Below are 72,089 nucleotides of genomic sequence, written 5' to 3'. Positions count from 1 at the left end.
GAAGGGATAAAGTGGAGGGGGTTGGTGTATCAGATGTTGGTGGTGGATTAACAGAGGAGGGAAATGTTTGCTCGTGAAAGATAACATGTTGAGAAATGTGAATTTCTGTGTTTGAGGATTGAAGCATCGAAATCCCTTGTGGAGGGTGGAGTCGCCCATGAAAATGCTAGGATGAAAGCGAAATGCAAGCTTGTTGGGTACTTGCGGTTGAAGCCAAGGGAAACAGAGGAAGCAAAAGGTTTTCAAATGGTTGTATTTGGGTGGATGGTTGTAGAGTAGTTGAAAAGGAATTTGAAAATTGCAAGTTGATGTAGGCAGCCGGTTGATTAAATAGTTAGATGTTTGTTAAGATTTAACCCAAAAGGATATAGGTAGGTTGGCAGCATGCAAAAGAGTGCAAGTGGTGTCTAGTAAGAGGCTGTGTTTTCTTTCAGCAAACCCGTTTTTTTTAGCTGATTTGGGGGGTAATTTGAATGAGTTTATGGAATTTACTAGTATCTCTTTACCTCCCAAATTGGTTGGCATTACTCATTTGGATTGGGTGGGTATGCCGTATATTAGACTGGGGTAAGGTGGTGTTTTTTCTGGGTGGTTCTTCTTGGGGGAGTTGGGTGCTCCAGGTTTGGATGCTGGTATTTCTTTTTCTATTTATTGCTGGCTGTGCTCTCTCAGTTTTATTGTTTGTCATTTGTTTTGTTGGTTTAACTATAACAGGTTGGATATAATTTTTTCTTTGCTTAGTTTTTTATCCAGGTCTCGTCTGTTCGATTGGTTTAGTAACATCCTTTTGATTTCTTCTCCCATTTATGCTCTTATGGTTGTTTCTGCTTTGTTTAACTTTCTGGGGTGGTGTTGGAATTGCACTGTTGGGTGGGGCTGCATTTTAGTTTGCTTGTTGCCAGTGTTTCGTTTTCCTAGTGGGTCTACTATTCAGTGGATTGGTCTGTTGATGAAGACTGGGTTGGAGTTGATGATAACTGGTAAGTTTTTTGTTTCTACTGTTATTTTTCCTTTAGTGTTCTTTGTGATTTTTTTGCAGGTTTGCTTCCACCTTGAGGGAGTTTTTGGCTTGAAAGCTTGGGCTGATTGGATCTATTTTGAGCTTTCTCATTTTTGGGCACCCTTTTTGTGCCGCTTTAGAATGTTTCTAGGTCTTAATGTTTTTGGCGTAGATGGGGATCTTCGGCCCTTAGGTTTTTATTTCTTTTTGAGTGTTTGTAGCTCTTTGAGCATTAGCGGGCTGAAAATCTCCTTAAGGACTTGTAATTTTGACTTTAATCAACGCGTAGGCCCTTCCGTGGGTTTAACCTTAAAAAAAAAAAAAAAACCCGTTTTGCTTTGGAGTGTAGGGACAACTTAATTGATGGGTGGTGTCATTGGTTATTAAGGAAAATTTTGAAATTGTTACTGGTGAATTCTCCGCCGCCATCAGACTGGATAGTTTTGATTTAGGTATTGAAATTATTTTTGACCATTTGTGTGAATTGTTGGAATTTAGGTAGAGCTTCATTTTTAGTATGCATTAAAAATAACCAACATAAAGAAGAGCTATCATCAATGAAGATGATATAGTATCTTTAACCATTTAAAGACAAAATAGGGGCTGGACCCCAAACATCAGAGTGTATTAAGTTGAAGGGTTAAGTTACATGATTAGAACACTAAGGAAAAGCTAACTTAGTGACTTTTAGCCACTTTACAGGAATTGCATAGAAAAGATGATGAAGTACTACCTAGAGAAGGAATAAACTTAGATAAGATAGTCAGCACATGATGGTGGGGATCTCTAAGACGCGTGTGCTAGAGAGAGGTTGAAGCGAACTTGGAGTGAAACGCAGTGGCTGTGGGTACTGTGGTAGTGCAAACTGATAAAGATCGTTATCTCTACGGCCAAGAAGTAGAATTTGATTGTCCATGAGATCCTTGATGATGAACCCGCCCACATCAAAGAAAAAAGAACAGTTATTATCGGAGGTAAGTTTAGAGATAGAAAGAAGATTGTGTGAAAGAGAGGGAACATAGAGAAGATTGTGAAGACAGAGCTTACGGGTAGAGGCTGGTAGAGGTAGAATACCTTGACCACTGTGTTGAATGGGTAATGAGGTGTCGTTGGCACTAGAGATTGATTCAACTCCTTGATAAAGAATTGGTTGCTGCAGGTTGTGTGCTTCAGATGTGAGGTGCGTAGAAGCACCAGAGTCAAGTACCCATTCAGTGGTAGGAGGTACCTGTTGTTGAGACAGTAGAGCACACATGTTCTAGGAGGGAAGCGGAGCATATTGAAGGGTGCATCTATGCCAACAGGATAGAGCAAAATGGCTTAGTTTTCCACATATTTGACACGTTGATCGTTGTGGGTTGAAGCTGGGTGCTGATGGAGGCCGACTGGAGGAGAATAATAGTTTGAGGGGAGCTCCTCTGCCACGGGTTGATTTAGAAGGGTTGAAGGGGAAAGTTTTTCCTCTGGACGAGCTACTGCGTGAGGTGTACAATGCCTGATGTTCGATAGGAGGTTTTGTGTCTTTTTGCAGTTCATTTTGAATGTTGATTTCTTCACTACACATGAGTGAGTAGAGAACCTCAAGGCTGATGGGGTGGAGCGATGTGTAGATGGATACTTTAAAGGAGCTGTAGGAGGAGGACAGTCCATTAAGAATATAGAGGATGATGTCCTTGGTATCAATGTGGGATCCGACTGCCACAATGTAGTCAGTCAGAGACTTGATTTGCACGAGATATTGAGTAATGGTTTGGTCGAGCATTTGAATGTGATGAAGTTCGTTCTTTAATTGAATGACTCGTGATCGATTGGTTGGTTGAAGGCGGGTTTCCAAACTTACCAAAATATCATGAACGGTGGAGAGATGCAGAATGTAAGGCAAAACGAATGGGGAAATAGTAGAAAAGAGAGCTGAGACTAAGTTTTGATCAATCATACCTCACATACGATGATCTTATTGGTGGATCTAGGGCGTGGTTCCAACGGGCAAACTTTTTGTCCGGTAAGATAGCCCTCAAATCCATTGGCAGAGAATAGTTTGTAAATATGGAGATACCATATTGCATAATTTTCATTGATGAGCTGGACGTTGACAATGAGTTTGAGTTTGAACATAAGAAATTTTAGAGGAGGAGGTGCAGTGAAGTCTTCCATGGAAGCTGATGAGGAGGTAGGTGCGGGTTGATGAGGATGAGTCATTTTCTGCCATTGGAATCTGAAATGAGAAGCAGTGAAGTGAAGAGCTCTAATACCAAGTGAAGAATCCTGCAAAAGGTAATAAGGTAGTCGAAGATAGCAGAAAAAACATATTTCACTGAAGTACAAAGGGTTCTCATGCCTCGTGTACTTCTAATTTTAGGCCCATTTCCCTATGTAATGTTTTCTATAAAATTGTTACAAAATTGTTGGCTTTAAAGCTTAAATCTGTTTTACCTCATATCATCGATAATAATCAAGCGAGTTTTATTCACCAAAAATGTTTGTTAGATAAATATTATATTGGCCTCTGAGGTGTTTAAGAAATTTAACTCTTCCAAAAAACTTTTATGTGCTAAGCTTGACATCAAGAAGGCTTTTTATTCAGTTTCCCAAGTTTTCTTATTGAATAGATTGAGACAGAAAGGCTTTCTTGATTTATTTATCAGGTGGATCAAAGGTTATATCTCGAATGTTCATTTTTCTATATGGCTTAATGGCTCTCTTGAGGGCTTCTTCAACTCTTCCTCTGGCCTCATTCAGGGATGCCCTATATCTCCTTTACTATTCTGTATCGTGATGGAGTCTCTCTCCTGCAGCTTGAATTCCTGCTCTCCCTCCAATCAGTTCAAAGGTATTGAATACAATGAGCTCAATCTCAACCATCTGCTTTATGATGATGATTTATTAGTTTTTGGGGTGGCTTCTACCCCTAATACTACCTCGTTAAATGCTGCTCTTTCTCAATTTGGCAATGCCTCGGGTCTTGATCACATTAATCCCACCAAAAGCTCTATTCTATTCTCTAAAAATGTCCCTCAACATTTGCTAGCTGATATCTATAGCATTCTTACTATTTTTCAAGTGGAAACTTGCCTTCTCTACTTGGGCCTTCCCATTTCTCATAAAAATGTTAAATTTACTCACTTCAACCTCTCCTGAGCAAGATTACTGTTCTACTTCAAGGTTGGAAAGTCAAATTTCTCTCTTTTGCAGGTAGGGTTCAATTTCTGAAATTCTCCATTGTCAACACTTTGGCTTACTGGATTAGAGGTTCCATTATACCTAAAGCTATCTGCAATGCTATATCTAAATTGTGCTCTAGGTTCTTGTATCATTGGAATGTTAAGGAGATATGCACTTGATAGCTTGGAACTCTACTACCCTTCCCAAGTACCTCGGTGGGCTTGGAATTCCATCCTTTGATTCTCTGTATCATGGGGTTGCTTGCTCATATATTTGGCATCTCTAATGTCATGATTCCATTATGTGCTCTTGGCTTAGAGCTAAATAAACTTCTCCCTTTAGGAAGGCGCCATTTTTTGCCACCAAATTTTGGAAACATATTTGCTTCATTGCTAGCAAGATTTTGGATAAAATCTACTTTGCTGTTGGACCTCTTTGCAACTATTCTATGTTTTGGGATCCTTGGTGTAATGGCAAGCCTCTTGGAGATTTTTTCACCCCCCCTGCTCTTTGCATCTGGTTAGGTTGGCAATCAGTGGGCTCTCCTCACTTCGTTTCCAGATCATATTTGTGTGATGATGGTCTATTCGATCCCTATCTTGGAGCAACCAGCTGTCTCCTGGGACAGCTCCAATTTCCCTGTTTTTAAGACCTTTACTTCTCACTTTTATTCTCATTTTAAGCAGATGCCTTGGCTCAAATTTATTTGGCATAAACAGCACTCCTAACGGTTCTCTGTTTACGCCTATATGGTTGTTCTTGGGAGGCTTAAAACGTCTGACTTACTTATCCAGAGGTTTATTGCTACTCAGCTGGAGTGTTGTTTTTGCTTTAGTGCTCTTGAAACACACAATCACCTCTTCTTTGAATATGATTTTCCGTTTCTGGTGATCTCCTCCCTTCTTCCATCTTTGGACTCAATCTTGTTCAGACCAAACCTGCTGCAAGTGTTTGATTTTCTAGAGAATTCATTACATTTGAATGCTTTGGAGAAAAAAAAAATTATTTCCTGATTGTTTGCTGCTCTATCTATCATATTTGGAGGGAAAAGAACAATTGGAAATTCTCTAATACTTGGGAAAGTCCTCACATCATTACTTTCACTATCAAGAATGCTATCAGATACAAAATTAAAGGCTGGAAACATTTTGATCAGATTCAAGATCGATTTTTTGGATTTTTCTGATGTTTTTGGGTTTTTGGGTGTCCGGACTATGATGAGGGTGGCCCTTCCCTTGCCATCTTGCTGTTTGGATGGCCTAATGGCAACCACCACTCTGTTTTTCTGGAAGGTTTCGCTGTGCGGTCCTCAGCTCAGATGCTCCCATGGAGGTCCTCGCGCTATCCATTTTCCTTTCGGCTGGTCCTGTGGCAACCTGAGATCTTTTGCTGGCTCTACCTCTCACTGCTGCTTCGATGATCACTGAATCCTGATGTTTTTGGGTTGGTCAGCCACTGTACTGAGTCCGGTTTTTTGGGTTCTCTTCTCATCTTTACCTTTTTGTTTGGCAATTTGAGTTTTTGTTTTGGATTGCCGTTTGGGCTTTCTTCTTTTCTCTTTTTACAGGCTTTTTTGTTTATAAGTTGTATTACTTTTTCCCCCTTTAATACATGGGAAATGCCCCAAATCTCCCCAAAAAATGGGTATTTTCATATTTGTTCCTCAGGTACAGTAATACAGAATGTAAGAGTTTATATAATAATACAGCAGACAAGTAGTTAGAGAATGGCAGAGTTTGTTTCTGGCAGACTGCGCCTGCAGGGTGAGTGGAGCAGTAGCTGAGGTCTTGGGATCACGTTATGCTGTGTAGAACATGCGGCTCATTGGACTGACTTGTTAACAATTTTTAGTCCATGCAAAGATATATAAAAAAAATCACAACGGAAGAACTCATAAACAAAGACGATCAAATATTTGCTCAAGTTGATGATTGCATTGCATGTCGCAAAGAGGAAGCTAAAGTGACTAAAATGGCTAAAGAAGAAAAGGTAAAGTTATCAGAAAACCTTACTAGTCATTGACAATCATACGAACATCAGAATCCGGATCAAACCTGGCCTTCGATCAAACAGTCTTGAAAGGGGAAAACAAGAACTTCGACACTATTTAAATTTCTGATAGAGGTAAACCATTAACCCTGACTATTATTTCAAAACCAATTTATCAGAAATCGCCGTCGTAGAGCCTCCGGCCGATCTCGAAGGAGACGAAAGCATCAACGCACGCATACATGATCTGGTCCATCGAAAGATAAAATTGATCCCACTGGCTCATCGTCACATACTTCGGCTTATTCAGAAAAACGCCCATAAGCTCCCTCGCCAGTCCGGCGAGTCCCTTCTGCTTCATGTCATTCCGTCCCATCATCTCGTTAGCGAGATCTCTTAGATCGACTGCGTTGGAGACGTACAAACCCTTATCGTTCGCTAGACGGTCAGCGTCGGCCTTGACTCCGACTCCAACGAAGGTGAATCGCAAGTCTGCAAGAAATTCGGCGAGCGATGTGGGAATATAGTCGGCGAAGAGAAGTTTGAAGATGAGGCAACGGCGGCCGACGCAGACCTGGAGTAAGGCAATGGGGTTCTGGTATCGAGAGTAGGAAGGGCGCCACTCGAGATCGATGCCGACGATTAGGCGAGAGAGGCGGCGGCGGTGGATTCGGAGAATGTCGGATATCCAGGAATCGACTTCGTCGCCGGAGCACGTCAAAGTCGTTTTGATGTAGTCGGTATAGTTGAAAAGCACAGTGAAGTCGGTCTCTGAGTGCTGCTTGATCTCCGTCGCCATTTCTATCCGCCTGCTTCTGGTGCTCGGAGGAAATGGGTACGTCTGCTGGGTTGGCCAGCACTAAGCTTGGTTGGGGTGCATTTGAAAGTTCCTTTAAAGCGGTTATATAAATCCACCGGACAGCTTGGTTGGTGTCGAGAATGGTTGGAATCCCGACCCATATTCGAATTCTCTCGAGCGTCTCGCTTCTTTTGAGGGGTTTGGCTTCACTAGGTTCCGTCAAGCGGCTCAATTCTTTTGAGGGGAGTAGCAAAGAATGGTTTAGGCGTCTGTGGGTTGGCTTCGTTAGGTTTCATCGAAAGATTAGTTATGCCGTCATGCGTATCCTATGAAGGTGGCAGTAAGTAGATACTCCCGTTCTAAAATAAAAAAAAAATATAAAAAAAAATTATTAAACTTTATGATATATTGATTTTGGAATAAATGAAATAGTTTTGAAATACTTTTAGTTAAAATTTAATTTAAATATTTAGAATTATTTGACTTTTTATTTCTAGCAATGCACTGTTTAGAGTAATGTTCATGCTTATGAAGAAAAAAAAATTACTTGAGATTTAAGATTATTATTCATATTAATGCAATTACAATTTAGTTATGTGATTAATGGCATATATTACAATTAATGATATATTTTCTTATTTTCCCTATAAAATCACTTTCCATTATTAACAAATAATTATGCATACAATTCTTTGAGCGCTTGAATGGATTCGATTCTATTTTCACCATTTTCAACATTTGCAAAATATTATTCCATAGATTCCATATGATATCAGAGTTCACATCCTCCAATAAGTATATTATTTTATCTCGCAATTTGATGGTCAAAATCTCCCTATTTTGCTTCCTTATCTGAATCACTCATGACTTGCATAGATTTCTTCTCATCACTAGCAAACTAAGTGATGAATATTCTCTTAAATTTGACGAATGAGGTGATTATGGCTAATGAAAGACAACTAAACTATTGAAAGGTCAACTTTTTGAATATAATGAAGAATACCCGATACTTCAAGGTATCGTCGATGTCAAGCATTGATGCCATGTACTTGAAGTAAGTGGCATGGTCAGCTAGGCCGGTTCTCCTCTAGTAGGACTATAAGTTGGGTATTTTGAACTTTGGAGGTGGCATTGTATAACACCTGTTGTTCTAGGACTTAGGTAATTAGCTTCACTTAGAGTGAAATTTCGCTTAGTCTTGATTTAGTTATATGTTATGAGTCTTATAGTGCTTAATTAAACCTAAATAAGTCAAGAATTAAAATGGAAAAGAGAAAATTTTAAGTAGCCAAGTGCACTATAGAGCATTGCGGTGCTGGAAAAGGTGACGCTGCGATATTATCCTCTCTATTTGGGATGGGAATTTAAGGAAACACTACAGCACTGAGAGTTGCCGCTGTGATGCTAGGCTCTCGAGTTTGAGAATTTGGGAGGAACTAGAATATTCTTGATACGTCATGCAAAAACTATCTTGATCGGGCACGAATCTCGAGGCAAAATCAGTTCGGAAACTTCAAAAATTAATTTTGGGAGCACCCGAACTCCGATTTCAGCAAGCTTACAGTCGAACTGAGCGTCTCAAAAATACGAACCCAACGATATCAAGTTCAACCCAATCCGAGCCCAAATGAGTCCAAATCAAGGGCTCAAAGTGCTGTTGGGAGGTTAAAACAGCAATTTGAATTACCAAACGGTCTCCGATTTTGACGAGCTTATACTCAAATCGAACGGCTCGACGAGAAGAATCCAACGAACTAAAGATCGCTGAATTCCGACATCATTAAGGCCTTCAAATGTTCAACGAACAGTACACGATCATAGGATTCAGCATCAGCCGTCCATTCGATCACTCCCTATTCGCCCTTGATCTCACGCTTATTTACAAGCCATGCCACTCCAGAAAATCTATAAATAGAGCCCTCATTTTTCACAATAGGGGCCCAAGCAAGAAGAGAAGGAAGAGGAGAAGGAAGAAGCTCCTCCTAGACCACCGCCGGACCACCGCAGGAGCCTCGCCAGGACACCGCGCGGAGCCTCGCCGGACCACCACCGGAGCCTCGCCGGATCACCGCCGGAGCCTCCGGATCACCATTGGAGCCTCGCCGGACCCTCGCCGGAGTTTCGCCGCACCACCATCTCAAGGTCCGACGTTCAAGCCCGACGTGCTACTGAAGGCCTGACATTCAGGCCCAACATTCTGCTCAAGGCCCCGACTTTTAGGCCTGACGTCTTCATCAAAGGCCCTCACCATCACATGAGGCCTTCACATTCGTCAAAGGCCCTCACCAACACCTGAGGCCTTCACCTTCACCTGAGGCCCTCACCTTCGCCAGAGGCCCTCATCTTCGCCAAAGGTCTTCTCCTCCACTAGACTACCACCTGACGCCGTTGCTTTGTCGGAACACCACCTAAGGCCTGGACTTCTGCTGGGCCGCTACTTGACGTCCAGAGTTCTACCAAAGTACCGCCCTACTACAACGGTTCTTCAGGCCTTCATCGCCTACTACGGTCCATCCGACCTCCATCACCAGACAATGATCTTTCATTCCCCAGTCTCCTACCGACTACAGTCCTTCAGGCCTTCGTCGCCTACTACGGTCCATCCGACCTCCATCACCAGACAACGGTCTTTCAGACCCCAGTCTCCTACCGACTACGGTCCTTCAGGACTTCATCGTCTACTATGGTCCTTCCGACCTCCATCAACAGACAATGGTCTTTCTGACCACCCCGGTCTCCTGCCGACTACGATCCTTCCGACCAAACAAACATGTATATGTAATTCCTACTATGTAATGCAATCTGTATGATGTACATTTTCTACATCAATCCAAGGCCTTCTCCCAAGGAAGAGCCTAATTTGTAACGACTACAAATACTAGTGGATTCATTCAAACTGGGCCAGGCCCCATGGTTTTTCCCCATCAGGGAATTTCCACGTAAAAACTCTGGTGTCTCTTATGAATGTTCCACCCACTCTCTTATCTGTTTGTGTGCTGGATCTTCGTACAATGCTAAGACGTTAAACCATATATTTCTTTACCGCCGCGAATATTCTAGGACGCAACAGTTTGGCGCCGTCTGTGGGAACGTGGTTCCAGACTGGGGGGCAACTTTTTCTCCAATTTCAAAAGATTGCTCTTATCAACTTCCTGACATCAGTCATTGTCGCATCAGATGCGGACTGGGGGGCAACTTCGACCCCAATTCTGGTCAAAAAGATCCACCGATGCTTTCTATATCAATAAGATATTTCAGGAAAATCTCAGCAAATGCAAGGATACTTCCTATCAATAGTAACCTTCATACAGTCCCCTGTAGGACTCATACTCCTTGGGCAAGGTCTTGATCTCAACCTCAAAAAGGCAGTAACAGTCTAAAGATAGACCATTATTCACCTTTGATTTGGGAAATACGCGGCGTTCGCCCCCCTCCCAATCAAAGCAAAATCAATCCCAGGGGGATTTGATTTGACCTCTTCCACAAAGGATAGGTCTCACATCCTTGGTGGATTCTCCCGACCTCTTCCACACAGGTTAACGTCGTCGAGCAAAGGCTCCGACATACAACCTCGAAAAGGTCCTAAATTCTTGGTGGATTCTCCCGACCTCTTCCACACAGGTTAACGTCGTCGAGCAAAGACTCCAACATACAACCTTGGAAAGGTCCTACATCCTTGGTGGATTCTCCCGACCTTTTCCACACATGTTAATGTCGTCGAGCAAAGTCTCCGACATACAACCTCGGATAGGTCTTACATCATTGCCAGATCCAATATCGGTTAACATCATCGAGCAAAGGCTCTGACAAACAACATCAGATAGATTATACATCCTTGGTTAACGTCACCAGAATGTCGTTAATGGACTTCTGCATAAAGTTAAATTTCTACACGATTCTAAATTTCCTCCTGTCACTGAACTTTTTCCTTGCAGAACTTTCGACGGACTAATACCCGACGCCAGAATTCTTCTTGTCGTCGGACAAATACCCTTTATCGGACTTCTGTTAGTCGATGGACTTTCGTCGATCTTCTGCCTGACAGTACTACTACACGACGTCAGACTTCTCCCTGTCGTCGGACCTCTGCTCGTCAGCGGACTTCTACTCGTCGTCGGACTTCTGCCCGTCGACGAACTTTCATCGGTCTTCTACCCGAGGACGTACTTCTACACGACATCGGACTTCTCCCTATCGGCGGACTTCTACTCATCGTCGGACTTCTACCCGTCGACGAACTTTCATCGGTCTTCTGCCCGAGGCCGTACTTCTACACGACGTCAGACTTCTCCTTGTCGACGAACTTCTGCTCGTCGGCGGACTTCTACTCGTCGTCAGACTTCTGCCCGTCGACAAACTTTCATCGGTCTTCTGCCCGAGGTCGTACTTCTATACGACGTCGGACTTCTCCCTATCGTCGAACTTCTGCTCTTCAGCGGACTTCTACTCGTCGTCGGACTTCTGCCCGTCGATGAACTTTCATCGATCTTCTGCCCGAGGGCGTACTTCTACACGACGTCGGACTTCTCCTTGTCATCGAACTTCTACTCGTTAGCGGACTTTTACTTGTCGTCGGACTTCTGCCCGTCGATGAACTTTCATCGGTCTTCTGCCTGAGGCCGTACTTCTACACGATGTCGGACTTCTCCTTATCGTCGAACTTCTGCTCGTCAGCAGACTTCTACTCGTCGTCATACTTCTGCCCATCGATGAGCTTTCATTGGTCTTCTGCATGAGGCTGTACTTCTACACGACGTCGGACTTCTCCCTGTCGTCGGACTTCTACTCGTCATCAGACTTCTGCTCGTCAACAAACATTCATCGGTCTTCTGCCCGAGGCCGTACTTCTACACGACGTCGGAATTCTCCCTGTCGTCGGACTTCTGCTCATCAGCGGACTTCTACTCGTCGTCAGACTTCTGCTCGTCGACGAGCATTCATCGGTCTTCTTCCCAAGGCCGTACTTCTACCCGACTACGGGCTTCTACTTGCCCTCAAACTACTAACCGTCATCAAACTTTTGCCCGTCGACGGACTTTCGTCGGTCTTGTACATGGCGCTCCACCTCTACCCGACTTCATACTTCTACCAGATGTCTGAATTCTACCAGTTAATAGACTTTCGTCGGTCTTCTGCCCAATGCTGTATGACTACCGACGTTGAATTCCTGCCTGTCATCATACTTCTCCCCGATGCTGGAAGTATGCCCGTCATTTCAACCTCCCTCCTTACAACGGTCTATCCGACCTCCATCGCCAACTGATTAACATCAAACCTTCGTAGAATATCTCGAAGAAGAAGGGGGAATCTCCGGACTTCCTTGCCAAGAGAGGGGCCTCGAAAAATCGAGGGAAAGCCTCAATAGTAAGGACAGAGGGAGAAGAGAAGAAGGGGGAATCTCCGGACTTCCTTGCCAAAAGAGGGGTCTCAAAAAATCGAGGGAAGGCCTCAATAGAAAGGACAGAGGGAGAAGAGAAGAAGGGGAAATCTCCGGACTTCCTTGCCAAGAGAGGGGCCTCGGAAAACCGAGGGAATGCCTCAATAGAAAGGACAGAGGGAGAGAGAAAAAGGAAAATCTCTGGACTTCCTTGCCAAGAGAGGGGCCTTGGAATACCAAGGAAAAGCCTCAATTGAAAGGACAGAGGGAGAAGAGGAAGAAGGGAGAATCTCCGGACTTCCTTGCCAAGAGAGGGGCCTCGAAAAACCAAGGGAAGGCCTCAATAGTAAGGACAGACGGAAAAGAGAAGAAAAGATGAGAAGAAGAGGAGAGAGACAATTTTTCTAAAGGCTTTAAGGGCCTATTTATACTTTTTTGGAGAGATGTGGGAAGTTTCTAGAGTTCTCCAAAAATTTCGAATTTTTGGAATTTTTCTAAATTTTTTGAAATTTTTTCTGAATTTTTTGGATTTTTTAAATCCATGTGGGGCCCACTCAAAAAAAAAGTCTAAAGGCGGTTTGATAAGGGGTGCAGAAAAAAATAATTAAGGTGGTGGTTTTGTTAACTGTCCCTTTGGGCGGCTAGAGCAGCCCGTAAAAAAAAATAAATAAATAAAAAATCATTTTGGGACGCGCCTTTCCAGGTTGGCAGCGTGATAGGCTTTTTAAAGAGGAGGAAGTTTTAGTAAATCTTGAAGAGAAGATAAGCTTCTCAAGGAACAATTATTACGTCCTCTGACCTGACGTAGAGGTACGTTCGGTCGCCAATAACATGTCGCCACGTGCTTTTACTCTTTACCGCGCGGCCCGACGACTTGACCCGGAGCGGAACCCGGGAATGCAATGTTCGCGATTTTCTCGGTATTGCTCGGTATTTGCTTGGTATTGCTTTGCAAAAATGAGAAATACCGCTTTGTGAACACCAAAAATATACAAATACCGAGTTGTACCGAGTTTTTCTACAACTCGGTACAACTCGGTATTTGCTCCGGATTTGCTCGGTATTGCTACGAATTTGCTCGGTATTGCTAGGTATTGCTCGGTACGACCAACCATGCCTTGACATCATGCTCAACGCCTAAAGCGTGACATCGACGTCTAACTCTCAACAACGTTGGTGTCTCCCTTCTCGACATCCGACATGACATCAATGCCCACCTTTCAACATCATAATCTTATTCATTTTGAGCTTAAATCCTAGTTCAATGACTTATCATTTATTTATTATTCTTAATATTATACTTATTTAAATTTTATGCATTATTTTTAAGATATAAACATTATAATACTGTGTCTAAAACATATCTACATCCTACACTTTTACTAATTGACATGTCTTGTTTTCGTGTCGGGTCGTATTTGTGTCATTTTGTTCGTGTCCGTGCATCTTAGCTTGACAAGTTTTAGTGAGTTTTGAAATAGATTGTATATTGGTAACAAGAATTGGTGATGGAGAGGGATGCACAAAAGTTTTTTAAGGAAATAAATATATTTTTTAAGAGTGTTAGAAGATAAATGCTCATCATCATCATCTCATTAAACTTATCCCAACTATTTTGGGTTGGCATTATAAATAGTCATTTTCCATTCTTCTTTTTAAATTTTGAGTGTTGTCTACAGGATTAAATCTATTATTCACAAATCATTTTGAGCAAATTCTATCTGTCCATGATTAGGTTTATCCTTTTAATACTTGATTAACTAACACTAATTTTATCAACTCTTAGTGGGCGCATTTTTAATCATTCGTTGTACATTTTAAAACCGCCTTAATCTATTTTTAGCACCTTATGTTCAATAGATGCAATGTTCAACTTTTTTTTTTGATATAATCATTCTTCAAATTTTAGTTCTCATTTCTGATACACTCAAATTAAAATGTAATGATTTTTTTATTGCTTAGCTTTCGGGAAATTATTAGATGTGAACTACGCATATTTCTCAGCGTTTGTAAAGCAGGAGTACCTAGTTGTATATTTGTTCAACAGCAAATAGATGTGCACAATGTACTCATGTGTGAGTACATAACTGTACGCTCCCAATTTACAAGCGTAGAGCTATGTACATAGTTAGTACCTAATCTAAACTGCATGGAGCATACTTTATGGAACATAGTTTTCGGGATAAGAAAGCTTTAGTCTAGAACTTAAACATGTTGATGGGACTAGTTTTAATAAGCTGGAACCTCATAGCAAAAGAAAGTTAGATGCTGTTCCAACTAAATAATGGAGAAAAGAGTTTGATAATAAGAGTCTGACAACCAACGACTTTTAGTCCATTGGATGATGGGCCCTATTTGGTAGACAAAGATAGGTGATAAGGAGGCTGTATAGAGGAAAGACATAATATTAGCATGATGGCCTTTGATGGAGACACTATTAGAGAATAATTTGGCTTTTGTTAGCGTTGTGATCTGGGTTAAAAGTATACTAGAAAATGACTAATATAGAAGAAATGGATCAGGTATTTATAGTGGCGGTTTTGCCAAAAATAAGGATATCCACAAAAAGAAAATGAGATATTTTATAAGGATATCCACAAAATGACTGTATGAATAAATGGCCCATTCGTACAAGCTTGATTATATAGGATAACCCATCTGTAACATTGATAAACAATGACGGGGTAACCTTATCTAAGTTCCTTAAAGGAATGGAAATATCTCTTTAAAGAGCCATTAATGCTAATTGAGAAGGCATCTTCAATGCACGCTTTGATACATTTGATGAGTTTGGGTGGAAAATCGTTCTAACTATGGAAGTAACGGCCTTTAGTATATCAAATTTTACATAGGAATAAGGAGGCGTATTCCTTGTATGGAGTTTTCTAACAAGTTCAGTAATAAGGAGGATATTCTCTTCAAGAATTTTGTTTGAAATAAACGAACCTTTAGTGTGGGAGGTAATATAAAGGAGAACCTTCTTGAATTTGTCTACGAGAAATCTAGTTATGATTTATAAAGAATCTCGTAAGGAATTTAAGATGTTTGCCAACACTGATGGATATTAGACATCAATATTTTTTATTGGACCCTAAAATTGTACAAGCAAACTATGAAGAATGGGCTAACAACACAATGGATCAACCAAGTACCAACAACCATGAAAGGCTACCAAAGAAGAAGAAGAATTCCAAAACATTCATCATTGGCAACATAAAGTTAGTATACAAATATGTAATAAACACTAGTTTATTTTTATTCTATTTTAGTTAGGTAGACCAGATCTACAAGAACTGCTGCTAGCTGCTACATTTAGTCCAAAATCTGCTGCATCAAGAATTGATTTTCACTTACAGCAGTGCTGCTAACTGCACCCCCACTTGCCAATTTTCTTCTCATCTTTAAGCATGCATTAGGTTCTTTGTTCCATTATTTTTTTTTTTACTTTTTTTTTTCCAATGACAGTTTTCTATTATTTTTTTTTCCTTTTTTCCTACAGGTACCAGTTCTTGTTATCAAGAACTGCTTCTTGCTCATTTCCTGCACCCCCACGCTATTACTTGTCATGACAAACGTTGATTTAGCAGAGCTATTTGAACCTTGCGAACTAATAAAAAAAAGTAATTTTCCGAAATAAAAAAAATCTTTCCAACTGGCTGATGTTCAGTCAGTTTGCACCCATTGGCAGATCTTTACAACAATTCCTTTCTTTCATGGACTTCGTTGACAAACGTCTTGACAGTTTGTGAACTGACCTCTCTCACTCTTCCTTCCATCAAGAACCCCTTTCTTCGGCTTGCATTCTTGGCTCCGTTGGCTGAATTCATTCTCCATAAACACAATCCTCACCTCCAAATTTTTTTTCCTTAAATCAATGAACATTGAACTCCCTCGCTTTAATGGCTCCAACATAGAAACTTGGATTTTTAAAGCCATGAATACTTCGGTTTTCATAATACCCCTCAATGTCATCATGCATGCATTGATTGGTTTCATCTTGAAGGCCCAACCACTACTTGGTACCAATGGTTACAAATGAAAAGGACCATTACTCTCTTGGACTGATTTTATGTTACCCTTACAACAACAATGTGAGATTTCTACATAAGATGATTTATATGGCAATCTTTATGAACTAATTCAACAAAACTTTATTCTTTGAATATCAAACTTGTCACGACCCGGCTCGGTTAGCCTTATAATAACGGGACGGGAACAGTCGGTCATACGGATTACACATATAAAACATAAACAATTTCATTTAAAATTTTAATGTCAGTACATAAACATCATCCAATTATATGAAAGAGCCACTAATAACATCAAACTGAAGTGTTCCAAACTGTTCTTCTAACAAAACTACTAAAAACTTTAAAATCTAAAATTACATAAACTCCAATACTGTTTATACACAAGTACATACTATTAAACTCAAACTCAAAACTGAAACTCAACAGAAAACATCAAAATAACATTTCTTCTTGAGGTCCTCTACGACGGTACGTGTACTGTCGTCTCATAGCCATCACTTATCTCCTGAAAAATATTTTCAAACAAAGAATGAGCCAACGCTCAGCAGATAATTCATAACTCAGTTAATTTCATAAGAAACATATAACAAAACTTTTATAATTGAAATCAATTCATATCATTTTATAAATCATAACATTTGAATTTCTATTCTTGCTTTCATTTTCCTTTCTTTAACGTTCCATTTTTTCCTTTCATCTTTTTCATATGCAAATCAAATGCAAATATGTTTATGTTAAATGTATATATATTCATCCCAGAAGTATCATGTTTGTATTGATCAGGTACACAGTCAAAATTCTGGCTATTTCCTTTACCATTTGGCTACGAAAAATTTCATTACCATTTGGCTTTTGCAAGCCCCATTGCCATTTGACTTTTGCAAGCCCCATTACCATTTGTTTGACACTTCCGGATCAACATGCACATGAAATTGTTATTTTATTTAAATCTTTCAATTATGCTCAATTGTTTTTCGTAAGTTTCATATATTTTCATGCTCAAGTGTTCTTCATATGCTTTATATGTTTTCCAATTAATGCATAATATAGAAATATGAAATTGTAGGGTATTCTTTAAATCATAGAACATAAAACATAACAGTAAAATAAATGCATAAAAATTTTTTTAAGCATAAAAAATATAAGCACTTATGAATTTAAATGATGTATTAATACAGATCTTAACGACTTCAAAATAGACTTCTACGACGTACGACGTCGCCCCGACACTTGTCGTTCCTCTAAACAATCAATATCTAACATTGCACATAAATTCAAGTCATATTACATAACACTTAATTTTCTTAAATTTAATTAGCATTTTCGGATTTATTAAAAATCCTACATTTTAAAAACTCTAAATCATGAATTTCGCTCAAATCTTTATTTTAAATTATTCATAAATAATATTTAATAATTATCTAATTTATTTTCGGATTAATTAATTTAAGAAATTATGAAAAATAATATTTTCATTAAAAACTTACTTTTATGTTTTAAAAATATTCCTAATGTTCTTAGGAATAACTTTTCTAAAAGCATTTATTTGGAATTTGATTTTAGAGAAAAAGCCCTAAAATTACATCCTCCAAAATTTCTCCAAATTCATCGTTTTCTTTGCTAAAACATTCCTCTAATCATTTCTTAAAAATTTCATAAAAAAATTTTGAAAGAAAAACAAAATTCTATAAAACCCTAGAAACATCGTCTCCAAAAATCTTGAGATCGAGAGGGATTTGTTTCTAAATAATCATACCTTTAGATTCCCCTTGTCGTCTTCTTCAATTTGAACTATTTTTTTAGTCGGAAAATCGCCGCCGTCGAGCCCTAGCCGTCCGTCCCGTCCGCCCTTTACCCGCTCGTTCTGCTCGGTTGGGTGTCATGCGAAAAAATTGAGAGGGGGAGGGGGTTCGGTTATGCCTAATAAGAAAAATGCGATTGCCAAATGTCCACTATGCCCTTAAATAAATTTGGCCTTCTATTCGCATAAGGATAAAACCGGTATTTCCAAACTTCTGAATTTTATAATTCCTAAATTATACATAATTTAATATAAGTCCTATATATCAAAACGATCAGAAGTTTGCTTAGGATTTTCTAAAATTATTTTCGTTAAATTCCGTTAACTTCGAAAATTTCATTTAAGTCTCATTGCGATGCATCGAAAAGCGTGTGACGACCTACGATCGTCATTTTCGGGTTTTACAATTCTACCCTCTTAATAAAAATTTTGTACTCGAAATTTAAAAGAAAATACTAAACAGTAAAGCCATACCTTAGCCAAATAAATGAGGGTTGTTCTCCCTCATTTCTGACTCCTCCCAGGTGGCATCCTTCTCTGAATTGTGCTTCCAAAGCACCTTAACATAACGAATCGTTCTGCTCCTCAACTGCTTAACATCATAATCAAGGATTTTCTCTGGTTTATTCACAAATGTCAAATTCGGTTTAATATCTTCCACTTCAGTATTAATCTTTTGAGCTTCATTTGAAATATATTTCCTTAAAGTGGAAATATGAAATACATTATGCACTCCACTCATGTGTGCTGGTAGAATCAACCTATAAACCACCTTTCCAATCATTTTTGAAATCTCAAAAGGACCTACATATCTTGAATTCAACTTTCCCACTTTGCCAAATCTCTTCACTCCCTTTATTAGATTGACTTTGAGGAACACAAACTCTCCAACATCAAACTCAACTGGTCGGTGTTTGACATCATAGTATTTCTTCTGTCTGTCCTGCATTTCCCTTAATCTATCTCGGATTAACCTTATCTTTTATGTAGCATCATCAATCAGATCACCACCAATAATCTTCCTTTCCCCTGTCTCAGCCCAGCTTAAAGGTGTCGTATATCTTCTCCCATACAAAGCCTCATAAGAAGCCATACCGATACTTGCTTGGAAGCTGTTGTTGTAGGCAAATTCAATCAAAGGTACATATGTCTCCTACTTACCACCAAGATTTGCTCAGGTTGTGTTTTGGCCAGATTATGTGTTCTGGATTTTGGTGGTAAGTGGAAGACATATGTACCTTTGATTGAATTTGCATATAATAACAGTTTCCAAGCAAGTATTGGTATGACTTCTTATGAGGCTTTGTATGGGAGAAGATGTAGGACACCTTTAAGCTGGGCTGAGACAGGGGAAATGAAGATTATTGGCGCTGATCTGATTGATGATGCTACAGAGAAGATCAGGTTGATCCGAGATAGATTGAGGACAGTGCAGGATAGACAGAAGAAATAATATGATACCAAGCACCGATCAGTTGAGTTTGATGTTGGAGAGTTTGTATTTCTCAAAGTCAGTTCAATGAATGGAGTGAAGAGATTTGACAAAGTGGAAAAGCTGAGTCATAGATTTGTAGGTCCTTTTGAGATTTCAGAAAGGATTGGAAATGTGGTCTATAAGTTGATTTTACCATCACACATGAGTGAAATGCATAATGTGTTTCATATTTTCTCTTTAAGGAAATATATTTTAGATGAAACTTAGAGGATTAGTACTGAAGTGATAGATATTCAACCAGATTTAACATTTATGAATGAACCAGAGAAAATCCTTGATTATGATGTTAAGCAGTTAAGGAGCAGAACGATTCCTGATGTTAAGGTGTTATGGAAGCACAGTTCAGAGAATGATGCTACTTGGGAGAATGAGTCAGAAATGAAGGAGAACCACCCTCATTTATTTGGCTAAGGTATAACTTTACTGTTAAGTATTTCTTTTAAATTTCGAGGACAAAATTTTTTATTAGAAGGTGAGAATTGTAAAACCCGAAAACAACGATCGTAGGTCATCACACGCTTTTCGATGCGTCGCGACAAGATTTATGTGAAATTTTTGAGGCTAACGAAATTTGACAAATATAATTTTATAAAATTTCTCGCAAAATTTTGATCGTTTTGATATATAGGACTTATAATTAATTATGTGTATTTTGGGAATTATAAAATTCAGAAGATTAGAAATACCCATTTTACCCTTGTTTCTTAAGCCGATTTTATTTAAGCAAGGGTATATAGGTCATTTAGCAAACCCTTTCTCCCTTACTAGGCAAACCGAAAACCCTCCCTCATTTCGCACGATCGGCCGAGAGAGACCGAGCGGAACGGGCGGACGGCGTGCGGCAAGGGCTTCAGCAGGGGTGGTTCCGGCTACATTTTTTCGATGAGAAAATTAGTCCAAATCGAAGAGGACGACGAGAGGATTACAAAGGTATGATTATTTCTAAATGAATGATTCTTTATCTCAAGATTTTTAGAGACAAATTTTTTAGAGTTTTATAGATTTTTGTTATTCTTTCAAAATTTTTTTGCGAAATCTTTAAGGAGGGATTAGAGGAACGTTTTAACAATGAAAACGAAGAAATTGGTGGAATTTTTGGAGAATGAAATTTTAGGAATTTTGTTTTAAAACCTAATTTCTATTAAGTGCTTTTAGAAAAGTTATTCCTAAGAATATTAGGAATGTTTTTAAAATATAAAAGTGAGTTTTTAATGAAAATATTATTTTTCATAATTTCTTAAATTAATTAATCAAAAAGTAAATTAGATAATTATTAAATATTGTTTAGGAATAATTTTAAAATAATGATTTGAGCGAAATTCATGATTTAGAGTTTTCAAAATGTAGGATTTTTAATAAATTCGAAAATGCTAATTAAATTTAAGAAAATTAAGTACTATGTAATGTAACTTGGGTTTTATGTGCAATATTAGGTATTGATTGTTTAGAGGAACGACAAGTGTCAGAGCGTCGTCTTACGTCGTAGAAGTTTATTTTGAAGTCGTTAAGGTAGGTATTCATACCTCATTTAAATTCTTAAGTGCTTATATTTTTATTTCTTAAATGAAGTTTTATGCATTTATTTTACTGTTAAATTCATGTTTTATATTCAATGATTTAAAGAATACCCTGTAATTTTATATTTATATATTATGCATTAATTGGAAAGCATATAAAACATTTGAAGAACACTTAAACATGAAAATATATGAAGCTTATGAATAACAATTGAGCATAATTGAAAGATTTAAATTAAATAACAATTTAATGTGCATGTTGATCCGGAAGTGATAAGCAAATGGTAATTGAGCTTGCAAAAGTCAAATGGTAATAGGGCTTGCAAAAGCCAAATGATAATTGGTTTTTCGGAGCCAAATGGTAAAGAAAATGACCAAAATTTTGACTATGTACCTGATTAGTTCAAACACATACTTCCGGGATGGGTGAATACATTTAACATAAGCATATTTGCATTTGTTTTGTATATGAAATGATAAAAAGGAAAGAAGGAAAGAAAGAATAAAAGAAAGGAAAATGAAAGTAAGATGAAACATTTATATGTTATGATTTACATAATGAAATGAATTAGTTTCATTTATAAAAGTTTTTGTTATATGCTACTTATGAAATTAATTGAGTTATGAATTACTTGCTGAGTGAGGAAGCTCATCATACATTTGAAAATGTTTTTCAGGAGAAACTGTTAAGAAGTGATGGCTGCACGACGACCGTACACGTACTGTCATAGAGGACATCAGGAAGAAAGATTCTTTTGATGTTTTCTGTTGAGTTTGAGTTTGAGTTTAGTAGTATGTACCAGTGTATGAACAATATTAGAATTTATGTAATTTGTGGATTTTAAAGTTTTTAATAGTTGTGTGAGAAGAAACAATTTGGGACAATTATGGTATTGATGTTTTCTTAGTGGCTTTTTCTTATAGTATGTGTTGAGGATATTCATATTTTGTTAGAAAAGTTTATATGAAATGATAATGATTGTATTATGATGTTTTCTGTACAACTGTCTGCTCCCGCCCCGTTAATTCGGGCTAGCCGGGTCGGGTCGTGACAAGTGAATATCAAACTGCCTTTGAAAACCTTGCTTTTAAAATCCCAAATCTATTTGTACCACCTCATTCGTTATTTTATTTCCGACCTTAAGCAAGAAATACGTTGCCAACTTTTAATTTCAAAACCTACCTAACTCTTGGATACCATGGATTCAACTAGACATCATGGATCTAAAATTCAATATTCTCTTTCCATGCCATCATCATCTTGGCAAAAATATTTTCCTTCTAATTCCATTCAACTTAAACTTAATTTTCCACCTTCTACTATGAAACCACTTCTACACAGCCATCTTCCGTTGCCCAATATGCTTTTCCCTCTTACACGCCAAACCCCAATACGTCTAAACCTCCACATCTTCCAGTCCGCAAGCTATCTCCAGTTGAAAGTCAATTTCACCGTGATAAAGGTCTTTGTTTCAATTGTGATACAAAATTTGGCCCTAACCATCATTGTCCAAATAAATTATATCTTTTACTCAACACTGAATATTCGGATTTACTTGATGACTCTCTCAATTCTTTTTTCATTGATATAAATGGCGTAAACCCATTTTGTCAACTTGAGATTAGCCTTCATGCCTCTTAGCAGGATAATTTAATCCTCTTTTTTTTAATTAACTAGATCGATTTATCATCATAATGTCCATATATTAATTGATCATGGTAATAATCATAATTTTATTCAAGATCATCTAATCCAACAATTAGATCTTCATCCTCATTCTATCAAACAATTCAATGTATTTGTTAGAAATTGTAATTTTTTAGTCTGTCAGGCTAAATGATCCCAAGCCAATATTACTATTCAGGGATATCATATTTTTCTTTCTTCATTTGTTTTGTCAATTCATGGTTTGATTTAGTTCTTCGTATGCAATGACTCCTATCTTTAGAACAAATTTTACAGAATTATCAAAATTTTACCAAGCAATTTCATAATCGAACTCAACGTGTGACAGGAGAACCTCAATTAACACATGACCCTATATCCTTTCATCAATTACATGCCATCATTTTCCATTTACCCACAACTCAATTCTTCACCGTTCAATCGCAACAATTAGATCTATTTCTTCTTCCATCTACAAATCTTCTTGATGACTAAATAACCAACCTTCCACATTCTTTAACTTTATCCATTTCTTCCTTAAACAATTTCAACATTTGTTTCAACACCCATAAGGCTTACCCCCACCTTGTACTATTGATCATTGTATTCATCTTCCATCTTTATCTAAACCAATCAACATCCATCCTTATCATTACCCGCATTTTCAAAAAAATGCCATGGAACAATTAGTTTCTGAATGCTTCACACCAATATTATTCGTCATAATTGTAGTGTTTTCTCTTTGTCTGGTATTGTTTGTTAATGAACATGATGATATTTGACAATTTTGCATTGATTATAGTGCTTTGAATGCCCTCACAATTGTGGATAGATTTCCTATTCTAGCCATTGATGAACTCTTTGATGAATTATAGGACGCATCCCTTTTTTCCAAGCTTGATCTTTGTTCTGGCTATCACCATGTTAGAATTTATGCTAAAGTTATCCAAAAAACTTTATTTCGAACTCATGAGGGTCACTATGAATTTCTGGTTATGCCTTTTGGTTTAATAAATGCTCCTACATTTCAAGCTTTAATTAACTAAATATTTTGTTATTTTCTCCGTAAATTCGTTATAATTTTTTTTACGGCATCCTTATATATAATCCTTTTCTTGATCACCTTCAATTTGTTTTTCTTTTTCAATGCTTACAATCAAAGAAATTTTTTCTTAAACTTAATAAATGTTAGTTTTGTCAATTCTTCATTGAATATTTGGATCATATTCTCTTATGGATGTGTAAAAGCTGACCCTAATAAAATTAAGGCTATAACTACATGCCAAATGCCTACCGCCTTCTTTGTTCTTTTTTAGGTTTTACAGGATATTAACACTGATTTATATCTAATTATGCTTTATTGCTTTGCCTTTAACCAATATTCTCAAAAAAGATTATTTCAAATGGGATGCCATAGCTTCCACTGCCTTTCACATTCGCAAATTGGCTATGACAACTACCCTAGTCCTAGCATTACCTGATTTTACAAAAAAATTTATTGTAGAAACAAATGCTTCCAATATTGGCATTGGCACCATTTTATTACAAAATGACTATCCCATTTTCTTTTTTAGTAAGAATTTAAACATTAAACTTTCTCAATGCTCCATGTATTTAAAAGAGTTATATGCTATTACTGAAGTTGTTTCTAAATGATGTCAGTATTGATTAAGGCAATGAATTTATTTTTGTATGGATCATAAAAGCCTACAAGAACTACAAACTCAAGTTATCCAAACTCTTGATCAACAATTTTATCTTCGCAAGCTTTTTGGATTTCATTTGACTATTGAGTATAAACCTGACAAAACAAATGTAGTTGATGATTTGTTATCCCGACTGCTAGAAGATATTTCTACCCTGCTTCCATTATTCCTTATTTTAACATAATTTTTTTCTTCCCTCTTAAATGAATTAAAACAAGAGTTTGATGAGGACATTCGACCGTGAAAAAATTATCAAAGAAGGAGCCGAAGATCTACGACCATGATTGGACAACTTTATTTTAGAGTTATTATTTTTATTTGGTTTATTTATGCATCTTTTCCGTTTTTACCCTCACTTGAGAGAGTAGGCTTATGTGACCCTAGGGGGCACTTTTGTCATTTGATTGTTATTGTATTTTGGCTATTTATAGTCCCTTCTCTTCTTTTTGAGGGATGATGATTATGATAAAAAGAAAATATTGCACTTTGTGTTTGAGAGCTTGATGGGAAGTCTTTTAAATTCAGACTCAAATGTGAATTTGAAAGTATTTCCTAAAATAGGGAAAGTTATTTTATGAAAAAACCTTCAATTCATGCTTTATTTGAATTTAAATAGGAGTTGATTTAAATATCCTTTCCTATTTTAAAGTTTCAAATCTAGCAATCTATAAATCCTCCCATTAAATCCTTTCCCCTAAGCCTAGCCGCCGGCCCCTACCCTTTCTCTCCACCATTATTTCCTCTCTAACTTGGGTTACCAATCACACCAACCATCAATGTGCGGCCCCTCTTTTCCCTCTTTATTTTGGAGATTCAAATTCAAATTTCTCCAATTAATCTCCCAAATTAATGCTGCCATTAAATCTCAATCCATCTGATTTATTCTTGATTTAAATTGCATGCTACCTAGGCAAGAAAATTAATTCATATTTCTTCTAATTGTTTCCCCTACATTAATTTGACCTCTAAATCCGGGATTACACCATCCCCTTGCCTCTTCTTTGGCGGCCGGCCACTTACCCCACCACCCTCTCTCCACTTCTTCTCATATGCTTGATATTTTACCTAAGGAAGAAGAAATAAAACCTCCTCCCTTGATCATCCACATGGAAAACCCTCGAGCACCTTAATCCTTTGACAACTACAAGGACTGTTTGCTTCAAGGAGAACTCACAAACGATCATCGTTCGGATCCTGAAGGACAATGGAGCAAAGTTCACATGTTCGACGAAGTTCTACATCAAGTTCAAAAGCATGACAATGTTCTACATCATATCAAGGTTCAGAAGTTCAACAAAGTTCTACATTAAGTATAAAAGCTTGACAAAGGCGAGCTCTCTTCAGAATATTTTTATTTTCGAAAGAGTTATGAAAGCTTATCCGCCTAGCCCTTATTATAAGTTTGTGTGAGGGATCTTGATAGTGACTAATCTAATTGTTAATCAATGGATTTCTTTTGAAAGCCCCACATAAAGCTAAGTTAGATTTGATTTGATTGTTTTTATGTTCCTATCATTAGCTCGTAATTGAGTGCCTGAACCTAATCATTGCTTTATTGTTTTCAATCTCTTGTTTAAGTCGTAAGAAGTTACTATTTGCTATTTTTCACTTGTAAGCGTGTAATTTTAAAGATAATCACATCTCATGTTCATGTAGTCCTACATCAGAATCTCTCCATGCTTCTAATATCCTCATCTCATTTCTAAACTTTCTAATGGTTACCTCTCTCCCACCAATTATTAATTTTGTTATCACATTCTTTGCTATAAGGGTCATATTTATATCAGTAAAGATTTGGCCCTCAAATAAAAAATCATCATAGAATTCCATTGTACACCTCTTGCTGGTCATTAAGGCATTCTAAAAGCCATCAAACGAATATTCCCTATTTTTATTGGCTTGGTCTTCATTAAGATGTCACTAACTTTGTTAGCACATTTCTTAATTGTCAAGAAATCAAATCTCCTCTCCTAGTACCCTCCCAAATTTGGGAAGATTTATCTATGGACTTTATTAAAGGTTTACCTAATTCTAAAGATATATTTCCATTTTTGTTGTGATTGATCGATTGTCAAAATGTGCCCATTTTGCTCCTTTATCTATATTATATTCCGCTTCTTAAGTTGCTAATCTTTTTTCAAATATGACAGTTCGCTTAGATGGTTATCCTAAAACTATAGTATCCGATAGGGATAATATATTTTTAAGTAAGTTTTGGTGTCAACATTTCACTCTAAGTGATACCACTCTTCATTTTAGTTCTTCTTATCGCCCCTGACGGATAGAGGTTCTAAATTGTTGTTTAGAACATTATCTTTGTCCATGCTCTTCCTCTACCCCCAAATGATGATCTTCATTTTTTTGTTGGGCTGAATTATGTTATAATATATCATACCATGCAACTATTAAAATGTCACCATTTTTATGCTCTATATTGACGACTACCCTTCCATTCCTTCTAATATTTTTAGTGCAACAAACATCCATGCTATCAATACTCTCTTAACAGACTTTGACATACTGCTCCCTTCCCTTTGAAAAAAGATTCAACAAGCTTAAAATCGAATGAAAATAACAGCAGATCAGAATCGAAGGGATTTGCATTTTCCTATTGGAGATCTAGTCATGGTTTAACTTCAACCATTCTGACATCATTTAGTCATCCGTCGAACACATTATAAATTAGCTAAGCTATATTTTGGATCGTTTCCAATTCAAGGTGTTGTTAACCTAGTGGCCTATCGCTTAACCCTTCCTTCTAATAGTAAAATTAACCATGTTTTCCATATTAATCTTTTCAAACCATTTAAAGGAACACATTCTAAATTAGCAAATGACAAGTTTACATCTTATTCTCGTGCATGTGTGCCGTGATTATTACATAGGCATGTTACAGAAGGTGTGTCGATGGCTAAAGACGAAGCACACTCATACACCATGCTCATATGTGTGATTATAGGTAGGTTGAGAAGGAGAAAATGGGTTCACCTTGTAACAATTTGTTAATGTAGACACAACTCGTGATGTTACACAACATAAGTGAGGAGGTTGAAATTGATAGAATTGCAAAACAGCATGTGAAAAATGAAGAAAAAAGGGAGCCATAAAGTAACATAGCCTAAGAAATAAATATATTAATATTAAAAATGTAATTAAAAAAATTAATTGAATAATATAAGAGAGATCATTGAGCCTAATATCCAACCTTTAACATGTTATTTGTTGAGCATCAGACAAATTTTATGTTAACCTAAATAAATAAGTTGGTATGCGTTTGAGCTTTAGTTTTTACCTTCCGAGTTTATACAAAAAGTTCGAACTTGTTTAATTACTAACTTGAATGATTATTATTCGAGTTGAGTTCAAGCGGTTCATCAAGTGCATTGGTTCACTTGTAGGCCTAGATAATTGACACGTAATAGATGAATTGACAATGTACTATGGGAGGATTAAAAAGAAAAATAATCCATATCTTAAATAGCATGGACAAAAGTTGTTAAAAAAATGTGATGAATTAGTTTAACACCTCATGCCACATTCTACTAGAATGAATGGAACATGATGACTCATAAACTTGACCAAAATATTGGGATAATATTAGAAATGATGACCGGATATAAGAGAGAGGGATAGATGAAGAGGAGAGTTTGTTTTTGTTTCAAAATCCAAGAAAAGGCATTCCTTTCGTTTTTATTATTTGGGTGTGGACTTAATCTTATCTAACAAAGTCGAGAACCTAATATTAGTCGATTGCCATCATTATCTTACACTTTTACTTCATCTTGAACCAATTATTTGGAAATCGGAATTCATTTTGTCATGGATAACCAAACAACTTTCTTATTAGTTTTCCCCAATATTGACTTATAGAAGTGGAAATTGTCCTTTCCAATCACTTACGGACAGTCAGACCTGCACAATTTTACTTTATGTATTTGTAAAGTTGACATATTGCTTAAGAAGTTAATGATAAATTAGGGATGGAATGAATTATAAGACATTAGCAAATTTGAAGCAGTGCCTACTTCTTAAGAGTCCTCAATTTAATCAATTGAATATCAAGGTTGAGAAACTGTGGTTTGTTATTTTACACTTGTGAGTAATCCTATCAACTTGAGTGTAATTGTCTTATTTATTGTCCATGTTCAATTTTTTTATTGGGATAGAATTCCACGAAATCCTGAATCATTTACATCTTTTGATGTTATAGTTATGCAATTGTTCGCGACATGACTTCTGCTGGTCTTGGGTTGAACAAATTTTGCTATGCTGGACTTATAACAGCTTTTAAAAACAAGCTGCCCACCACGGAAGAGACTACATCAAAAGTTTGTATTGCATATCTATTTCAATTTTTGTTTTTCTTTAGTTTTAAATCCCCTACTAATCTGTTTACTTTATCTGGAAAGATCATTGAGTTCGTTAAGCAGTCAAAGGGGTGGTCTTCCATTGAGACTTCAAGTGATGGTGGAGAAAATGTGATGATGAACGTCTCAGAAGAAGAGCTATACAACATCCCAACTGCAGAATATGTGCATAGAAGGGGTTTTTTGAATAGGCAGCTAACAGTCTATCATGTTGCATTGCATGCCTGTGCTGATTTGAAGAGTAAAGAGGTATATATATTCATTTTTCTCCATTTAAACTTCTTAATTGAGACATTTATGAAAATTGTGTGATCGATTAAATGTATTCCTTTGCTTTGTATCATGCTAAATGTTACCTCATCAATTATTTGAAACTGGGTTGGATGACCTTGGAAGAGGGACTTTAGCCTTACTAATTATATGTTTCAATTGTTAATAATTTAAATCAAACTAGTTTATCTACCTCCTTTTAATAGTATGCCTATGGAAGTTGTTTGTAGAATAAAAGTTTCTTTGTGTTGGAGTATATAGTTGCTGTGTAGCAAGAGTAACATCTGTAGGTTTAACATTAACAAGTTGAAGTGACATTTTTATCAGTAATGATATATAAATTTTTTTAGCATGTTTGTGTTTTACCGTCTGGAAATATTGATTGTCGTAGTAAACATTTGTGGATGTAGAAATTGTGCTCATAATTTACAATCATTGTTTCTTTTTTTTTTGGTAATCTATGCTATGTGGTTTTTGCTTATTATGGCTTCATTTGGCATTGTGCTACTTTTTAAGTACCTGCCATATCTCAATTTTGGTATTCATCGGAAATGTACAATAAATCCTTCACATTCATCTAAAACACACTTAAGAAGGCAGTTCGTCCATCTCTGTGACTTGGCTAGTTTATATTGCACAATACAGCACAACATTACAAAAAAAGAAGGCTTAATTAAGATAAACCGTTTGTGGATTATTCATTTCAAAACATGCACTTTTCAGTTGCTCCCTTAAAAGTAGCGGCATAACTTCTCAAAGTTGATAACAGGCAAGCAGGTGGCTAAGGTTCATTTGTTTAGCCATTTGTGAAAATTTTGTGCCTCTGAGATTGCACTTAGTTTTATATTAAAATGAAAATTTTTTCTTAGATTCTGGAAGTAAAATAAGTTTGGGGCACAACTTAGGGTAAATTAACACAATGTAGATATACTTTGGATATTGAAGTATTGTTGCAGTTATTTATTTATTTATGGTCTTCATGCTTGTTAGATGTATCTTGTTAATGTAGATTTCTTATACATAAGGCTGAATCAAGAACTTTGCTAGTAAGTATCCCTGGAAGGCTGAAAGCATTAGCTTTAGATATTGACATGTTAATAACTACTAGTTTGTCTCAGAAATGACTCCCAATCTGATTCTACTACTGAAATTGGATCTGGATAAACCCATTTGATTTTGCATATCCTCATTTGGTTTGTTGGTTTGTTTAATAATCTAAAAGTTTGACAATCAATTCTAACTCCGAAATTTACTACTCTAGCATGATGGATTCGTGCAGTGAGAACCTTGTTGTTGTGGTTAGCTTGCTTTATTTCTTCTTTGCATCAAAAATATTTTCGGTTTTGATATTCTAGGCTCATAATAGTCTAAAAAGTGTTAGCTTAAAGTAAACCAATTAATTTAGTTTAAAGTTATTTTCTGACTTAAAATTTACACTGTTGGATCTTATGTAGTCTTACAAGTTTAATTATGGTTTCTGCCTGCATCCTATATCTATGATTTTTGAGTGTTGTAAAATTTTGACCTAATTTAGCGGCACTGGCTTTTAACTTCTATCAAGCTTTTCTAGCAACCATAGTATTTACTATTTAATGGTCTCTGGTAACAAGTCAGTTATTGGTATCTAAACTATGTGTAAATAGCTTTATAACCCTTGTCCAATGATTCTAATTTGTCATTGGCATCTGCCGTTGATATTTTATGCTTTGCCAAATCCTTTCTCAGAACAACTATGTTACCTGACAATTCTACCCACCTCTCCCCCTTGAAAATCCTTCAATTTGAAACTATTAATGTCTAATTGCTACATTTCTCTCACCAATAATTCTCTGCCCAATTTCATAATAATTGTGAGAACATCCCCCTGTTTTCCTGATGTGAAACATACATGCGATAAGAGTTGCTTTGGATTTTAACAATAAAATTTGAACATGATATTTGCTATCTAAAAACTTATTTTTCACTCAAGTCAAATTCTTAGAAATTTCGTTGGAAGATTAAGTGATGGCAAGCGGTTACAATGAGGTTAACAAGACAATCAAAATAACAACGAAAACAATATAATAATACTAATAACAAATAAACACAAATCCACGACGTAACATCAAGAAATAGTCATCATGAGTTCGTTCTCACTCGCTCTTGGGGTTGGGTTCAGTGGAGGAATGGTAGAAGCAATCACAATGATGCCCCCACTAGACAAGTGGCTCGTAAGGCCTTTTTCACCGGACAAGTAGCTGGAGGAGAAGAAGTTGTTGATCTTCCGATGAGGAGCCAAGGTACCTTGGGTTGTTGAAGCTCGATCGTCTCCGCTAGGCAATAGAGGATGCGGTTGACGTAGTCTTCCACCGAGTCGTCATACTCCCAGTCTGGATCATAGAAAGGGGAGCGGAGAATGTCGATTTCCCCTTGGGCGTTGTAGGCGAGACCGTGGTCGACCTCAGAGTTGGGAACTTTTATTTTTTCTGGTGAACGGACGTAGAGCTACGCTCGGCCGACACTGAGATCGCTCCACGTAGCAAGCACAAAATCACGTATTTGTCGATTTTGCTCGGCAATAACGAGAAATACCATTATGTGAAGACAAATACCGAGCAATATCGAGTAATACCGAGCAATATAGAGCTGCCGAGTTTTTTCTAGAAAAACTCGGTATTACTTGGTATTCGTCTTCATAGAGTGATATTTCTCGTTATTGCCAAGCAATACATAGCAATACCGAGCAAATACCGAGTAACTCAGTGGTGATTACACGTAGAGCTACGTCCGGTCACCGGACGTAATAATTGTTCAAGGGTTGGCCATACATACTTCCCTCAAAGTGTGTGAGCCAGCAAGTTGGGAAGAGGGGAGGAGAAAAGTAGGGGATGAGGGAGAGGAGGAGAGCCGACAGTTTGGGTTAAGGGGATCCGACGGTTTGTGGGAGAAGGGGGAAATTAGGATGAGGGCTAGGGGAATTTGTTTAAGTGGAAGCTAATTTTAGGTTTAAGTGGAATTGGAGGGAAATCAGATTTGAAATTAAATTCAAATTCAAGTGGGGTGAGGGCTTCAATACGAAAACAAATTAAAAAGCCCATTAAAGGGGGGCCGGCGGCTTCATAGGGGGGAAAGAGGGATTATGGAGAGAATTTTGGGAGTTTCCAAATAGATTTTTGTAGACTAGGAAAGTAAATAAGAAATCCAATTTAATTTATTTTAAATTGGATTAATGATACAAACTTTCCTTATTTCGATTTTTTTAAATAAGAAAATTATTTGAAATTCAAATTTGAATTTCAAAAGATTTAAATCTCCCCTTTAATTGCTTGCGCTATTTTAGGAAGGGAGTTATGATCATTGAAATAATCATAATTGGAGTGGAGCAAGAGGGGAGGCCGACGGCAATGGGAAGTGGGGTGAAGGCGTTTGGTGTAAGGAGAGAGGCTTGGGCCGTCGATTGGAACTTAAGGTGGTGGAATTAGGGGAGGATTTGGGTGGGGAGGATGGCCGGCGGTGGAAGGGAAAGGAGGAGCCGACGAGTGGGGTGTGAAAGAGAAGAAAAGAAAAATAAAATGAATTAAACCACGAGCCGCAGACTCTTCCAACGACTGGTGGGTATTGCGCTTGCTCTCACCTTAAGCTCTCTCTCCCTTCTCTCTAGTGCTCACACAAGAAGAAGAAGAAAACACAAAATTTTCATTATCAAATCATCATCCTCTTACAACATATAAGACCACTATATGTGGATCTCAAACATAAAAAAAAGAAAAAATACTTAAATGCCCTCTGAGCTACAATAACAAAACACTTCACCATAAGGGTAAATTCGGAAAGCAACAAAACTAAATAAATGCATGAAAAGTAGAGGCGCTGAATCGTAGCCATCGATCTACGATTATGTCGTCAGTACACATGTCTGAATCTCTAAATGATTTCCTCATCATTTCCCCTTCCAATGTGACATATAGAACTGTAAGAATTTGGGGAACTTTTTTTGCTCACATGCTGTACTATATGATAGACAATCAACGAGTTCCAAATCATATGACAGATGACATGTGCCACATGGCGGGTATACTTATCATTTCTTTTTTTTTTTAAAGCTTACACGCAGGGAGGTACTGAATAGGACCAACTTCTTAAGCATGATTTTTGATCATATAAAAATGATGTAATTGGTTTTCATGCATTAAATGAAAAACAACCCATCTATCATTTTTTACTTTCCCAGTGTGGGTCTCCGAAAGGATTCTTCTTATGGGATTCGAATGCAAAGGGTAGGACTGCACTATCATTTAGGATAAAATGATCGTAGGTCTTTACACTCGACAAAAGCAGGCCAATTGAAGAGCAGATGGAGTCATACATACGATTAGCCATGGAGGATAGCGGCTTTCACCTACATACCTCTATGGATAATAATATATATATATAACCAAAAAGTTATGAGATTTCCCCCATTCGATACATGAGCTCGAATGTGGTTTATTTGATGTGGGGATTAGTCTCCCACGGGCGCAAGCCCCCTTGGTTAATTACATCCTAGGCCTTGACCTAAGAAAACTCTCGATTAAGGATAGTGTATTATTCTCTTCTTAATTTGGTGAACAGAGAAAGTTACTAAGTTCTATTCGAAGAAAATGAACTCTTCTCTTTACCCTTAGTGATGACTAGACCTTTTTAGATGAATAAATATATGATTAAAATTTTGAGTTTAAAAGATCAAAGATTGGATTACTATCATAAGAGAAATGACATACTCATAATTCATCAAAGATAAAGAGAGACACATTGAGGGGTGTACAACCTAGGCTTATGCTTACCTGGAGTGAGCTGTCAGCTAATATCTTAAGCACAACCAATCGTTCTATATATGTACAAGTTAGGAAAGCTCTATCCTAAGGAATCAAGGATTTATAATTTAAAATGTTTAAATCAGAGACTTTGTAATATGCAAAGGAATATACCTAGCGACATGTATGATGCATGAAACAAATGCATAAGTAAAAATATTCTTAGGTCTACTGACGTAATGCATGCATGTAAGTAAGGTGCAATGTGAAGCCAAGTGTGTAAAAATGCATGCATGACATCCAGAATACAGAAAAAATAAATAAACAAATCAATGATACCCTCCAAGCAAGGTACCCGCATCACATCACAATAGAAAACCATCCTAACGGTGCCCACTTCGTGTGGGAAAACAACAATGCCCATGACATAAATAGGTGGCCTACACTACAGGCCTAAATGACCCTAATGGTCTCTAAGGCTCACAGAAGATTTGGGGGGATCATACCCAAAACCGAGAGAAAATTAAACATCCTAGCGGTGCCCACTTCGTGTGGGAAAAATAACGATGCATATAACACAAATGGGTGAGTCTACACTACAGGCCTAAGGTGACTATAAGAGTCTCTAGGATTCACAGAAGGGGGGCAAGCTTTGACCTATAGGGCCAAAGCTTTGTTAGTGTATTAACCTATAGCAGGCTACCTAAACATACTAGATTAACTATTAACAAGATGTGTGTGATGTGTAGCAGTTTCGGTATATAATTAAGAGTTTATTTTACAAGTTGCAGAGATTATACCTGACTATGGCGCAGCCACTTAAAAGCTCTTATGCAAATGATATCACTTGATTCTCGACCGTGTAAGACCCGATGTACGTCGCAAAATAAGATAAAAGAGAAATATACATATGAGCGTAGATATCATTCAAAAAAGAAATACAAGTAAATAAAAATATAACTAACAAGAAATTTAAGATTAGCATTTATAAAGCATTTACATGTTTTTGCTAGAACACAAAATAATATGCAAGTTCTCTAATTTGGTAAGAGTAATTAACATTGAATAACAAAACAAATCACCGGCCTAACCTAGAACTAGTGTTGTGTCATAACAAACAAATCTTGGTGTATGTAGCAGGCTGTGTAGTTTTTGATGTCTTATGTAGGATGATTTAGTTAAAGTTGTTTGTATTTTTGATTTGTTAAAGGGCCAAAAGAGAACTTTTAGTTTGAGTTTAAATATTAATGTCTTAAGGTTGATTTTAAGAATTTTACTTTAGTGTTTAGTTGATTACCACCTTTGTTTATCACCGAGGCTGTGAGGTTTATTTAACCATCCTTGGGGCTAACTTAATAGCCTCGTAGGCCTTGGTTATCCAGTGATAACCAATCTTGTTGGGTTTTTTTAGTTGGTTGTAAATTAAAAGAAAGGTAAATTAAATGATTTATTATCAATTAATGAGTTAAATTAGTTAAGTTTGCTATCAACTGGTTCGTGGCGTTGTGCCACCAGGCTTGAGAAACCAAGCCTCCTTAGGACACTTAGCCCTGCAGCCTGGAGTAGTCTATCCTAAAAACCAAGTTGATATAGTTATATTAAGAGTTTTATTTTGTTTAAATTATTAATAATCAATTAATTTTATAGTTTAACACTCTATTAAATCCATTCGTGGTGTTGTGCTACCAGACTTGAGGAACCAGGCCTCCTTAGGACACTTAACCCCGCAGCCCGGAGTAGTTTATCCAATAAACTTCATCTCTGGAGTGGTTGTTATGCATTAAGGGGTTGGTTGATTGATTATAAAGATTAACTTAAGGTTTGATTAAGGTTTGGGTGAGTTAGTGAATTTTGAATTTTAGAAGACTTTTAACTTAATGAGTTTTAGTTTAAGTTTGTTTTCCTAACTCAATCTACATCTTTTAAATTTTTGGTTTGTTAGAGATTGATTAATAAATTTGTTATACTTGATTTAAGTTTTACATTTTAGTGATTAAACAAGTTAATTATGGTTTGATTTAAAATTAGTTGTTTTAATACATTTTTAGAAATTGAATTATGATTGATTTGATTGGTTTGTTACTAACAAATTAAGGCATACTAAACTTAGAAAAAAATGTCACTAAGTTTATGTTTTGATGTCTCTATCCTATAGGGAGCATGCATCCTAAGTTTATGTTATCTAAGACTCGATCCTTAATTTTTGTCCTTAAGTGTCACTAGTATTATGAGAAACAAAAGAAAGTTCATTTCTAACCCTTTTAGACATTCGTACATGTATCAATGAGTTTAAAAATCTATACATGAAATAAGACAATAAGTAGAAAAGTAGAAGAAGGGAGAGAGGCAAAGAGAGACAATAAAATGTCAAGAGGAAAGAATGAAAAATCAAAATAATAAAAGGAATGTAGGCATTTTTTCTATTGGACATGCCTCTTCGAAGCCAAGCATGTCTCTAAAGCGCCTTTCATCCTATGTTTTAATGCCATTTACTGTCCCCACGTTCCAAGTAGCTACTCGAGAAAACCCGACTAAATTACATATATTATTCTCTAAATAAAGCTCAAAGTGGCGAAGGGGAAAAAGCTCCCAAAACCAAAACTCAAAACAAGTTTTCTTCAACATTTATCCAAAACCTAAATTTTAGAAAGAAACACTAGTAAAAGAAAGCCAATTCAAATAAGAAAGATCATTCGTTTCAAAAAGACATCAATGAGACCTTACTACACAATACTCATCATAAAAATCATAATCCTAAAATGACTTATGAAAACTTCTAAATGAAATACTAAATCAAACTCTACACAAATCATCCACCAAAACTCTTTTTAACACAAAGATAATCAAGTGCCTTTTTTTATTTGGCGTGGGATAAAACCATTAAAACCTCATGAAACATTCATAAAACTTATCACAAAATAGCTCATTAAGCGTTCCAATGAGAAGAAATACAAGAAACACGATTTTCTAGCACAAAACAAATCATGTTATCTTTCCAATCATAAAACAAACCATGAGTCTATCAGATGTGAGATAAGTCACAACGCTTTTTCAACGCAAAATAAACCAAAGATTTTTCAAATATAAACCATGCCACAAATCTTCTTAAAGCTTAAAGAAAACTATATAATGAAAAAGGTATGCAACATGATAATTGAAATAGAAAACAAATGAAATCATCTATGTGATTATAAGCCCATTTCTCATGTGATGTCAAATATACCTCTAAATATTTCTCAGAAATCAACAATATAAAGCTAACAAATGACTTTCAACATAAACAATTTCTCCCACAAATCCAAAATCATCAAGTAGCTAAAGAAGTGTACGAAAAGAAGCTTCTCAAAGTAATGAAAGAAGTTACAAAACACATGCCAAATCATCTTTCGTATTTCCACTAAAGCCATCACAATGAAACTATCTATGTTTTTAAGGATAAGAATAAAGGCCATACCTCTCCAAAACCAAGCAACAAGCAAACACTTTATCACATTTCATCTCAAATCATAATTAGTAAAAGAAATAATATAGAAAGAGATAGGCCAGTAGAAGGAGAAGAGATAGGGGTAGGGAGGATAAGAAAGTTCTATCTTTCCAAAAACCACCCAACAAATCCAATAAGTTCAACTTTCCAACATGCTCCTCTCTCCAAAAATTCACAAATACTTCAAATGACTATTTGTTCTTCTTTATGCAAAGAGATGATACATCACTATTGTTTCTTCTTTATCAAAAGAGATGATACATCATTCTTCTTCCCAACAAAAGCCACAATCATAGAATATCACAATATCGTTATTCTCCCAAATATTCATGAAAACCTCCAACCACAAGACAACTTATGAAATATTCCCACATAAAGCAAATCACATGATTTTCCAACATAAAATAAGTCGTAAAAGCTTTCCAAAACAACTCATAAAGAGATAAGAAATCCAAACCCTTATCCATTTAACGTGTATAAATTTACACCACTAGGTATAAAGCACACATATGAACTTGATGCAAGTGCAAAGAAAGAAATATTAGACTTCCAAATTGACTCCACCTTGCAATTGTAAGCTTCCAACTTACTTATTTATTCCAAATCAATACTTGTGCCAAATGAAATTTGAGAGAAGGAAAATTATAGCAACTTTATTTCCTTCCAACAACTCAAAAGGTTCTCCAATCATGAACCATGATTCATGCAACCAACAATTTCTTATATGTATCATACAATTCCAAGCCCTCTCTCTTGAATCATGAATGCACAAAACCCATTGCACACCTTTATAGAACAAGAAAACAAGAATATGGGTAGAGGCAAATAGGAAATAAAATTCAGCATTTTTGCAACCCATGGATGAAATATTTCAGCCTTTTATAACACTATACAGGTAAATTCCAGCACTACGTAGCATATCACAAGAAAATTTCAGCACTTAACATTGTGAAAAGCAACATTGAAAACCCTCGTTCTTGCTCTTAAAGAATGTTCTCAGATTTTGTACTCAAATATCTATAAAGAAACAGTACTTGCTGACAAGTATTATCAAACAACAAGATTTGCAAGGAAAGAGCAAGCATTAGTGAATTTACTTGGTCTTACCTCAAATAAACGAGCACAAAGAACATTGCCATCATCACAATACAATATTGATTCAAGACATAAAACATGTGGTTGCTTTCCGATAAATTTCCAACTTCCACAATATAGGCTCAAAGAAGGAAAAGTCTCTACGGATCACATAAGCCGAGCATCAAGCCGACCAATTATACTCCAATGCGAACTCAAATCACAAATCATCAATAAGAGGTATACTTGCCAACAATGATTTATCAAGATGAAGAGAGAACTTTCATAATGTTCAGTATGTGTGTTTGTTACAATGCTTTGTATTCCACATCGTATTTAGTCTATGATCATGAGCAATAAGTCATAGAGATTTCACTAATCACGAAACAAGTGTTATTTGACATTCTTATATGTGAGATGAAGTTAATAGAAATATTCAACTTCTAGCATAAGTTCTCATACTAGCCACATGCTCTTATGCAAAAGGAAAGAAAGATTACCCATTGAAGTGATTATTAGAGAACATATCACTTGTATGACAAAGACTATAACAAGAGACCAAGCCAACAATTATTCATTCTCAACATAAGCATTCAAAATAAGACATTCAACTCTATCAAACTCTTTCAAGAGAACACATATATGATTCGTTGGGTGGAACATCAACATTCATCTCCATTCTATGCCAAAGTTCATTGCATAAATGTATTTATTTACTAAAGATTTAATTATCGATTGATGACTTTCATCTAATATGTTTCTAACATGCATGCATCTCCTCAAGACATGGCTTGCTCAATGCAACATGACTACAAAGAAAATTGAAGACTCATGGTAACCGAACATGTCATACACAATCCCTTTATTTTATTATTCATCCAACTTGCGACCTGATATCCATTTTTCAATTGTCAATGCATCGATTCATCACATAAAGTCTCAACTCTCAACATGCTCAAATAATTGTAAATTTCTCCAAAAGGCATTTCATCAAACAACTTGAATACAACATTTATAAAACTAAATGAAGTGAATTGAGATGGACATCCTATTTCGCAATCACACATAAATCACAGAAAACACTATATTGAAGTTATTACAAAACAGTTAGCTTGAAATTAATAGTTATTCATTGTAAAAGCATAAAGAGAACCCCTCTTTTTTTTTTAAATCTCATAAATCAACCTAAAGAACGAACCATAAATACCAAAAGAAAATGTACAATTCTTTTGAGAAATGCTTACTAGAAAGAAGGGAGACATTGAATTTACTGTACTTTCAGTTCAAGAGAAAGGAAAGGTTATGATTCTGACTATTGGTCTCTTCTAGACTTCATGAAGGTGAGAAACAAGTAACGATTTAATGATTTTGCTATATCCCAAGGAAGAAAAGACTGATCTCTCAACTATCATTAAAATTTGGTAGGCAGAAGAAATCAAACAGCAAAAGTATTGCATTCATATTCATTTACCAAAGAGTAAATGCCATAAAATTTATCATTCTTAATATTAGGTAGAACAAAATGTAGCTTACAGATTTCTTAATCTCAAAGGAAAGCAGGTTTGTAATGAAGATCTTATCTTCAAGGGAAGAAAAGGGAAATAGGAGGGGTAGAGGAAGAAGGAGAGAAAAAAATGTAGAAGAAGAAGAAAAAGGAGTAGGAGCAAGAAAAGAAGGCAAGGAGTATACCTGCATGAGAAGGCCGGCTGCCAGGGTAGGGATTTCGGCCCTCTTGCTCGCACGACAGCGAAGGAAACGGGTTTTAGAGCCATTGGATGCAGTTGCCTAGGGCTCTTGGTCGGGGCTTGCGAATATAAAGGGAGACGAGGGCATCGGGATCGATCTAGGCGCGAAATTGAGGGCGGAGGAGGCGTCAAGTCCGGCTCCAAACAAGAGAGGCGGACAGGGCTTTGGGTCCGGCTCTAAACGGGAGAGACGGACGGGGCTTCGGCTCCTTTTGGGATCTGAATGGGAGAGACGAAGAGGGAAAGAAGGGAACTTCGATTCCCTTGGAACCTTGCGGGATAGAGAGCAACCAAGGAAGAGAGACCCCCGCGTCGGGGAGGGTGCGAATAGGGAAAATCAGGAAGAATGGGGAAAGATTTCATTTCCTTCCTGTCTTGTGCCAACACCCCGAGAGATGGAGAGAGGACATGAGGCGAGAGGGCGCCAATGCCTGGTCTAGGGCGGGCCAAACCAAGGAAAACGAAGGAATTGGGAAAACCGCCCTCTGGCGCTCGATGGACATCTTCCTACCTCTAAGCGTGGAAACGGACGCTGATCTTTCTTCCTCTACCGAAATCACACTGAATACCTACCTAAACAAGACAACACACGACCGAGGCGCCTGACAACGGCAGATTTCGGTCCTCAATACAATCGGGGCTGTTGGATCAAATTTCTTATTTAAGAAAGTAATTCAAATGCTAGGGAAATTCAAATGGATTTCATTAAGATTAGATCAGGCTGATTTGGGCTAGACTTGAGTTCAAATCAGACTTGATTTCACTAGAATTGGGCCAAATTGAACTCGTCGTGGTTAAAACAAACTACTCGGGCTCGACTCGACCAAATTAATTCAAAAAAGAAATCAAACTCGCATCGACGATGATTCAGATTAAATCGAGCCCGATGAGGCCCGATCAATTCAATCAAATGAGCTCGAGGAAAAAAAAAAGATAAAAACGAGGTCAACACCCAGTACAGATGATATTTGAATTTGATTCTTTGAAAGCTCTGTTTTTTTAAAGTTCTTTTGTTATTGACGAAAAAAAGTTGTTCCAATGGCCAATTTGTTTTTTAAGTGTTTGGAAGTGATTGCAAGAGCTATAAAGGTGAGTTTCTCTGTGCAGAAAAACGTCACTTATGAATTCAGTTCTTTTGATTGTTTAAGCTGTAGTGAGTTTCTTTTTTACCTGGCCTCACACTAACTTTTATTTATTTATTATTCTTTAAAATAAAAGTAATATTTCTTATACCAATTTATCTAATTTATATTATTATATTGGTAACAAAGAAAAATTGATGGTCACTCCCAAGCCCCTCAGAAATAAAACTTATTTCTTACCTTGATAAAGGCGAGCTTCTAAAAAAGAAATTCACCTTCATTTATATTTAACCAAAAATATGTTTGTACTTAGTTCTAGAAATGAATTCCAATTATTTTCAGCCACTTATTTCTAGTCAAACTAGCGAAACTTAGTTTTTTGTGATAAAACTCATTGCGTATCAACTTGGTTTAAAAAAGATCAACGAATGTATACCACGAAGTGGCAATCATTTATTGCCTTGCACTGAAACTGTTGTGTAAATAACACATTACCTATTTTGCTCTTTGGTGTAAATTGGAAGCTTATTATTGTTTTAGCGTAGTAATCAATAAATTAATGTTAGACGGGATGACCATGATAACTGTATGCCATAGTTGGATTGTAGATTTGTTTTATTACGAGTAAATGACAGTGACGATGCAATCAGTAAGTTATTCATTTTCTTTTTATAACTTTTAGCTGCACTAAAGAAAGCATGATTTCTGAGGTTTTGTTTGGTTTTATGCTTAAACAGATGTTTGTTTATCCATAAATGTTGTCCCAAGCACGTTTTGTTATTATGTTACATAAATATTAAATTAGTTGACCTCTTTTCTTTCCTTTTTCTTTTTTAGACGATGGAAGCAATTCTTAACATGCTTACAGAAGATGGAATTGCTCATGATTTATTTATTGTCATGCAAGCAATTAGGTAATTTCTAATTATTTTCTTAGATATCATGGAAAACACAAATTTGTGCTCTTCTGAATTTATGATCTCCTCTATGCTCACCTTTTTTGTACTTTTATGGTAAATCATCTTGCTTTTTTTAAACTTCTTTATCTAAGGTAAACTTAAAAAAAGTCCACCAACTATTGATATATCGCTAATTTAGTCGTAGAGAATCACGTTGCTCCAATGTTGTCTAACGACTATCCAAAATGGTCATCCCAATTTAATCCCAAAGTGGGGCAACATGATACTTTGAGACTAAAGTGTCCACACACGAATAGTTTGGGATTATTTTGAGAATTTTTCTTCTAATGCATTTCTCAAATATGCTGTACTCTTTGTTATTGTTGATTTGTAATAGATTTTGTTGCATCGACACATATTTTCAATGCTTTGCTTAGGAAGTGTCAATTTACGAATTGATTGATTACATTTGTAAAAATTAAGAAGTAGATGCTAGCTTTGTTGTTATACATTGGCCAAGACAATAGAACTATGTTAATTGACGCCTTATCAAATTAGGAGAACACTTAGCCCATAGTTTAATAGAGTTATCTGGAAATAGTCTGAAATTCATCAATACCATAATCATAACTTAATCATAACTTGTCAACCCAAAACTTGCTGTGTGGAACTTCACTTATTAATATACTTTTTGATTATTATGCTTTATTTTACTATTCCTAGAATTACTGAAGCAGTCCACTGATATGATAATAAACATGGATGAAATGACTAGATCATTGAGAAATAAAATTGAAAGTGGTGTAGCCCTCATATATAAAAAGATAAAAGCTCCAAAATTGCCCCCCAATATTAGTAAATGGCCAATTTAGCGCCCATGAGTATCAGTGTTTCGATTTGGCCTATGGACTATTAAAAAAATGATCTAAAATGATCCTTATGTTAAATTCACTATTTAGTTTGATAGAAAGTTAGAGTGAATTTTGTTACCATATTATAAGAGGAGGGTATTTTACAACAACAACAATAACAATAAGCCTTATTCCCATTATGTGGGGTATGTTATATGAATCATTTTTCTCCATTATATCTTATTAAGAGTTAATGTCATACCCCACGACGACCTGACTTTAAATAATCGATGCAGAACACAACAAAGAGGGGGGCGCCAATCACTTTACTATATTACATTTCAATATAATTCATTTGATCTAAATACATAATAATTTTGAAAGAGATCATAACTTAAAACATCAATCATTAGCGGAAGCTATCAAGATTTTATTTCCAAATTTTTTATTTGCAGAGCAATTGCAGGAAACCAAGATATGTAACTATTGACAAACTACTAACCTTAAAATAGATATTTATTACATAAAAAATAATAAAAAAGAATTTGACACTATTATGGTTCAACTTTTTCATCCCCATCCCTGCAACAACCAAAATAACAAACTGATGAGCTACGATGCCCATAAGATATGCAACTCTAATAAAGCAGTCAAGTATAAAAACAACAATACTTACATGTGTATAAAAAAGTGAATGTAAGAAAAGTAAAAAAAATTAAACAAAATTATATAATCGTTTAGTAAGAATTTTGCATAGTAGGTTATAATGTATAGATGAAAAGATGGCTACACATAATAGTTATGCATAGTGTTTTATTAATATCATTACATTAAGTTAGTTACATTAAATATAAAAATGATACATTTTCTGGAAATCCTACATTGTCCGTTTGTTCTCCAATATGTACATCATATATTACTATAGGTAATTATAAATAGATTTTAGTTCATTTCATAATTCTCTTTTTCATCCTTAGAAGGTATCATGTCCAGATGGCTCTTGATGTCGCACTGCCTTTTTTGTCTTTAGGCTTCATATCATATCGATGTTGCATTACCTGTACTATATTGCACTGCCCCTACCTTCTATCACCTAACATGATATTTTGATATTTTCTGAGGCTTATTTGATCATTGTATTTTTATTTTCGGGTTGTGTGACACTTGACTATATAAATAAATATGCACATGTATGTAGATTAATATGAATGGGAAGCATATCAGCATAGAAATAATTATGATTTTATGAATCATATGCTACAAATCATTGTATGACATAATTGTACATAGCAACATCATATAACAAAATCACCTATTACAAGAAGTTACATGTAGGATTATTGCATGGAACATGCAAGAGTACGAAGCTATGTCACCCACAACTAATTTAAATGCATGTATACAGACAAAACTTAATCAACTTGTATATTGTACTAAAAAGAGCTTATGCATATCTTACCTCCTTGACATGCTGACCCACTCAGTCAAACATGTTGTGTTTGCCTACGCATGTATGGCATGTAATCCAATTCAAATAATTAATTAGTAATTCACACAATTTTTCATTCGACTGGTACAATTAAATCTATTATCAACGAACACAGCTTCCAATTTTCCCTTTGCATATAGCGTTAGTTTTTTCTTTAAACTTTATTTTTTTCTTTAAAATTTACTCCACATTACGAATATCTTGAATACAAATCAACTAATGTTAAATGAAAAGTTTACTGAAATGAAGTACACAATATAAATTACTTACTATTTTCACTTTTCAAACCAGCCAATCAACAAACAACACAGCCTCTCCCCTATCCTCTTCTTTCTCTTCATCTTCTCACTCTAATATCTCCCTTATCTAACTGTGGCATGCCCCAAACACTCGACCAGCCAGCTCCTGCACTCTCCTAACTCACCCGACCAACACCCATACACTTATCTCTTGTAAATAGCTTCGGAGTCCGATCCTAGCTCCTACCCAAGCTCTGCTTCCAAGCTATTTCTCCCTCGCTCCAGCCAGTGAAAGAGAATTAGGCTTTGGTTGGCAAGGAATGGATTAAAGTACTAAACAAGTGCTATTTACCTAATCGTCCAAACCATTATCCAATGCATGCCCTGCTACATGCCTTTACGAAGAAGTAAATGGACCTTGCTACAGTAATTTGTATGATTAAATAGTAAATGCATTTTATTAACTTAGAAAAAAATGCAGATGAGATTTAATTTCTTAACTTCCATTCCTCCGCAATCCAATATACAGTTCTATATTTCAAATTGCTCCATTCAATGAGTAGAACACAATGATATTATGTTTTTTTATTTTCGCGAAAGTTGGTATTTTAGGTTTTTTTAATTTGATCCAAATGTGGCATATACCTGATCTAATTCAGGTTTTACAGCTAAATTCTCATTTAAATCTATTTAAAAAGGGATCATTTTTAATACTTTCGAACCAAGTCCTTTTAGGTCTACCTTTACCCCTTAAAATAGGCTTAGATCTAATACATTTGCTTTCCTAATAAGAGGAGGGTATTTTAGTAAAAGTTAAAATTTATAATTATTGTTATTTTTTAAATCCTATTGAAACTTGAAACCTATTTCTCCTCCAATTTGCCTTGAAATTTGAATAAATTAATATTATTTGTGGTTTAATTTAATTAAATAGAATTAATTTTATTTAATGATTGATTTTGTAGTGTATAAATATAAGAAATAATGAATTCATAATATGCATAGATTAATATAAAAAGTGTAGAATGTTTTATAATAATTTTGTTTGTTCTACTCAAATATATTAAATCACATGTGTTATTTTATGTAATCATAAAAGTGACAATACATAATCAATATAAAAAACGTAACTTTGCACACAATTGAACCACCTAAAATATGGTTAAATTTAAATTTTGATGTTAACTTTATTTGTGAATTTTTTCTCCTTTGGGGCCATTTATGATCAATTTTAAATAGCCGAGTGATTTAATAGGAGCGCTGTGATATTTTGAGACTAAATTAGTTATTTACTGATAGTCAAAGGACAATTTTAGATTTTTTCTCTTTATTAAAATGATTTAGTAAATTACTATTGATGCTGAACAAGTTTAAGAACCTTAAAATCCTAAACCCCTCGGTGTTGAAGAAAATGATTTAAATAGCTGGAGGGTTATGCTTTGGTTCTCCTTCGGTTAGTCACCATTCTAGACTTGGTTGCGCAATTAGGCTCCAGAAGATGACCCAACTCCAGTCGAGTCATTACATTCTCAATGTAAAAACCCCATTTGTTTCATTATATTAATTCTATGACCTTATGAACCATTTAACATTGTAATTGCTTTGTCAGTTTTCTGTTCTCTAACTTAAGTCTTATTAATACATTGATAAAAATAAAAATATCTATTTTCAATTAGATATATGAGGTAAATTTTCCCGGACAAAATGATGTTCAACTAGACTTTATAAATAATTGTCAAACATATCAGAAAGGTAAATAACAATAATATCAGTCCACTTTCCATTTGTTACAATTAGCTTTTAGAAGGTTAAAATTATTAAAATTATCCCAAGTATTATAAAGAACTAATAAAACCTTTTTTCTTGGGTATACTTTTGTAGCGGCGTTCTTTGATTTTTTTTTGGAAATTGTTCCTTTATCTTTTCTCATGTCTTTGTTGTAACCTAGGCTTATTCCTGTCACTTGCATAAGCTGATGGCAATTTAATCATTATTAAAACTCCCTCCCTCACTAGACATGAACAGAAAAAGTCACACATCCATCAATTTATGTCATTCTATTTACCTTTCTACATGTAGTTCCGTACTTTGAATTATACTATAATCAGCATGGAGATCGGCTGAAGTTCCAATTATGATAATTTGTTCCGAAAACTATACTTTTGCTCCTTGAATTAGTTTGACATGTTGCTTGTTATTTTATGTGTTAGAAGTATAAGCATAATATGACATTACTATGGCTATGCATTATGAAGTTATATTTCCTGATGTTTTTCTTTAGTTCATTATATTTTGGTTTTCAAACTGGCTTTGCTGTAGGGGTTATAGTCTTTGCGGGGAAATTGATTCTGCTGTGAAGATGTTTGAGAATTGCACAAGCTCAAGAGCACCTGCGGCTGAGTTGTATGTGGTAAGTCTATAGCTAGATTCAAATGCCTAAATGCTTTTCTTCTGCTTCCACTCAGTAGTTTGGTTCTTGATTACCTATTACTGCCGTCATCATGTTACTTTTTAATGCCTCTGAAGATGATGCTTATTATTAATGTCCGACTTAGGATGCTTCTTGAGTGCACTTGAGGCTATGTGAAGCATACAAGTTGCTTATAGATGCTTTGGAAGCATGTTTTATTGCGCCAATCCAAAAAATATGTGCAATTTTTGCGTATCATGTCAGAAGCTAGGGATATCGAAAGCGTCAAGCTGACATATGTGCCTTAAGATTAGCCTTTTAAAATCCTTAATTGGTTTTCTTATATGGGCATGGGCTTAAAAGTGCTAATTCTAATAGGCTTTAGGCCATCCCGTGAGTCCATGGATATTTAAAGGCCATCTAAAAGCATATAATCCAAGATTCATCGCTAAAGATGATGACTTTGGTTGGCTCGTATTGTCAAACACCTACGATCGGATGCTGGAGTTTAAACGGATGTTGTTGGAGATTGATGAACACTGATAAAAAATGGATATTTTTTGGAGCTCATCATACTGTTGTTGAGATAACCAGTGGATTTTGTTGATCATCATAATTCGTTGTACAAGAGAAACCAAGTCCCATATCCCCTTTAGGTGTATAATTTGATCTAGTTTGAATATAAATGGGCCTAGTGGACTTTAATGTTCAGCTTGTTAGGCTCTCTAAATATAACGCTAAACCAAGCATACAGTGAAGGCTTAAGAAAACAAACTTTAAAGTGGTTCGGTTAAACTTTCAGCAACCCTCTATGAAGCTAAGGTTTCTTATTTTTATGTTCTGTTTATGCGATCATTTCATGAGTTGGAGTAGCTAGGGTAATGACTTCATTTTATTGGTTTTCTAGAAGTTTGTATAAATACTTTGATGCATCTTGGAAGTAAAAAGAAAAAACAAATTAGAGAAGAAGAAATTGCAGGAACACGAAGATAGGTGATGTGATATAATCAAGAATTGCACGTGAAATTTATAAAGAACCACAAAGTGTGCTAATTTAAGATTAAGGTATCGTGAGGTGAGGTTCAAGAGTTTTCAATTGTCAAAATTATTATGATAAGCAATTACAAACTTGATGTTTGGGCACAATTGACGATAGATCTGGAAATTCTCACAATAAGACAAATGTGGAGTAAAATATAATCCCACGGCTAATGTTTTGAAAATTCACAATGAGTTACCTTGCTCACTCACACTCATGTAGGGCTTAGCGGAAGAAGGTCTTTAGCATACCCAACGATACCATGAGGACGGTAGCAACCCCAACGGCCGTGAGCAACGGAAAGGTTGACGGTGGCGAGGATGGTGGGAATGGTTGACTGTCGATGCTCCAATCATAGTTTGGAAGCTGGCGGTCGATGACGCTCACAAGAGTAGGTACAACTCGATCCAAATAATCTTTAACGGTGGCGTCGTCTTCAAATCCCACGTTGAAGAAGGGAGATCGTAGGATGTTGAGATTTCCGTCGGCGTCGAACACAAGTCCCCACTCAAATTCGGGATCCGCCATGCATGCTTGACATTTGAGAGAACTCCATCGAGAAGAGAGGAAATATGTGGTGGTGAGAGAGAGCACTTGTAGATTGCGAAGAAGGGAGGGGAGGAAGAGAGGGTCGGTGGGATTTCCAAGGGGAAGAGGTGAGGCCGGCGGGTGCAAGGGGAATAGGCTAGGGTTTTGAGAAGATAGGCTTAAGATTGTGGAGGAGATTAATCAAAATCTGAAATTTAATTTCAGTTTTGATTAGATTGGGAGGGAATTAACTTGAATTTTGAATTTCAAATCAAAGGGAATTAAGGCATTGATTGGGGAATTAATGGGGGAGCTAAGGAGGGGAAGGCCAGCGGTTTCAAGAGAGGAGGGGAAGGAGTTTTTAAACAAATCCTGAAATAAATTTCAGGGTTTGAAATTTTTGGAGGGAGAATTAAATGAAATCAATTTTGATTTCAAAATGGGAGGAAGAGTTACTTAGCAATTAATGAGGAGAAGCCTCATAGGGAGGCCGACGGCATGTAGAGGGGAAGAGGGAGGGATTAAGGGGAGGAACCAAGCTCTTTCCAAATAGGAACGAAAAGTTGGAGGGAAATTAATGACTCCTCCAAATAGGCCTCATTTGAATTTTGAATTTTGAAAACTTTCCATATTTGGTTCTAACAAATTTGGAAAATTTTGAACTCAAGAAATTTTGAATTCTCAAAATTCGAACAAGAGGGGAAATGGGGGAGAGGGGCCGGCGGTTGGGTGGTGGAAGAGGTGGTGGAGGAAGGGTGGCCGGCGGCCAAAGGGGAGGCCGGCGGTTGGCTCCCTTTGGTGCTAGACGGGAAGAAATAGGGGGCTCGGCTTGGGCTAACGGGATGTGGATTTGGGTAGTTGAAGATGAGGGGAAAACACAACGAAGATAGAACAACTTAACCACGAGCCGCGGACTCTTCCAACGATTGGTGGGCCTTGCGAATGCTCCCTTTGAGCTCTCTCCCTTCTCTAGCTCTCATGCAAGAAGAAGTAGAAACAAAACACAATTTTCATTCAAATATTCATTAACCTCATTACAATAGAAATGACCTATATATAGGTCCCAACATGAAAGAAAATACAAAGACTAAGTTGCCCTCAGGGCTACAACATGACTCAACTCAAACTAGGGGTACAATAGGAAGACTCCAAGAAATAAAATGCATAAACATCTAGAAATATAAACTCTGAATCGTGGCCGTCGATCTGCGCTGTCTCCGACGATACACATGCTTGAACCTCTGATCGATGTCCTCATCAATAGGAGCTGATATTTTTATTATCTCTTCAATAAGAAAGATAGATACAAGTGATCTACTATTCGAGAGGTAGATCAGCTCTCACACAAATCCTAGACGCCTCTAGGAAACTCACAACAAATCTTAAAATAAACTTCAGTAAAACATAAGTTAAAAACCTTGGATCAAACTCCCCCTTAAATAGCGCCAACACATAATACACATAATTAAAACCTTCCTAAACAGCAAAAATACAATTAGGAATCCTTCTTAAACAATCAACCAATCATAAACAACATAAATATAATTAGAAAATCTTTCTAAACAATTAAACCCTTTCTAAATAGCATAATCACAATTAGGAAACCTTCCTAAGCTCACCATTTATTAGGGATCTTCCTAAACAACTCCCATTTGTTAGAAACCTTATTAAACAATTTCCCCTTAGTAGGGACCTTCCTAAACAGTTCCCCCTTGACATATCATACTTTTGGCATTTTTTTGGTTAATAAGGACATGTTTGTATTTGTACATTAGGGATTCTTTCAATTTAAGGGCTATTTGGTTGGATGCAAAAAAGAAATACATGTAAAATAAAGCTAAATTGATTGCATTTACTTTGCAATTAAATTGTAGAGAAATTGAACTATGAAGAAAAATAAATTTTGCTTCACCGACTTTGTTTCAAACTAAGGGTCATTTTAGAGCAGCTTTTTCACTGCTTTCTTATCAGATTGTTTGCAGATCATTGACCCATTGCTAGTTGGTTAATGCTTGTTGTTGTTTTTCAAAAATTTTTATGGTGAGAATCATCTTTTAACAGTAAGATATGTTAAAGTATGGTACCTATAAGAAAGCAGTTGTTTGATTTTTTTTTTCAAAAGAAAAAAAAAATATAATACCTATAGTAGCTTTGAAAAAGCTGCTTTCCCATAGCAATACTTTTATAATTAGCTACAATTTTCCTAAGCAAACCTAATTGCAAAAGTTGCTTTTTATACCAGATTTTTATTATAAGTTGAGTTTTCCCAAACACATTATCACCTTAAAAGTTGTTTGAATTATTTCTCAATTCTTTGAATGTTTTAAAAATTTCTTATTGTCTTTTGATTTAGCCATCCATCTTCACCTTGCTTAGATTTGCATGTTGCATTCCCTCCTCGATGACCTTCACAAAGTGGTGTGATATTATGACTCTTTTGGTTTGCTCTTATGTCCCTTCCAACTTCTTAACTATTCATTGCTTCTATTATATATTTATAAATTATAACCAATCATTTTGTTGCGGTTTCAAATCCAAGCAAGAGTATTTAACTTCCGCACCCCTCACCCAAATAATTGTTGTGATCATTTGATACGCTTTGCACTTTATGCATATTTGCTAGTTTGTATTAGAGCATAGATCATTTATGCAAAAGCTTATAGCCTTTTATAAACGCAAGTTGCGTTCATTAAGGCAAGTGAATTGATAGCTAATTCTTATTTTAGTACTTTGGGTGTTTTTATTTTATTTTAGTAACAATAAAATTTTTGTGTTTATTTAAGACAAACATGCTTATGTTGTTTTCCATAAGAGTTGGTTTTACTCTTTAATTTTTTTTTTGGGAAACTTCATAATTGGCGAGTCTATTACTATGTTGACCTTTGCTAAAATGAGGGCGAAATCTCTGGGTAGTGTCTTATCTACAAACCCATCTGCCTTCCAAAATTTACCTCGGAACTTAATTCGTTAAAACTCCCTCGCCGAATAAGAAGAGCGAGCGGAGGCCGGGGCCGAATTTTCGGAGCCCACATACTATTATTTGGATGTTTATTTTAATAAAGCCTATGGATGCTTATTTTTGAAGGTTATGTTGGTTGTTGCAATCATTTGTGATATCGTTGTTTATAGTAGAGTTCTCTATCTGCTACTTAGGTGTTGGTAGTGGTACGGTGTCTTATGATCCTATTGTAGTATTCATTTTTGTTGGTAGTCTTGCCTTTGGAGTTATGTGAAGTAAGGCGGGGTTGTGGTTGTAAGGAGTAGCTTACAGTTATTGATTGATTGATTGAGTCTTGTGGCTAAAGCTTACTCTTTTGGGATTTACAAATTGTCTCAATATTTTTTGGACTATTTTAATTATAAAAAATGGGGAATTAGAAGAGTATATGTATTAGATTTTGCCTATGTTAAAAAAGGCAGTGGTAAAAAGACTTGGTTAGAAAAGATTAGAAGTGATATTTTTTATTAGATTTAAATGAGAATTTGATGCTTAATAGGACAATTGAGAAAAAAAAAATTCATGTAGTTGTTGACGCCTAGTGGGATGAAGGCTTGATCTTGTTGTTGTTGCAAAAAAATACGAAATTTGTGATTATAACAGAGGATATGATGCATCTAAAATTCAATTTAGTCTTTTTTGAATTAACTTTTGGTTGATTGTGCAATTTATTCTTATCCTTTTCTTGTTTAATTAGCAACCTTAAAACCTTTGAGAGTGGTTTTCCTGGGACAAGTGGGAGGCCTTATTTTGTCTCATTTTCTTTTATTCTCTTTATGCTCAAAATGTTGAATTGAGTTTATTGTATTTTTGATAGTTTGCCAAACATTATATTAAACGGATTCCTATGATACCATGGTTTCAATTGAATGAATGATTTTTTTTTTAAAAAGATTTTTACTCGTTACTTTTGGTGAACAACTATTAAATTAACATTTGCATGTTTTTTTTTTTTTTCATTTTTATTTAGTTTTTATCTAACTAACAAAATTCATCAAAATGAAGGCTTTGCAATTTATGAAGGTTTAAATATGTTTCCATGATTTTATGTAATTTTTATTGATTTGCATTAACAAACTGTAGATTATAAGACATTATTTATATGATTTGGTTTTAGAACTTAAGATTGTATCGAAATATCAACTATAAGTGGAGATCACAATCTGAATCATTTAACAAATCAAAAGGAAGGATGAAATTTTTGGAGCTGTACAAAATTAATTTTTTGAATTGTTGAATGAACAAAACTGAATGTGTAAATATGTAAATCAAGCTAATGAATTAAAATTTGAGCCTACTTATTTTTAGCCTCATCTGCAAGAAGTAGATTTAGTCCTAACCAATCAATTTGAATGGTAATACTGTTAGCAACAAGAAATTCATTATAATTTAATCAAAATAGATCACAAGGGAGTATATGATAATGAAGCCTATATTAATAATTGGCATCAAATGCATGATTTATATCGTGACAAAACTAATAGGGTAAAAGTTAAGTGTCTACATTCGATGGGACGAAAAATCTGAAATATTTTGTAAGCTTTTGCTAAATTGCAGTTAGTTGTGCAAGCTAATATGTATTAGACGAGTTTGGAAAGAAATTAGGCATTTTAGAGAACCTACTTCTACTTTGATTGGCATTTAAGTTGAAATAAAAATATCCGCCACTATCATATTGTGATCAATTGCTTGATGAATTTCATGCATTAAAATAAGTAACAAAAACTCTTATTGAATATATGAATAAATTTGAAGAATTAATTATGCATTCGGAAATAATTGAATATCTTGAAACATCACTTTTTCTAGGTTTGCAACTGGATTAAACCTGAAAATTAGAATAGAAATGATGCTGCATCAAATTCCATCACTTGAACATACTTTCCAACTTGCATTTTTTTGCAAAAGCCATTTTTAAATTTCATTGTACAAATGAATTCCTAGTAGGAGTTTATCTATTGATGACAAAGATGATAATGGAATTAATGAGGGAGGTGATATTCATGAATTGGTTACATATATAGGTTATTCTAAAATTGTTTAATGGTAACACTCTTTAAATGTTATGTGATGTATTATTACTTCACCTAAAGTGGAATTTGATTTACATTTCAAGTTTATTTTAAGCTTGATGATAGATTAGATAAGCTTATTATAGATAGTAGAAGAGTACAAGTTGTATGATGTTGTGGATATTCACTTATTGATCCCAAAAAATTAAAACTTGAACAACGTCTACAACCATATATGTAGCGTGGGTAGATAGGGCTTTGTTTTTTATTACAAAAAGATGTTTAGTGCTACATATTTTAAGATTTGATGTGATGTTTTTCCTATGGATGTGGCACATTTTTTTTAGTCAAGCTTGGTTATATGATTTAGATGTGTCTTATTTGAAAAAAAAATCTAATATTTATGAGTTCAAAAGCAATGAAAGGAGAATAGTCTTGATCCCCTATGAAATGTAAAATATATTTGTTTCATCTATAAAGGAATCTAGTTCTCCTAATGAACTGAAGAAATCAATGCACCTTTTAAATCCACATATCATAAAAGAAGTCTTATAGAAGGATTGATTTATGTGGTCGTGCTTATAGAATCTATAGGTGTTATTGTTAAAATCCCAATAATCCCTTGGCCCTTGTTCCCACGACCAGCATGAGAATCCATGGGAGGCTCACCTAGATCATGCTGTTAAATTTCAATCGTCCCTTAGTCCTTGATCCCACGGCCATCATGAGGATCCGTGGGAGGCTCACCTGGATTATAACGATTTCCTTCTATATTTGGGTGGTTGATTTAGGAAGGATTATATTAAGGCAATTATACATGATTCTATAGTTATTGTTTCTTTATTAAGACATCTTGTATGAACATATAAATAGGTATAGTTTGTATAATAAAATTAAAGCTTTTCCCTCTCCAATTTTTTGAATGTAACATGGTATCACAACCTTAGTTGCCTTGATCAGAATTCTGAGTTTTTTTTTAATGCCAGACTTTCTGAAGGGAAGGCTTGAGCTGCCTAGCCTTCCCTTGAAAGGGAGCGGGTTCCCATCTTATTTGTTCATGCGTACATCCAACTGAAAATAGGGAGAATGCTTCATCTCGTGGTCTCTAGGTTCGATCGAGAGAGACAAACGTCTCGTGCGTCTCGTCTGGAGGAGTTGAGCAAGAACCCCGTGGTCTATGCGTTCGATCGAGAGAGACGAACATCTTGTGAACTCTTGCGTGCGTGCGACCAAACAGGATGAGAGAGGCGTTTGGCCAGAAGATTCTGCGCATGTGTCTTGTCCAGAACCAAGCGGGATCGAGCTTCCCTGAAGCTTGCCTCACGCGATAGTCTCCTCTCACGTGCTTTTGGGGTGGAACCAAAACGAGCCATCTTGCATTTGGATGAGGGATCATGCGACTACACAGGACGAGAGATCGTGCAAGCAGGTGCTTGTGTCTGGTCTACTTTCGTTTTGTTCCTCTGGCCCTTGAAATTTCTCGCGTTCTTTGCATCTGCGCCAAATCCTGCCGGCATAGACGTCGCCATAGGCTCCAAACTCGCTGCCAATGCTGTCAAAAACCATTTTGGCGGGTCTTCTACAGTCGCATCCAATCACCAATGGAAGAGGGAAACTTACGATAGACACCGCTGGCCTTCATTATCAGAATTATGAGGAATACATGTTCCTACCACCGGCCTTAATTGTTAGAATTTTATGGAATACATGTTCCCACCACCGGTCATCATTGCTAGAATTCTGAGGAATATAGATTCTCACCACTAGCCTTCATTGTCGGAATTCTGAGGAATACATGTTCTCTCGATCGGCCTTCATTACCGTAATTCTAATAAATTTCGGTTATTTTGCTTCCTTTGTGCGTCTAAGACCGAGGTGAGATCGAGCAGGAGGGCTCCTCTCACGTGTAATGTCGAGAGTCGACCGAGCAAAAGTGAGAGAAGTCAAGCGTAGGACCTCCTCTTGTGTATGTATGGAAAGAGCTGAGAGTTCTCTCTCATGAGGGTCTAGGGCCGCAACAAGCAAGAGTGCAAGACCTGTACTCTTTCCACCTGTCAGACCTGAGAGATCATAGGCCTTAAGTGCGCATGTACGGGGTCGATCGAACATGAGTGTTATGTTGGAGTCAGACGATTGATTTGCATTGGGAAGAAGGATGGATCGATCAGACGGGAGGAGATTTACGTGCTAAGTGCTAAGCCGCTTGAGACGTTTTTTCTGCTGATGTCCTTAAAGCTTGACGCAACCGTAAAAATAGATTTTTTCCTACTGTCGTGCCTTCATTATCGGCCTTTCCTTGTGGTTGCTATCCTATCTATAACCAATGCAGCCTTCATTGTTGCCCTGCTTAATATAGCCTTCATTGATGCTCTTTGCTGCCACAATGTTTGAAACTAATTTCTCCTAAAGTTTTAATCAAATGGAGGATTCTATAGTCCACCAAGGGATTTGATAACTCTACTTTTTTGGGACTAATTACCAAGCTGGGAATGGTAGATTTGTATTCTCCAACTTGAGGGGGAGTGTTAAAATCCCAATCTTCCCTTCGCCCTTGATCTCACGGTTAGCATGAGGATCTGTGGGAGGCTCACCTAGATCACGCTGTTAAATCTCAGTCGTCCCTTAGCCCTTGATCGCACGGCTAGCATGAGGATTCGTGGGAGTCTCACCTGGATTACGTCAATCTCCTTCTATATTTGGGTGGTTGATTTAGGAAGGGTTATATTAAGACAATTATGCATGATTCTGTAGTTATTTGTTTCTATATTAAGGCATCTTGTATGAATCTATAAATAGGAATAGCTTGTATAATAAAATTAACGCTTTTCCCTATCCAATTTTCTGAATTTAACATTTATAACCAAAAATCTGAATAATTATTCAAGATATTAATCACATACTCTTTGATTTCAAATATTTATATGTTGGCGAGCTTCAATATGATATTTATTTGATTACCGGATCGTATTTACATAACTTACTAAATTATAGGATAAGTTCAAATGAACATACTGAATCTAAAAGACAATTACATGGTTTGATTTAAAAAATGGTTTGTTAGAAAGAGTTTGAATGTTATGCAATTCCAGCATAATTGCATTTATGAAATATGAAAGTTGGCACATTGGTATTAAGGATAAAGCAGAAATATTATATTTATGATAGGAAAGTTTATGCAAATGTACAAAGTTTTTGATGTTTGGTATATAATCTTTTAGTTAGATGTTTGTGCTATTTTTTGATCCAACAATTCAATAGCTAGATTTACAGTAGAAATGAAATCATATATATACATGCCAAATGGGTAGAATGTTTACGGGAATATACTATACCCGTGGTTTATTACATTCAATGTGTTCAAACAGTGTTGGGATGGAAAATAAGCTTGACGATGCATTAAGTAAATTTGCCATTATTTTATATACAATGAAAATTAAAGTGCTGGTTTTGATTATATCATGCTTGATTATTCTACTTCTATGGATGTCAATAAAATATATAATGCTTTAAAAGATGAGTTACATATGTTTAATACAGAATTTATAATTAAAGAGAGCTGTTTTTTTTTATTCAAGGGAACTGATCTATATATATTGATGATCTTTTAAAGATATTCACTTATTCTGGAATTGCATGACATTTTGGTAGAGATACAACTTAAGCAATTACTGGCCAAAATTTAGAGGAGATGTAGCACAGATAGTGTCACAATACAGATTTTATCATAAAATTAATTTAAGAAGAGATAATATTTGGTTATACACACCGTGGCCTATTCCATATGAATCCTGGGAAGATGTTTGTATGGATTCCTGATAGGATTGTCTCAGAAAATACAATTTTATATTTGGTGGATTGTTTTTCTTAATGGCTCACTTTATTCCTTGTAATAATATTGATGCTGCATGATTTATAATAAAATTGTATTTTAAGAAGGTTTTTAAATTATATGATTTACCTAAAATGTATCAGAGGTGTAAAATTTATAACTTATTTCTAAAAAAATCTATGAAAGAAGATTGAAAATTTGTTAAAATTCTTAAGATGTCTATTACGATGTTTGATAAAATAGCATGTAATCAGTTGAGATTTTTTTCATCTATATGATCAAGTTCACTTACATTTGTTAATCAATTTACAAACTTGAGCTCATTTGAAACAATCAAATGATTTCAACTTGCTTAATTACAAAAACTATATATCTTGTTGGACTTTAAATTAAATTTAGACATTGTGAATTTGTGTAATTATTTGTACAACATAGGCATGATTTGTATGAAAGCATTCAAACTAGTTGTTAAATACCACAGATTGAAGTCTATTGCAGATGCAAACAAAATAAATGTGGAATTCAATTCTAGTGATAAAGTAAAAACTCATTTAAATCTTGAATGATTTCTTATAAGAACTCTTAAGAGAATAATTGTTTGATAAATAGGACTATAGAAAGTCATCCACCATATCTAGTCAGATGCTTGTAAGTTATAAATTTTATAAAATTTTGGTATTAGTTCAATTCTTAATATATTTGGTTTGATTTTATATCATGAATCGTCAAATATTGCCTTTAATTCTTCTTTATTTCCATCATGTACTTTGTGATTCTCATTCAACATTTTCATGACATTCATATAATCTCATTTGGTAGAAATTATTACAAAATGATGAAATGGATTTTATACTTATGGTCAAATTTAAATCTGTATTGACCTTAGACCTCCATCGAAGTGTAAATTTAAATCAAACCTTCAATTTGAATATGAGCTTAACATAAGTTGGAATTTATGGTTGTATTTGGGTTTCAGTATGAGCTTCTCATACCCACTTAACATGCTAGTTTGTTGAGCATTTCTTAGTTTGAATCTCAAGGAATTGCATGTTAAGATTCCTTCTCTGTAACTATTCAACATGACATTTATTTTAGAGGTAAGGATCAAAATGGCCCCCTGGCTTCATCCGAAGGATCAAAATAGTCTCTGACTATTAAAAATCTCATTTAGTCCTTTGATTTTTTAAATAGGGACCTAAATGATCCCATATAATGACTAATTTGGTCCCTATTTAAAGAGTCAAGAGACAAAATTGATACTTTTATATAGTCGGGGATTATTTTGATCATTAAGAAAAATGTGGGGACCAATTCAGTTATTTTATCATTTATTTTGTATTTATTTCTAGATGTATTGAATTGTAAAATTATAGAAAGAATATTATGAGCTTGTTGAAGTGTATAAATTGGTTCATGTAATCTTTATCAATGACTTTCTCTATCAAAGCCTGAGTCCTTGGGCATTCTCCACCTTATTGATCTCATAGGTAGAAAGATTATGATGTTTATCATTTTACTATTTCGACTTCTATTCCTTAATGTCATTGTTTGTCTCTATGGCATATCTACTAGTGTCAAACAAATGGGGGTTTGTCATATTTAATATCGGAGAATTTATGGAGCTTTATGAGCACAAATTGACGATGACATAAAAAGAAGTTTTTGGGATTTGCACTCTAACAAATTGTTTGGGATCCTAGTTGTTTTTCTTATGGCCAATTCTATGAGTTTTCTTGCAGTTTGAGTAGCTCGTACTTCATGTTATTTGCTTTGTATTAGGATTTACAGCTGTTTTCTTTAGTTTTGTCATTAGTTTGCTTATTAGGGAATTTTTGCACTTGAACTTTATTATTTGACATTTCTAATAGATTTATTGTCTTTTTTTAAATTTTAGAAGACCAAATAGGTTGTCCAATAAATTTAACTTAAAATGATTCAAATTAGAATTCGTCATAGTTCCTCAATTAAATGATGCATGCTAAAACAAAATGCCTGTCCATCCATATCTAATCGTTCCTTTCCCCTTTTATGCTACTTGGAGGATGAACTTTGGTAATGAGTGAAAAAGTTTTTTTTTTCAATTTTGTTTTGGCATCTAATTTATCACTATATATTTATGTTGGCTAGACTTCAGAATTTTGACTTTGCTTAAAACTTTATTCTAGGTCTTAATTGCATTTTATTGTCATTGTTATGCTCTATGTTCAATGAGAATTTATCCTCAATATTTATGCGCTTCGATTGTATTGTTTTTGGATTTGTTTTGTATTTCATAGTCATGCTTTCTGTTTATGAACATTAGAATATATATTTCATTGGTCACGTGACTTGAGGCGTAGCCCTTCATTCCTTGATAAGTAAATGCATTGCATTATGGTTTTGCCTTTAGCAACTGGTCTTCATTATGTTTATTTTAATGATGTTCTTGTCTGTTATATTTTGACATAGCCAGAGCCCGCTCCTTTGATTTACTTGTCATTTTTATGTTAATATTGGAAATAGGGTCTTTGCTCATTCTGAGTAAGATGTGTATTTCTCGACTCTCATGAAACCCTTGCCTAGTGTTTTTTTTTTCTAATTTGTAGAATTGTTAATCCTTTTTTTTCCTTGTTTTTAATATTAAACATTTAGAGTTTATTTTCAGATTGTTTGGTTAGTTCACTATCCCCACATGTTAGTATTTTAAACAATTGAAAAGAAATGTCTTACTCATATTCATTTGTAAACTTTGGATCCTGGTGTAACGGATATATTTATAGCTCATGAGTCAGTTTTTGATGTCGTACTTACTGTCGTTCATTTGTAGGGAGACACTCAATTATTTTTTTTTTGCTATTCATTGTTTAGACTTTAATAGAAGGGGCGATGCTGGACCGTACGCCTGAAAGGATGGAACTTGCTTTTGGTTATCTTGTAAGTTTTGTTCTTTCTTTGTTTTTAACTTGCTACCACTAATATCAATAAACTATCATGGGCTTAACTTTCGTTGGCAGGAGAAAATGAATGCTAGAGGATTCTTCTTGAACTCCAAGTTGGGGAGTGAGCTTCTCCTCGCAGCTGCAAGAGATGAGGTGAGTGAATGTCACTACTGGTGTATTATTTCTTAGTGACTTGGTTATCTGCCATATTGTCACACCTCGCCATAGGGCTTGGAAGAAAATCACAAGAACTCAATGGTAGGGTGAGAGCTGAACAAAATTTATAAAATGATTTCAAAATAATGAAATTATATGACTTCTATAATTTGTATTCACCAATAAATCATCAGAGCATCTAAACCCAAAAAAATTACTAAATGTCCACCAAATTTAAATAAAATTCCATTACACAATTAAATCAATTAAATAACGCAAACATCGATTATCCATCATAGATAAACTTGATGCATGAACATAGAAGTTCCACCTGAATCAGCCCAAACTAACGAACCTGAAATTATGAAGTAATAGGAGTGAGTTTGCAAGAAACAAAATCAGTAGGTGAAACCCCACTGATTAAAACATAAACAACAAGGCATGAGCATAAATATGAGCAAAGAAAAAAAAGTAAGTAGAAACAATGTCTATGGTATGAGATTATTGAATATACATAGTTTAGGGTTTCATTTATGAAAGTTAGCATAACTCGCAAAAAAATTGTTTGCCAACTAATAACCCTTGCATTCAAATGAAACTCTTTCACTTACAAGCATGTGATATCTATACATCCTTTAATGCCTCATTAGTTATCTATTTTCTGTGTATATCCATATATAAACATTTATAGTCGGTTTACTACCCTTCCGGGAAAGGTAAGCACAAATCCCAGGGAAATCCAGTGATTTTCTATAGAGGCGTCACTCTTGGGCCCCGTCGACCCCGGCTAGCCAATATCCAATAGGGTTAAAATACCAATATTTACAAGCATCAAACACACAAGCTTGCATTATATACACATTGTATTTCAGTAATAATGCTTAACAAAGGCTATAATACAATTAAGCTCAGTTATATATATATATTACAAAATTTATAATTTTCATAGACAATAGCTATTTAGAGCAAACATGACAAAATATGTAAACTATTCAAAAAATTATGTAAGAATCAATATGGCAATGCTAACTATCAGATCATGTCAAAAATAATAACATGCAATGCTGTAAATGAATTATCATATCTTACCATACACATTATTCACATACAAGGAGTAGCAAGGGTTAGACCCCTAACAAGAAAACAGTAAAGAGTCACCTACCAATTAGAGACTATAAGCAGTTGAAATTTCCAATCAAGATGAGACTCCTCCCATTCCAATACACTGTATTCAACAAACCCTAAATCCACAAGAGTCATCATCAATCATATATTCAATATGCCACACATCAAAATATTAAATAATGCAACAACTACTTAAACATCTTTTTGAAATAAATGATTCCATTTCCACCATGAACACTAAGTTATTCTTCATATTAGGACCCAAATTTAATTACTTTATTTAATACCTTACAAATTAAGTGAAAATTAAAATCAATGAATAAATAAATCAAGATCAGACAACCTCATCATTCACCTAGGCCTTCTAGTGATATCAACTCTACAAATCAGTTATATAGATTTCTCCTTCAACAACAAATCAACACAGAATAAGAAACAAGTAACTACAAGCAGGTAATATTCTACACAACTCTCCAACATTCAATTTCTCCAAGTAGAAAGCACATGAGGAAGCTTCGATGCATTGCTTCCTTGATTCTTCTCTTTCAGAGTTTATGCTCGGCCGCCTCTAAACTACGAAGTAGCAAATGCATCTTGCATAAATTTTATAGCTAAAATAAGTTTTCGAGTATTGTGAAAAATCGGATCTTTAAACCTTCATAATGCCGAAAGCACCCCGTCGGCCATAACATCGAACTTCAAAGCCACCGAGCACCGCCGCTCATTCCTCTTTTCAGCACGTGATGATGGATAGGAGGTTGTCATCGATCATCATCTCCTGGATTCCCCACTCGCAAGCTATATCGCGATCCTTTCGCTCTTCTCTCTCGCCGCAGCTCTCGCAATCCTTTGATCCCCTAAGTCCGATCCCCATCTTAAAGGAAAGAGTTTGCTTGAATGGGAAATCAAACGACGTGAATCGGTCTTACCTAACCCGGTTTGGTTCAACTCCTATTGCATGTTATTACACATATGCCTATCTTTGATTGTTCTCTTTCTAGGAAAGAATTGGATAGTCATTTAAAAGTTGTTCGTAAGGAGAGGTGATCTAATGCATGACAATTAATTTAAAGTGGTTTAAGTACTTAACTACTTATATATTGGGTGCTTAGTAAAATGAAAAATTCATCACTTTTCTTCTTGTTGTGACATCAATTATTTCATCTGTGGTAGTGTAATGAGCGGCTTGAAATTTAACATGTCTTATTGTATCCTTTTTAACCTTTTTCCTTTAATTTTACTTTAAGCACTTGTATTAATTTTGTGTTCATAGGGTAATTATGTCAATGCGAACTATATATGGGATATGCTTCAAAGCCGCAAAGTTAATGCATCGTTTCCTGCAGTGGAAGCCTATTATAAAGGTCTAAAGGTAAGTAATTTTCAATGCTTTTCGAATCAATCTCTTTATCTGCACAAATGTCCTGCTATAACTTTTTACAAGAAGCGTCTTTTCAGCTGCATTCTTGCATTTAGTGTTTGCCACTAAAATTCCTTAGTGAATTTGGTTATGCCTGAATTTAAAAACACTAGATTTATCTTATCATGCTAGTTTAGAAAAATGTTTTTTCTTGTGAGGAAATTGTTAGTGGCTTATAGTGAATGCCTTTTTATTGAAAAGTGGATTTCTCATTGCTGTTTTATTGCTTATTTCCAATTGTTAATTGTAGAGAATTTGCTCATGCTATATGCTATTTCAATTTCAATTTCAACATATTTTTCTTAATTTTTTGAATGAAAAAAAAATTGCAATAATCCTGTGTCAAATTTAGTCAAAACTACTTTGAATTTAGTAAAAAAAAGGGGAAGTGAGCGTCAATTAGTAGAGGAGGAAATAAAAATTAAAAAGCTAAACCACAAAGTCATTAGCCATAAATTTTGCAGGATAACTTCCTCTTCCTACGCATCCCGTGAGTGATTTGAATGACCGTTATTGTTCAAGCTAAATGAACGCCTAATTAAAATTATTAATTAATTTGCATATGACTACTTGAAGTTTTATTAGCCTAATCTTTTAATGATTACTAAATTCTTTATTAATCTTTTGTTAATATAACTAATGTCTAATTTGATATCCATGTTATTGATTAATGCCTAATTCATTAGAATTTTATTTTTTAATTACTTAAATGTTTTGTTAATGAAGGAATCCTTATTATAATAACAATGATTAATTAACCTAGTTTATCCTCCATAACCTAATTAAATATATAATCATTAGAAAAAAAAATTATATAATCATTAGGGAGTTGGTTGGGGTATTCTAGTAGGCCAACCTAGCTCATCATTCAAGGAAACTTTTTTCTGGGTTTCAAAAAGTGGGGTTTGTTTATCATTGAAGTTGGCTAGGGGTGTGAATGGGCTGCACATAAATGAGCAAAATTTTGTTTATTTGTTAGTGTTTACTTTGCGTTTGCAAATGTTTAATCGTTCTCCGTTTTTGTTTGGTTCATTATTGTTTCAGTTGTTAATAATCATAGATGAACATATACATTTCAATTAAAAGAGGCTTTTTTGTTGATTTGAATAATGAAGAATCAAACTCAAGTTTTCACCTACTGTTTCCAAAAGGTAAAAATAATATGATTTGCAAAGTTTCATTTTTGCTTCGATGTGGAAAGTGCAAGGAGAAGCATTTCTTTTACTCACTATAGCATTTATAGCTTATTTATCACATACTTATATATATTATGTATTTAAAATAATTATTTAATTAATTAAACTTAAATCATAAGTTATGAATTTTCAGTAAATATATTGATAATTTCAATTATTCGAAAATCAAAATATTGATGAAAGAAAAAAAATAATAATTTGATGCATCAAGAATATTTGTGATATTGAGTGGCTACTAGCTAACTAGATATGGAGAGTTGTAGGCAGCGTGATGAGCGAGAGTTGAGAGTATGAAGTGAGCATTCTTGATAAGTAGCTTGTGAATGAGAGACAATTGGCACAACAACAACACAACGCCTTTTTCCCACTGTGGGGTCTGCTATATGAATCCTTTTTCTTCATTGTCATGTTAAGAGTCAAATTCTCATTTTAATCTAATAAAGAAAGGCCATTTCTAATATTTTCTAACTATGTCTTTTTAGGTATGCATCTACCTTTTTTAACATAAGTCTAATCTAATACATCTACTCTCCTAATCGGGTTATTGGAAGGTTGTCGTTTTATGTAACCAAACCATCTAAGAGGACTCTCTCTAATCTTATTACTCCAACCTTTCCATGTATATGCTCATTTCGTATCACGTCTCCAATAGTAAAGCCACGCATCCACCCGAGCATCCTCATTTCTGCAACACTTAACTTAATATTGTGCTTCTCTTTTAATGGCCAACATTCCGTGTCATAAAGCATTGCAGGTCTCACCATCATCTTATAGAATTTTCCCTTAAGTTCGAGCGGTACTTGTCTATCACACAACAAACCCGATGCATTCCTCCACTTTAACCATCCAACTTGAATTCTTCTAATAATATTCCCATCTATTTTACCATTAGCTGGATAATAGACCCGAGATATCTAAAACATGTACTCTTATTAATGATTTGATCGCCCAAAGCACCCCCCCCCACACAAAATAGATCTATTATTACTAAAATTACTATCAATTTATTCGATTTTAGATACACCTAAATGAAAACCTTTCGATTCTAAGGTCGACCTCCATAATTCAAGTTCTCTAGTCTTATCAATAAGAATAATATCATCAACAATTTACATACACCAAGGTACATCCTTCTGCAAATATTTAGTAAGAACGTCCATGACTAAAGCAAAAAGGATATGGGCTTAAGGCTTATCCTTGATGTAATCCAACCGAAATAGGAAAATACTTGGTCCAACCTCTTTGTGTCTAAACACAATAAACAACTCCTATATACATATACTTAATGACTTGAGTAAATCATTATTAACCCCTCTCTTTTCTAAAATTCTTCATGGCACTTCTCTTGAAACTTTATCATAAGCTTTCTCTAAATCAATAAATATCATACGGAGATCCTTATTATCCCTATACTTCTCCATCAAACCATGCAAAATTCAAAACGATCATGTTTAATGAAGTTTTAATTCAACTTGTTTACTACCACATCTCTTATGTTCAGATTTGAATTTCTAACTCGCGTTAAGGATTCTATATTTGCTAAGGCTTTTACAATGTACTGAATTTTCTCATTTCAGGCTCGGCCAATACCACCAGATGACCCTCGGATCCTGAAGGTTAGCCGCATTTATGAAGATCTTTCCATGAGATTTGGAGGTAGAAGAAACTCAAATTTCTAGTTTGAAGCGAGATATTCTTTTGGGGACATTTTGAAGATCTTTCCATGAGACTTTCTGAATTCATTTTTATGGTAATAAGCTGTGATATCTGTAATGTTTTAGCCTATCTAGAGAATCAGTTGTTGTAGTTTACTTTCTGGAATCAAATCTGATTGAAGGAAAGGGTTTGTTTGGGAATGCTGTGTAAAATTTATTTTTTTTATTACAAAAATATTTTTGAAATGATAAAAGTTATCAGCAAACAGAAAATTTTCAAGCAAAATTTTGTACAGAAAATGGATCTAAAGGCGCGGCTGCTGTGTGGTCTCAGAAGCAGTTTTTATTGCAGTTATGATGTGTTTGGGGCTATTTCTGTACAAAATGATGAAAGTTTTTACTTTTCAAAGATATAAAATAATTTTAGGTTTCCGTTGGGACGGTTTTCTTATTGTTTTATAAAAATATTTTTATGTACAAAATTTTTTTAAAATAGAAAAAATACAGTTGTCTAATGCTGTCCCAAATGAAGCATTAATTTGGTATCAACCAAATATGTTTTTAATTTTATTTTATCCAATTTTATAACTCATCTAAATAAGATAAATTTCAATTTATATTTTTTTCTTTTTTTTTTGAAGTTAACCAACACAACTAGGGGTGTGAATGAGTTAATTCGAGTTGAGTATTTGCTTAATTAAATTAAGCTTATGTAATTATTACTTATCTTGAACTTGGTTTGTTCTAAAATTATTAAGCTCGAGCTAGACTTTATTATCAGAGCTTGTTTAAAAAGCTTGAGTTTGATGTATTATATTTGACTTATATTAATTGAAAATGTTTAGTATGTATTTTAAGATATTATTGTAAAGTTAATTTTGAAGAGTTGATGTTTGATTTATATTAAGAAAGATAGAGGTAGACTTAAAAAGATTTGGTTAGAAAATAAATTATTTTATTGATCACCAAAGTTTAAAATAAATTCATTTTTAATATATGAAGGAAATCTCTTGTTCTTTATGTGATTTAAATTTTTTTATTGATTTTATTTCTATTTTATTTCAAACAAAAATATATAATGTGTTACAGCATTGTGATTATTAGTTTGTCTTAAGGATTAATGAATAATTTGATCTCCTAATATGATCAATGTTTAACAAATACAAAGATAATCACATTTGTTATATATTATTCGATTAAAATTGTGCATTGGTTGACCAACATAAAAGATGTATACAATTTTAGGCCTTTTTATATATGGAGGATCTCTAATATCAAAAAATGAAGAAGAAGATCAAAACTAGGGAGTTTTTGAACAAAAGTTGCCCAAACAATCATGGATGATTCTACAAATAAGAAGCTTTGTGGGAGGAAGAATTGAAAATGAAAAGCAAATACTTAAATATCTTCAATGATATATGTATAAATTTTAAGAAAATTATTTCTTTCAAGGATGAAAGAGTTTTATAAAAAATAATTGAAACCCAAATTTATATTTTATTTATTATTTTTTTTATGAATGTTGAACCATAATTGGGAAGGATGCATCAGGGGTTTATGAACAAATTGATTTATAGATGTCTGAACATAGCTTGCTATGCTTAAACAAAATTGGAAACATGCGTGGTTGTAAAAGCAAAATTTTTATGATGCTAAGCAAAATTTATTAATATGTAATAATCATATAGAATTCATAGATGAAGCCAAGTGGTGATCTAATGAGTTTGATCGAGTGAACAATATTTTTACTGTAATGAAGAAGAAGAAGAAGAAGATTCTTTTGTTTTAAGTTTTGTGTATAAGATAATATGCACATATGATAATAGAAAGAAATGAGAGATCATGTGTTGCCTGTTAATGGTCACAAAATTCTGACATAACCAATCAAAACCTGCTGGTTTGGGCTTTCAGCTCCCAAATCAAAAACTGGATGGCATAATTTTGGGGGAGTGCATTTTGGCAATCAATTTCTTCGAGTTCTCTCACTGACAGAACAATCCTTCTCTTCATAATTGATCAACCATGCTGAACCAATGCTGCAACTGATGAATGGTTCCAAGCAAACAAACCACCACCATGATTCCTGAGACGACTCCAAACCGAGCGAATTACCTCAATCATAATCTGATCTGGTTCGATTCCTCGACTAATCATTTCATCGATCAGTTTCCGCACAGCAATCCCCTCTCGTTGCAAGGCATAGCCCGCAATGAGCGCGGTGTAAGAGATTTTGTCATGGCCTGCCATCATGTCGAAGACTTTGCGAGCAACTGAGACTCTTCCTGACTTACAATACATATCCACTATAGAGTTTGCAATGGGAAGATAATGCTCAAAACCATGCCTGATTGCATAGCAATGAAGTTGAGTACCATACCACAAATCTGCAGAATCAGCACATAGTGCTAGCATAGTTACAATGGTCGTTTGGCTTGGTTGTGTTCTTGATCCAATCATCTCTTGAAGAAGCAAGGCTGCTTCATGAACCTTGTTAATTCCTGCAAAGGCGGCAATCATCGAGTTCCATGTAACCGCGCTTCGAGCCGAGCTTTTCTGGAACACGATGCGAGCATAGCCGATGTTGTGGCATTTGGAATACAATGTGATGAGTGCATTGCTGATGTTTTCGAGCTCATCAAAGTTGCTTCGAATTGCCAAGCCATGAATCTCCTTCCCTTGCTTCTGATATCTTATGACAGAGCAAGCCTTCAAGCCAAGCAACAAGCTGACAAAATATAGAGCATAAATGGCTTTTCTTTGTCTAGTCTGAGATATCAATGTAAGTGCTTCCCTATGATTGCTGGAATGCACAAGACCACAAATGATAGTGTTAGAAGTCACAGAATTGAGCTCAAAACCCTCAAGTCTCATCCTTTCCAGGAATTCAGAGGTCTCGTCCCACCTTCCCTGGGAGGAATATCCCAGAACCATGGAGTTCCAGCTAACTATGTCTCGTTCGGGCATTTCATCAAACACCTTCCTCGCATTATCCACTGCTCCACACTTAGCGTACATAGCCAAGAGAGCATTGTAAACAAATAAATCGCACTCCAAATCGCTGGAAACTATATGCCGGTGAACTTCTTTACCCAACCCAAGCTCACGAAGTTCACCACAAGCTTTCAAAACGGAGGAAATGCTGAACTTATCTGGCTTGATTCCCCTCTCCAGCATCATTCCGTAGCTAAAAATCGCATCTTGCCAGTATCCTTTTTCAAGATAAGCGGAGATGACTATGTTCCAGGGGAAAGCGAGGACTGTGCTCGAGTCTTCGACGGCAGCGCGGGCGGAATCGAGCAGTCCGAACGCGGCGTAGAAAGCGGCAATGCGGGAGACGGTGAAGCGGTTCGCCGGAAGGAGGCCGAGGAAGAAGGAAAGGGCGTGGAGCCCGGACCCGTGTGAGAAGGAGCGGAGGTGGGTAGCAGCGGCGAGGAGAGAGGAGATGGGGTGGTCGAGATGACGAGACAAGGGATGGGAAAGATAGCGGCGGAGTTGGGAAAAGGCAACGAGGGCGGCGGCGATACGGTGGGAAGAGGAGAGGTGTCGGATGGAGGCGACAAGACGTTCCGCTTGGTTCGCCGGCGGAGGTCTGCGCCATGATTGTGATCTTGGGGAGCACCTCTTGATTTGCTTGACGAGGGAATAGAAATTCTGAGGTATGGTAGTGCAGGGCATTCGACGGAGACCATCTGTGCTTGGTTTGCTAAAACTATGGACTGGGGCTTGGAGTATCTTCAGAGCTTGTATTTTTTTTTTTGGGATTTTTACATACTTACCATTTTATTTGTTTCATATTACATATTTAAGTATTTAACACTCAATTTTTAAATATTACATTAATACCACCTACATACTATTCTCATAACAAAAATACCACTCCGTGAACTGCTTCCCTCACTCCGTTTTCTTTCCCGCCTGTGATTTTCGCGGGAGAACAAGAGGTTTCAGCGAAACCTTCTGTATCCCGGCTTCAGCTCTGCTCTTCCTAGTTTCGGCAAAGGCACCGGGAGCATTTTATTTTCCAATTTCGGCAAAAGCACCTGGAGCCCTGCAGCTTTCCCAGTTTCGGCAAAGACAAAGGCACCTGCAGCTTTTCCAGTTTCGGCAAAGGCAAAGGCACCTGGAGCATGTTAATACCACCTGGAGAACCATGGAGCAAACTGGAGCAACCCGATTAATACCAACCTGGAGCAAACTGGAGCAACCCGATTGATGTTCGGTATTATAGTAATGGTACTGTATAGCAATGCTCCCCAAGTTTATGATTGTCGGAGATCCCGTTTCCTGTGAGATGTAATTTTGAGATATTTAAAATCTGGACGTTTTGGACCTGTGAGGAAGATGCCCGGAGGGAAGATCTGCGAGGAAGATGTCCGGAGGGAAGATCAACACGGAAGAAAACACCTGGCGACAGCTCGCGGGGAGGAGGATGAAAGGGTTCGCTGGCTAGGGCATTCCTAACGAATTCGGACGGAGTGAGGGAAGTAGTTCACGGAGTGGTATTTTTGTTATGAGAATAGTATGTAGGTGGTATTAATGAATATTTAAGAATTAGGTGTTAAATATGTAATATGAAACAAATAAAGTGGTATGTATGTAAAAATCCTTTTTTTTAGTGATTATATAATTTTTTTGTTTTTATATATTTAATCTTTTAAATTTATTTATATTACATTCAAATTTATAAAATATATCAAATATATTAATATCATTTTCTTAAATAAAATATCTATTTTTAACATATATTTTGATATAGTTGAAATACCAAAATGCAAATATATAAGAATTATATGATATGTATGAAATTCTCTTTTAAAATTGTATGATAATTTTGTTTAGTTAAATGATTTTTATTACATTTTAGAATAATTTGTCATGAGAATTATTTTCTTATAATTAAATATATTAGAATCTGATAATGTTAAAATGTAGGTATATAACTTATAAAGAAATAAAAATAACATAATCTTCATAAGAACTTCAAAAGAAATGATAATTTTTATCATATTTTTATTTATGCATATAAGTATATAACTTTAAAGCTTTATTTTTTTCAACAACAAAAAGAAGCTTTTATCACATTATATGGGATGGGCTACATGAATCATTTTTTTTCATTGTGTCCTAATAAGAATCATATTCTCATTTAAAAAAAAAGTATCATATTCTCATTTAAATTTAATACATTCCAACCAAGTCTTTTTAGGTCCAGCTCTACCTTTCTTTAATATAGGTTGCATTTAATACATCTACTCTCCTCATTAGATCATTAGAAGGCTGGCGTTTTATGTGACCAAATCATTTAGACATCCTAGTGCCTATGATATATGAATTGAGTAATATTAAGCTTGTTGGATTTCTTCTCATTGAGGGTCTCATTTTAACCATATGCATAAACTAGCTAGATGATATTTAATCTCTAAATTGGTTTTTTGAAGTTACCAATTACCTTCTTTATGCTTGATTTAAGTTTATTTGGATTTAGATTGAGACATTTTTTTATGACTATTGTATTTGTCTTATCAAAATGTTTGTTATTTGTTGAAAATGAAATTTGGATGATCTTAAAGTATTATATGATAATTTTGATAGCAAATCACAATTTTGATAGTATTATATAATGCGACTATTTCCTAAAAAAGAAAGTGAACTTCCAATTTAGGATCTCAAACAAATAATTTTTTTCTTGATTTTAATCTCACTCTTAATGAATTTTACATGTCTTTTAGAAAAAAATATATTTAAAATTTGGATTAAATGTCCTTAAAATTAAACAAAATTATTTCCAGTAGCTCTATTGGGCTATAAAAGTTGAGTAAAATTTGTTGAAAATGGTCCCAAGGTAATTGACCCTTATTCACTCGGCATTATTGAGCTAGGCCAAAGGTAACTCGTCTAAGCTTTTTGATTTTGCTCTCTTTAAGCAGATCAAAAGATAACACATGTATTAGTTTGTAACATTATATGGGTATTTTGTGTAGCGTTGTA

The 72,089-nt window shown here is 35.4% G+C and overlaps 4 protein-coding genes across 7 annotated transcripts; 1 reads left to right on the top strand and 3 right to left on the bottom strand.

Moving 5' to 3' along the window:
* Window positions 1-5,790: 5,790 nt before the first annotated feature.
* LOC110106133 (Werner Syndrome-like exonuclease) lies at window positions 5,791-7,072 on the bottom strand. 2 transcript variants are annotated; one of them, XM_028695043.1, is made up of 2 exons: window positions 6,175-7,072; window positions 5,791-5,995 (listed from the first exon to the last, which is right to left on the bottom strand). In XM_028695043.1, the coding sequence occupies exon 1, from the start codon at window positions 6,948-6,950 to the stop codon at window positions 6,327-6,329; it is 624 nt and encodes a 207-aa protein (XP_028550876.1). In that variant the 5' UTR covers window positions 6,951-7,072; the 3' UTR covers window positions 5,791-5,995; window positions 6,175-6,326. The 2 variants fall into 2 exon arrangements, with proteins under 2 accessions (XP_028550876.1, XP_028550875.1); XM_028695042.1 differs by having other exon boundaries at window positions 5,791-5,991.
* Window positions 7,073-18,634: 11,562 nt separating this feature from the next.
* Window positions 18,635-19,108, bottom strand: LOC110106130. Its single transcript, XM_020835894.1, has one exon. It carries the CDS (start codon window positions 19,106-19,108, stop codon window positions 18,635-18,637), a length of 474 nt encoding a protein of 157 aa, XP_020691553.1.
* Window positions 19,109-21,581: 2,473 nt separating this feature from the next.
* LOC110106145 (pentatricopeptide repeat-containing protein At4g35850, mitochondrial) lies at window positions 21,582-66,355 on the top strand. Of its 3 annotated transcripts, none has more exons than XM_020835920.2 (9): window positions 21,582-21,920; window positions 28,754-28,871; window positions 28,953-29,159; window positions 42,175-42,251; window positions 47,144-47,225; window positions 60,479-60,544; window positions 60,625-60,702; window positions 63,104-63,202; window positions 66,024-66,355. In XM_020835920.2, the coding sequence occupies exons 1-9, from the start codon at window positions 21,868-21,870 to the stop codon at window positions 66,123-66,125; spliced, it is 882 nt and encodes a 293-aa protein (XP_020691579.1). In that variant the 5' UTR covers window positions 21,582-21,867; the 3' UTR covers window positions 66,126-66,355. The 3 variants fall into 3 exon arrangements, with proteins under 3 accessions (XP_020691579.1, XP_020691578.1, XP_020691580.1); XM_020835919.2 differs by having other exon boundaries at window positions 21,591-21,920; window positions 47,135-47,225; XM_020835921.2 differs by lacking the exon at window positions 21,582-21,920 and adding an exon at window positions 25,710-25,872 and having other exon boundaries at window positions 47,135-47,225.
* Window positions 66,356-68,117: 1,762 nt separating this feature from the next.
* LOC110106125 (pentatricopeptide repeat-containing protein At1g71490-like) lies at window positions 68,118-69,776 on the bottom strand. Its single transcript, XM_028695340.1, has one exon. It carries the CDS (start codon window positions 69,774-69,776, stop codon window positions 68,118-68,120), a length of 1,659 nt encoding a protein of 552 aa, XP_028551173.1.
* Window positions 69,777-72,089: the final 2,313 nt, after the last annotated feature.

The sequence above is a fragment of the Dendrobium catenatum genome, unplaced genomic scaffold (assembly GCF_001605985.2).
Source record: "Dendrobium catenatum unplaced genomic scaffold, ASM160598v2 fragScaff_scaffold_621, whole genome shotgun sequence".
Taxonomy (NCBI): domain Eukaryota; kingdom Viridiplantae; phylum Streptophyta; class Magnoliopsida; order Asparagales; family Orchidaceae; genus Dendrobium; species Dendrobium catenatum.
Note: the sequence above shows the minus strand (reverse complement) of the source record. Positions and strands in the feature narration are given on the sequence as shown.

Coding starts and splice junctions, on each gene's coding strand:
- LOC110106145 (XM_020835919.2), top strand. CDS start 21,868: ATGGCTGCACGACGACCGTACACGTACTGTCATAGAGGACATCAGGAA. Junction 28,872..28,952: donor CGGAAGAGACTACATCAAAA/GTTTGTATTGCA, acceptor TTATCTGGAAAG/ATCATTGAGTTCGTTAAGCA. Junction 60,545..60,624: donor AACTTGCTTTTGGTTATCTT/GTAAGTTTTGTT, acceptor TTTCGTTGGCAG/GAGAAAATGAATGCTAGAGG.
- LOC110106133 (XM_028695043.1), bottom strand. CDS start 6,950: ATGGCGACGGAGATCAAGCAGCACTCAGAGACCGACTTCACTGTGCTT.
- LOC110106125 (XM_028695340.1), bottom strand. CDS start 69,776: ATGCCCTGCACTACCATACCTCAGAATTTCTATTCCCTCGTCAAGCAA.
- LOC110106130 (XM_020835894.1), bottom strand. CDS start 19,108: ATGCAGGACAGACAGAAGAAATACTATGATGTCAAACACCGACCAGTT.